The sequence below is a fragment of the Pongo pygmaeus genome, chromosome 13 (genome assembly GCF_028885625.2).
Source record: "Pongo pygmaeus isolate AG05252 chromosome 13, NHGRI_mPonPyg2-v2.0_pri, whole genome shotgun sequence".
In the NCBI taxonomy this organism is placed as follows: Eukaryota; Metazoa; Chordata; class Mammalia; order Primates; family Hominidae; genus Pongo; species Pongo pygmaeus.
In genome coordinates this window covers 84,478,171-84,546,941 of record NC_072386.2, presented here as the reverse complement: position 1 = coordinate 84,546,941, position 68,771 = coordinate 84,478,171, and the positions used below count along the sequence as shown (strand labels likewise).

The 68,771-nt window shown below is 42.2% G+C and overlaps 1 protein-coding gene and 1 pseudogene across 9 annotated transcripts; one reads left to right on the top strand and one right to left on the bottom strand.

Annotated features, from left to right (window-relative positions):
* Positions 1 to 11,018: 11,018 nt before the first annotated feature.
* ZNF169 (zinc finger protein 169) lies at positions 11,019 to 55,795 on the bottom strand. 9 transcript variants are annotated; one of them, XM_063649697.1, is made up of 6 exons: positions 55,717 to 55,747; positions 37,067 to 37,154; positions 29,029 to 29,110; positions 23,346 to 23,472; positions 22,755 to 22,850; positions 11,019 to 16,007 (listed from the first exon to the last, which is right to left on the bottom strand). In XM_063649697.1, exons 4-6 carry the CDS (start codon positions 23,464 to 23,466, stop codon positions 14,449 to 14,451), a joined length of 1,776 nt encoding a protein of 591 aa, XP_063505767.1. In that variant the 5' UTR covers positions 23,467 to 23,472; positions 29,029 to 29,110; positions 37,067 to 37,154; positions 55,717 to 55,747; the 3' UTR covers positions 11,019 to 14,448. The 9 variants fall into 9 exon arrangements, with proteins under 9 accessions (XP_063505767.1, XP_063505766.1, XP_063505765.1 ...); XM_063649696.1 differs by having other exon boundaries at positions 55,694 to 55,739; XM_063649691.1 differs by lacking the exon at positions 29,029 to 29,110 and having other exon boundaries at positions 11,020 to 16,007; positions 55,694 to 55,795.
* On the top strand, positions 24,367 to 28,139 carry LOC129044404 (voltage-dependent anion-selective channel protein 1-like; annotated as a pseudogene).
* Positions 55,796 to 68,771: the final 12,976 nt, after the last annotated feature.

The following is a 68,771-nucleotide window of genomic DNA, read 5'->3' as shown; positions in this document are numbered from 1 at the left end:
AACAAGCATGACCAGCCCGCCAGGCGCAAGGTGGGTGTGTCTGCTGGTCCCAGGGCCAGGGGGAGCTGGGGCCCAGGCCAAGAGGGGCCGAGGGTCAGTCGCTCTTCTGCCAGGCACAGACCCCAAGGGCAGAGCAGGGGCTGCCTGGGATGTGGCACTGGCTGTCTGGGAAGTGCCCTGAGAGTCGGGGGCCAGGTGTTCACTGAAGGGAGACTTCTGGAGTCTATGAGTGAGATGAGGACTGCATCAGGAGAGGGACTGAGGCTGGGGAGGACTGTCTGCTCTTTCCCAGGTTGTCCTGTCCTCCCCATCTCTGCTGAACTCCCCTCACCCCATGGGCCAACCTCTGCCCCCCTTACTCCTAACCCACCTCTTAGAATCTCAGATCCCAGCATGGACAGGACCTGGCACCTGCCCTGGTTCCCTCCTGGCCAACACCTTCTTCTCCACAGTCTGAGTTCTGATTCCTCCCCAGGGCCCTTGTTGGCTCAGGACCGCTGTGACTGCCAGGGCACTGGTCCCAGCACTGCCTGCAGGCAGAGCTGTGGTCATGGTGCTGGGAGTTGGCCCAGCAGCAGAAGCTGATGGGGCAAAGCTCTCTGGTATATGGCGGCCTGGCCCCTCTGCCAAGTGACAAAGGGAGCCATGTTTGGGTTCTCTCTGGCCCCATCTGCCCACAGAATACAGCAGTCAGCCAGACAGATGCCTCTCTGCCCCATCCCTTCTGCTCCATGTGGGCAGTGTCGGAGGCCTGCCGCCCTCTTTGGCCTTTGGGAAGGAGAGTTTATCTTGGCAGGGCTTCCCCAGCTCAGTGCACAACAGAACCTTGGGGAAAATGTGGGGAGTGAAGAGTCACGGATGGGTGATGTGGGCAGCTCCTGTGACTCCTCTACATTCAGGGCCATCCTCAGGAGACAAGGTAACACCTCCCCTTTGCAGGGTTTAGGAATGTTAAGTGAGCCGTGTTTGAAGGGAATGTGGTCCGTACTCTCTGGCGTATGTGGGTGCTCAGCCAACTTCCTCACCTAAGTGTGAAAGCGATACCTTGGTTTAGTGACACCTCGGGGCTTCTGCTGGTTTACCCCACTAGCTGTTTTCTGCCCCACTGTCCCTGTCCTTGTTTTGGCTGAGCCATTTCCAAGAGGCAGAACCTATGCTTCCTTCACCTCTGTGTCCCACCTGAGCCCTACAATCTGCCCCTAAACGGGCACAGTGGGGCTGACTGGGGGACTCTGGTAGACTTAACATGTGTCCCCCCCAGTTCCTGTGTTGAAGCCCTAACTCCTAACATGATGGTATTTGGAGATGGGGCCTTTGGGAGTTATTCAGGGTTAGAAGAGAACATGAGGGTGGGGCCCTTAATGGGATTAGGGGCATGGTAAGAAGCAGAGATCCCAGCGCTCTCTCCCTGACATGAGGACACAGTGAGAAGGCAGCCGTCTGCAAGCCAGGAAGAGAGCCCTCACCAGAACCTCACCTTGCTGTGACCCTAACGTCAGACTTCCAGCCTCCAGACTGACAAATACATTTCGTTTCTTAATACGCACCGCCCCCCCACCCACCAAGTCTATGACACTTTGTCCTAGTAGCCCTATGTGACTCGGACAAGGTCCATCATCTCAGGAACTTCCTTCCTGACTGGTATCTGGAAACTGTATCAGAGCCACGGGAAAGAATGAAGAAAGGCTCGGCTCTTTACGACTGTCAGCACACCTCCACCCCAAGTGCAGTGTATCACACGTGAACCAGGACTGCTGTGGGACACAGTGCAAGGGAATCTGTAAACACCCATGACATCGTCATATCCATACTTGGCGAAGCCAAGCAGCTTGCTCACAGCAGGTGAGCACATTTATGCACATTTTATGCACATTTTATTAGGAATGTTTCAACCACATAGAAAACATATAATAGAAACCAATATAGACACCACATAAACGTGGGCCATGTTAACATTCTACCGTTTGCTCATTTTTTAAATAAAAGCTTTATGAAGACATTCACATAGCATGCTTTCACTCATTGAAATTGTACAATTTGGGTTTTTCATAGAATTTGCAACCATCACCACATGAAATATATTTATAGAATTTGCAACCATCACTGCATTAAGTCTACTTATAGAATTTGAAAGCATCTTCACTATAAACTTTAGAACATTTTTATCACCTCAAAAAGAAAACCCCTAGGCTGGGTGCAGTGGCTCACGCCTGTAACCCCAACACTTTGGGAGGCTGAGGTGAGTGAATCACTTGAGGTGAGGAGTTCGAGACCAGCCTGGCCAACATGGTGAAACCCCGCCTCTACTAAAAATACAAAAATTAGCTGGGCATGGTGGCACACATGTGATCCCAGCTACATGAGAGGCTGAAGCAGGAGAATTGCTTGAACCGGAGAGGCGGAGGTTGCAGTGAGCCGAGATTGTGCCGCTGCACTCCAGCCTGGGTGACAGAGCGAGACTCCATCTCAAAAAATGAAGAAGAAGAAAAAAAAACCCTTGTCCTTTAGCTATCACCCCCTGCCCCCCACTGATCTACACCCTAGGCCTACATAACCACGAATTGACTTTCTATATAGCTTTACATGCTTTGGACTTTCATATGAATGGAATCATAAAATATATGTCTTTCACACCTGTCTTATTTTACCTTGAATATTTCCAAGGTTCATCCATATTTTTAGCATCTATTGTTACATCAAACCTTTTTATTGCTGAATAATATTCCATTGGTGGATATCCTGAAACTTATTCATTCATCAGGTGATGAACATTTGGGTTGTTTTCACTTTTTGGCTACTGTGAATAATATATATTATTATTATACATATTATATATAATTATAATTATATATTTATATATAATACATATAATATATAAATATATAATACATATTATATATAAAATATATATAAAATAAAGAAAAAGAAAAAATATATATAAAATAAAAAGAAAATATATATTTTATTTATATATATTTTTAAATCCTTTACAGGATATAATTTGCAGAAATAGTCTCCCATTCCATGGGTTGTCCTTTCTTTTTTTTTTTTTGAGACAGAGTCTTGCTCTGTTGCCCAGGCTGGAGTGCAGTGGCACGATCTCAGCTCACTGCAAGCTCCACCTCCTGGGTTCACGCCATTCTCCTGCCTCAGCCTCTCGAGTAGCTGGGACTACAGGCACGTGCCACCACACCTGGCTAATTTTTTTTTTTGTATTTTTAGTAGGGACAGGGTTTCACCATGTTAGCCAGGATGGTCTTGATCTCCTGACCTCGTGATCCACCCGTCTCAGCCTCCCAAAGTGCTGGGATTACAGGCGTGAGCCACTGTGCCCAGCCTCTTTTTTTTTGAGACAGAGTTTTGCTCCTTTGCCCAGGCTGGAGTGCAGTGGCATGATCTCGGCTTACTGCAACCTCTGCCTTTGGTTTCAAGGATTCTGCTGCCTCAGCCTCCCCAGTAGCTGGGATTACAGGCATGCTAATTTTTGTATTTTTAGGAGAGACAGGGTTTTGCCATGTTGGCCAGGCCGGTCTCGAACTCCTGAAATCGTGATCCGCCTGCCTCGGCCTCCCAAAGTTCTGGGATGGCAGGCCTGAGCCACCGCGCCTGGCCATCATTTACTTTCTTGACAGTATTCTTTGAAGCACAAAAGTTTTTTACTTTGGATGATGTCCAGTTTATCTATGTGTTCTTTTGTTACTTGTGCTTTTGGTGTCATATTTAAGAAATCATGAACTAGTGCTAGGTCATGAAGACTTATTCCTACGCTGCTGCTTTTTAAAAAAATCATTTAAAACATTTTAAAGTATACAGTACTTTAAAGTACTGTATACTTTAAAGTATAACATTTAACATTTAAAGTAATGTTAAGTATGTTTACATCATTGTGAATATACTTAACACGTTAAGTATATTCTTACTTCTTAATCTTTAGAAATTTTTCATCTTCCAAAACTAAAATTTTGGAAGATATTAAACACTAATCCCACCACCACCACTTCCACTCCCAGCCCTTGGCAACCACTACTGTGATTTTGACTACTTTAAATACTTCATATGAAAAAAAAATCTGTCTTTTTGTGATTGGCTTATTTCACTTAGCATAATATTCTTGAGGTTCGCCCATGTTCTAGCATGTGACATGGTTTCCTTCTTTCCGAAGGCTGCTTAGTCTTCATATATATATACACAAATACACATATATACACCATATTTTATCCTTTCATTCACCAAAGTCATTTGGATTGCTTTTATCTCTTGGCTATTGTGAATAATGCTGCAATAAACATGGGTGTGCAAATATCTTTTTGAGATCCTGCCTTTAATTCTTTAGGTTATATACTGAGAAGTAGGATTGTTGAATAGTATGGTAATTCTATTTTTCATTTTTACACAACCTTCATACTATTTTTCATCACTGGGCACAGAGTCTCAAGACTGGCCACCACCCTAGCACATCCCCTGTGAGGGACCTGATGAGCTGTTTTACTGAATTCTGAGTTATGATGTCATCAAGGATACTTTCTGCACACAACTGTGCCCTTTGAGCTTATGTTAGGCAAATGTATTGAGACTAAGGCTGTCCTAATGCTGGTTCATTTCTCATCTTCATCCCAGTCCTCTGAAGGACCAATTCCATCTCTCCTGCCATAGTCCTTCCTTCTAATGTTCTTTGAAATGCATTACTTCATTCCAAAGATCATGACTAGGGACTTCTATTGGATGGATCTGTAGAAGTGTATTTGGGATTAAAAGACATTCTGTGACAGCAAATACAACAGACAAATGCCCAAGATGAAAACAGGATCAGTAAGTTCCTAAAACCAATCCTAAAGGGATTGGTCATGGTAAATTTATCATCTCTTCCAATCTGTTCACGTGAACATGTTCAAATACAGATTCGCTCATTAATGCACAGAAGGAGTCTTGAAAGAGAAATGTTACAAGCCAGCTTATACCATGGGATCCTGCATGGGTCATTAGAACCAGCTAGGTGATACCAGGGCATTCTCCATCCTTCTAGCCCACTGCCCTTTAATGAACACTAACTCTGGCTTTGTTGGATCCCTGTGTGCTGGCCTAGAAAGTAATGAGCACTGAGGACTCAGGAAATTCCCACTATTTCTGTCTCTGTGAGCTTCTCCAGCGGCCTGAGGGCCATATTTTCAGGGTAGTTTTTATTTGCCACTCTACAAGTGCAAAAGACTGACAACCACTACATAAAGTTAATCTTTGAAAAGTTTGCGCCAATGATACTTGAACAACCTATACAATGTAACTAAACAAGTGTAATTGAATTTTAATCTAATGTGTCTATAGTATAAGCTTTCATTACATAAAAATGAGAAGGAAAGTTCTCAAACATTTGGAAATTGAAGTGCATTCTTCTAAATAGCTCATGAGTTAAAGGGTAATCTTGGGGGAAATTAAAAATAATACAGACCTAAATAAAAATAAAACATATAAAACGTGCTAAGATACAGATAAAGCATTGTGAAGAGGGAAATAATCAGCGTTAGAAGCATATATTAGAAAAGAAGAAAAGTCTCACATCAATAATTTAAGCTTTCACATAAAGAAACCAGAAAAAGAGCAAAATAAAATCAGAGCACGCAGAGGACAGGAAATAATAGATAAAAGATGAAATCAATAAAATTGAAAAGAGAAAATCAATACAATTTAATTTTTTTTTTTTTTTTTTTTTTTGAGATGGAGTCTCACCATGCCTAGGCTGGAGTGCAATGGTGTGATCTTGGCTCACTGCAACCTCCGTTTCCTGGGTTCAAGCCATTCTCCTGCCACAGGTAGCTGGGACTACAGGTGCACGCCACCACACTCAGCTAATTTTTGGATTTTTAGAAGAGATGAGGTTTCACCATGTTGGCCAGGCTGGTCTCAAATTTCTGACCTCAAGCGATCCGCCTGCTTTGGCCTCCCAGAGTGCTGGGATTACAGGCTTGAGCTACCGTACCTGGCTTAAAATTGTTTTTTAATACAGTCAGTAAAATTCATAATCTTCTGATGCTAAAATAATAGAGTAGATTCAAGTTAAGAATGCCAGCAATGTGCGGTGGCTCAAACCTGTAATCCCAGCATTTTGGGAGGCCGAGGCAGGCAGATCACGAGGTCAGGAGATCGAAACCATCCTGGCTGACATGGTGAAACCCCGTCTCTACTAAAAATACAAAAAGTTAGCCGGGCGTGGTGGTGGGTGCCTGTAGTCCCAGCTACTCGGGAGGCTGAGGCAGGAGAATGGCGTGAACCCAGGAGGCTGAGCTTGCAGTGAGCAGAGATCGCGCCACTGCACTCCAGCCTGGGCAACAGAGCGAGACTCCGTTTCAAAAAAAAAAACACAAAAAAAAAACAAACAAAAAAAAACGATGCCAGCAATGAAAGAGGAGATATAACCACAGATCCCATAGTCATTTAAGAGATAATAAAATAACATACTAACAACTATATGCACACTCATATTAAAAAATATTAAAAACTAACATGGGCCTGGCACGGTGGCTCACGCCTGTAATCCCAGCACTTTGGGAGGCCGAGGTGGGTGGATCACCTGAGGTCGGGAGTTTGAGACCAGCCTGACCAACATGGAGAAACCGTCTCTACTAAAAATACAACATTAGCTGATTAGCTGGGCGTGGTGGTGCATGCCTATAATCCCAGCTAATCGGGAGACTGAGGCAGGAGAATCGCTTGAACCTGGGAGGCAGAGGTTGCAGTGAGCTGAGATTGCGCCATTGCACTCCAGCCAGACTACGACTATAGTCCTAGCTACTTGGGAGGCTGAGGTGGGAAAATTGCTCCAGCCTGGGAGGTAGAGGCTGCAGTGAGCCATGATTGTTCCACTGCTCTCCAGCCTTGGTAACAGAGCAAGACCCTACCCTGTCAAAAAAAAAAAAAAAAAAAAAAAAAAAAAGATTATTTACATATCTTAAAATTATCTTCCTTATATATATATATATATATATATTTTTTTTTTTTTTGAAACAAACACTCTGTCACCCAGGCTGTAGTGCAGCGGTGTGATCTCAGCTCACCACAACCTCCACCTCCTGGGGTCAAGCAATTCTCCTGCCTCAGCCTCCTGAGTAGCTGGGATTACAGGCATGTGCCACTACGCCTGGCTAATTTTTGTATTTTTAGTAGTGACAGAGTTTCACCGTGTTAGGCAGGATGGTCTCGATCTCCTGACCTTGTGATCCGCCGTCTTGGCCTCCCAAAGTGCTGGTATTACAGGTGTGAGCCACCGCGCCCGGCCTTCATTCTTTTCATGGTTATATTTGACTCCATCATGTGTTATTCAATCCATTTCCTATGCTTGAATGTCCAAGCAACTTCCAATATTTTGAAACTATAAATAATGCTGACAAGTAATCATGTGCACCTGTAATTCATATCACTGGAGGTGACTCTTTTTTTTCCTTCTTGAGATGGAGTTTCGCTCTTGTTGCCCAGGCTGGAGTGCAATGGCGCGATCTCGGCTCACTGCAGCCTCCGCCTCCTGGGTTCAGGACCTCAGTATCCCGAGTAGCTGGGATTACAGGCATGCAACACCATGCCCGGCTAATTTTGTATTTTTAGTAGAGATGGGGTTTCTCCATGTTGGTCAGGCTGGTCTTGAACTGCCGACCTCGCGTTGACCTCCCAAAGTGCTGGGATTACAGGCGTGAACCACAGCTCCCAGTCTTTTTTTTCTTTTGAGACAGTTTCCCTTTGTTGCCCAGGCTGGAATGTAGTGGCATGATCTCAGCTCACTGCAACCTCCGCCTCCCAGGTTCAAGCAATTCTCGTACCTCAGCCTCCTGAGTAGCTGGGATTACAGGCAACCGCCACCACACCTGGCTCATTTTTTGTATTTTAGTAGAGACAGGGTTTCACCATGTTGCCCAGGCTGGTCTCGAACTCCTGATCTCAGGCAATCCGCCCATCTGGGCCTGCCAAGGTGCTAGGATTACAGATGTGGGCCACTGCATGCGGCCTGGAGGTGACTCTTAAGGGATAAATTCTTATTTATCCCTGCACTTGCTTGCTGTGTCAACAGGTATGTGTATATATAATTTAATTAAATACTGCCAACTTCCCTCTGTAGGACTTAAAACATTTTGCATTCCCACCAACAATGTATGAAAATGCCTGTTTCTCCACAGTCTTACCCATAGAGAGTACGGTTAAGCTTTTAAATTTTTGACAATCTGATGGGTGAGAAATGGTATCTCAGTGTAGTTGTAATTTACATTTCTCTTACCATGAGTGAAGTTGAACATATTTTCATATATTTATACATCTTTTGGTAAAGAGTCTGTGATGACTTTTGCCCACTTTTCTATAGCATTTCTAATCTTTTCCCCTCAATTTTTAAAACATCTACAAAGTAAGGATTAACCCTTTTTTTCTTCTTTTTTTTTGGAGACGGAGTTTCACTCATTGCCCAGGCTGGAGTGCAATGGCGCGACCTGAGCTCACTGCAACCTCCGCCTCCCTGGTTCAAGCAATTCTCCTGCCTGACCTCAGGTGATCCACCCTCCTCAGCCTCCCAAAGTGCTGGGATTACAGGCGTGAGCCACCATGCCCGGCCTCAGGATTAACCCTTTATCAGTGAAGTATGGTGATTTACACGTTGATAAAGATTTTTTTGTAGTCATTTGTCTTTTGATGTTATGGTACACTTTGTCCATGCAAATGTTTTTTGGTATTTGTAGATATTATTTATTAATCCTTTATTGGCTCTGGATTTAGAATTAGCCTCTCCCTATACCAGGTTAAAGATTATTTCATCCAAGTTTTCTTCTAGCATGTTTCTAGTATCTAGCATGTTTCTTCTAGCAATGTGAAAAAATTTTTTTTCACATTGAAATCTCTGACCCATTATAAATTCTCATGTATGACGGGAGGAATGGAATTTTATTATTTTTGAAATGGCTAGTCAATGTTCCATTTATTAAAAGAGTATTTGCCACAGTGATTTGATATTCCACCTTTTGATAGGCATTTTTTAATGCATTCTGCTCTTTTGTTACTTTGACCTATTCATGTGCCATTACTATGCTGTTTAAATTACAGAGGCTTTGTCAAGTTTTCAAATCTGGAAGGGCTAGTCCCTCTAAAGCACTTCCTGTGCAGCATTTTTGTTGCAATTCTTTAATTTTCCGTAAGGATTTTAGGATTAACTTATAGTCCACGTCAATGAAGAAACTCATTAGAATTTTTAATGATTGCAAAATTTTGTAAACTATAAGGTTAGTGAGACTGACATCTTCATTATATTGAGATGTTCTCACCAAGAAGAGAGGATGCCTTTCTATTTATTGAAGTCTATTTCTGGTTTCATTGGTGCTTTATAGTTTTCTACTTGTTGGTTTCAAACATTCTTTATTAAACTTATTCCTAAACATTTTATCTTAATCCAATGTTACCAAAATTGGAGTCACTAATTTTCTTTTTTTTTAAGACGGAGTTTCTCTCTTGTTGTCCAGGCTGGAGTGCAATGGTGCGATCTCGGCTCACAGCAACCTCCGCCTCCTGGGTTCAAGCGATTCTCCTGCCTCAGCCTCCCGAGTAGCTGGGATTACAGGCGCCCGCCACCGTGTATTTTTAGTAGAGACGGGGTTTCTCCATGTTGGTCAGGCTGGTCTTGAACTCCTGACCTCAGGTGATCCACTTGCCTCGGCCTCCCAAAGTGCTGGGATTACAGGCGTGAGCCACCGTGCCCGGCCTGGAGTCACTAATTTTATATTTCATTTTGTGCTGTTTTTAGGTATTAACAGCCAGGTCTATTATATTCCAGAGTTCAAATGGAGTAACCCTAAAGATGTTTTGGTGGTATTTTTTTTCTTTTCAAAAGGCCTATAGCTGAATGTTGTGTAGTAGTGTTAAGCATAGATTTCTTTTTTTTTTTTTTCTGAGACAGAGTCTCGCTCTGTTGCCCAGGCTGGAGTGCAGGGGCGTGATCTCTGCTCACTGCAAGCTCCACCTCCTGGGTTCACGCCATTCTCCCGCCTCAGCCTCTTGAGTAGCTGGGACTAGAGGCGCCCGCCACCACGCCCGGCTAATTTTTTGTATTAGAGACGGGGTTTCACCGTGTTAGCCAGGATGGTCTCAATCTCCTGACCTCGTGATCCGCCTGCCTTGGCCTCCCAAAGTGCTAGGATTACAGGCATGAGCCACTGCACCTGGCCAGGCACAGATTTCTTATTTCCATAAAACACTAATATTCGTTTCTGGTGTGGTTTTCTATTAACCCAATCAAATCATTCTTTTCCCCTTCTTCCATCACCATTTTTACCTAAAAGGGAGGTTTCAGATGTATCTAGCAGAGATATTATTAAAAAGTTCCATATATACATATATACGTATTACACATATACGTATATATGTATAATATATACATATACGTATATATGTATAATATATACATATACGTATATATGTATAATATATACATATACGTATATATGTATAATATATACATATACGTATATATGTATAATATATACATATATACGTATATATACGTATATATGTGTATATATACACGTATATATATATATACACACACACATACATACATACACACATTTTTTTTTTTTTTGAGATAGAGTCTTGCTTTTGTCGCCCAGGCTGGAATCAATGGCGCAATCTTGGCTCACTGCAACCTCCGCCTCCCGGATTCAAGTGATTCTCCTGCCTCAGCCTCCGAGTAGCTGGGATTACAGGCGCCTGCTACCATGCCCCAGCTAATTTTTGTATTTTTAGTAGAGACGGGGTTTTGCCATGTTTGCCAGGCTGGTCACGAACTTCCGACCTCAAGGGATCCACTCACCTTGGCCTCCCAAAGTGCTGGGATTACAGGTGTGAGCCACTGCGCCCAGCCTGTTTTTTATTTATATATCATTTATCAGGTCCATTTTGGGTGAATGGCCATAGAAACTTCCATTATGGAAAAACACTTTCAAGTACAAGGTCAATATATATGCTGGAATGGTTATTATTTCTATTTATATTCTCAGTAGAAATTTTTAAACTGCTGGCATGAAATGATCCCATACCACACATATGCGTGTGCACGTGCACGCACACACACACCATGCTTCCCTTGTGACTTCAGCTCTGGCCATTGGATAACTCACTGAGGCAAAATGGCTTCAGTGAACATGTGTTGATAAGGGCTGTCCCCAGTGGTCTCAGGGCATCCTCACCAAAGCTAACCCGAAGACCGTCTCCAGCTGAGATGCTGGGGTCAGTAACCTCCATCTGTCATTCTTCTTTCATCTATCCTCTCAAGGCAAATTCTTCCAAACTAAAATCTCTTTCTTTTCATTCTGGTGAGAAACCCCTCTGAGCCAGCAGTGGCTCCAAGCACTGGGGAGACTGACCAGGCAGTAAACACTCGGTGCTGAAGGAACAGGGCCAGGGCCATTCTTGGTGTAGGCATTTGTCAGGATCTGGGGCATTTGGGCTCTGGGGATCAGGGAACAGGAGCGACTATAGCTAAGGGGGCAGTGTCTTGGGTTGGATAGAAGGGTGGGTGGCTTCAGAGCCTTAGCTCCTGACTGGAGTTTTAAGGAAGGTTGTGGCTGAAGGGCTGGATCACTGGCACGCAGGCATAGCTAACATGACAGGGATGTGAATAAATGCCCTTCAATCTGGCATCAGGGAAGGTGAGCGTGTGGCCAGTGGCTCTCATCACAGACAATGGAAGACTTAGGAAGAGGTGAGGTTGAAGACCATAATATCCTTGTCCCATAGGACAGTAGTCTAGAATAAATACACAGAGTAATTCCTCCATGTCTCCGAAGAGGTTGAATGCCTTGGGGTTCTCCTCAAAGTATCAGTGAATGAGGTACATAGCCAGGTATGCAGCTTTGTAGAGAAGCAGTTTATTAAAACAAAAGACCATAAAATACAAAGGAGCACTGTGCAGAAAGTAAAGCATAAACCAACTATCTCATGATCAATGAAGGAAAGCAACTCTTTTTTCTCCATTCCATATCAGGAAAGTGGAACATCTGTTATTGATTTCTGCCATCTTCACACTTATGGAGAAAGGAAAGGAATTCAGGAGAGCACTCTTATGGCAGGTGCTCACGACTAGACAGGAATTTTGGAAGTCCAGAAGGCAGAGTGTTATGGACTAAATTGTGCCCCTCCCCACCCAAATTCATATGTTGAATCCCTAATCCCCAGTGTGACTGTTTTTGCATACAGGACATTTAAAGTTGTAATTAAGGTTAAAATGAGGTCTTTAGGGTGTTGCCCTAATCCAGTATCACTAGTGTCCTTTTAACGAGAGACACCAAGAAAGTGTGTGTACAAAGAATAAGCTATGTGACACCACAGAGGCAAGGCAGCCATCTGCAGGCCAAGGAGAGAGGCCTTAGTAGAAACCAAACCTGCCAACACCTCATTCTAGGACTTCCAGTTTCCTGAACTGTGAGAAGATAAATATTCCATTGCTGAAGGCACCCAGTCTGGTGTTTTCTTATGTCAGCCCTAGCAAATTAATACAGATTTTGGTACTGTGATTGGGATGCTTTGTAACCTAAAATGTGGAAGTGGCTTGGAACTGGGTACTTGGTAGAAAGAAGCTGCAAGAGTTTTGAGGCACATGTTAGGAAAAGCCTGGATGACCTTTAAAACACTGTTGGTAGGAATGTAGATGTTAAAGGTTCTGGGCTGGGTGTGGTGGCTCACACTTTGAGAGGGCAAAGCAGGAGGATCATTTGAGGCCAGGTGTATGAGACCAGCCTAAGCAACACAGCAAAAACCCGTATCTACAAAATGTGTGTTTTGTTTTTTTTTTTTTTTTTAATTTTAAGGTGATTGTGGTGAGGTCTCAGACAGAAATGAGGCATGGGTAATGGGAAACTGGAATCCTTGCAAAGGACTTGCCCAAATTGCGTTCTAGTGTTTTGTGGAGTATAGAAATTGTGAGTGAGGCAGTGCAGAATATTCAGGTGATATTTCTACACAAAGTGATGCAAGTGGAGTCTGTTTTCTCCTTGCTGCTTATAGTAAAATATGAGAGGAGAAAGATAAATCGAAGGAACTGTTAAGCAAAAAAGAACCAGTACTTAAAGATTTGGAAAATTCTCAGCCTGTCCGCATTGCAAAAAATGAGAAAGTATGTTCTTGAAAGAACACTAGGGTGTGGCTGGACAACCATGTGATAAAGAGATTAGTATAGGTCTGAATGGAACCAATTAACTGTCTCACCAGAAATGCTGCCAGCTTGAACTGAATAGAGAAAAGAGACAGGACAAAAATGAAGGCAGGCTGTTAGACTTCTGGGATTCTACAGGAAGGTACAATAGAGCTATCCAGTTGCAAACATACGTTAATCTTCAAGAAAAGGGAAGAATGTGATTCTCAAAGGTTCTAATGGGCCCAGAGAGTACAGGTCTAGAGGGCAAGTGTGTCTCCTCCTCAATTTCAGTGGGCCAGGAGCCGCTGCCAAGGGCCAAGGGAGCGACACTGCAGCTCCCGTGAGCCTAAAAAGCAGGGCTGCCAATCCAGTTGGCCCAGAGGGCAGAGCACTGAGCCAAAGGGGATTATTCTCGAGACTTAAAATCTAATGGAAGTTGCCTTGCCAGGTTTGAGACTTGCTTGGGATCCATCATTCTTCATTTCTTTCTCATGTCTCTCCTTTGGAATGGGGAAGTCCAGCCTCTGCTTGTCCCACCATTGTATAATATTTTGGAAGCAGATAATCTGTCTGGTTTCACAGGATCACACCTGGAGAATTTTGCCTAAGGATGAATTGTACCTAAAGTCTCATTCACATTTGATTTAGATGATATTTAAATGAGATTTTGGATCTAGAGTTGAAGTTGGAATGGGTAAAGAATTTTGGGACTGTTGGGATCATGTGAATGTATTTTGAATGTCTGAGGGACCTGAACTTTGGAAGTGGAGTGTTATAGACTAAATTGGGTTTCCCAAAAATTCATACGTTGAAGTTCCAACCGTGTAGTGTGACTGTATCTGGAGACAAGGCCTTTAAGAAGGTTATTAAGGTTAAATGAGGCCATGTGGCTGTGGCTCTACCCAAAATGACTGATGTCCCTAGAAGAGGAGGAAGCCACACCAGGAAAGCATACACACAGAAAAAAGCCCATGTGAGGACGTGGCCAGAAAGCAGCCATCCACAAGCTAAGCAGAGAGGCTTTAGCAGCAGCCAAACCTACCAGTACCTTCATCTGGGACTTCCAGCCTCCATAAATATGAAAATATATTTCTGTTGTCAAAGTCACCCAGCCTGGGGTACTTTGTTATGGAACCCCTAGCAAGCCAAGACAAATTGCGAATATAGAAAGTAAACCAAGAATCAACTATCTCATGATCGATGAAAGAAAGCAACATTTTTTTTTCCATTCCATTTCAGGAAACTGAAGCATTTACTAGTGATTTCTGCCAGCTTCACACTCACGGGGAAAGGAAAGGTCAGAAGACCTCTTGGGGTAGGAGCTGATGCCCAGACTTGGTCCTCCTGTGTCTATGCAAGTGAGACTTTTGGCTAAAGCCACGCCCACACTCCCTGCAGACATACGGCTTCTCCCCAGAATGGGTCCGCTGATGTCGGATGAGGGCAGACTTAAAGCCAAAGCCGCGCCCACATTCATCGCAAATGCAGGGCTTCTCTCCTGAGTGTGTCCTTTGGTCAGAGATAAAGTGTAACTTCTGGCCAAGTCCTTGTCCACACACCCTGTCTACATAAAGCTCCTCCTCTGAGTGTGTCCTCTGGTGTCGGTTGAGTAGCGACTTAAAGCCAAAGGCACGCCCGCACTCGGGGCACAGATAAGGCTTCTCCCCTGTGTGTGTCCTCTGGTGTCTGATGAGGGTGACCTTCTGACCAAAGCCACGCCCACAATCAGGGCACAGGTAGGGCTTCTCCCCTGTGTGTGTCCTCTGGTGTCCAATGAGGGTGACCTTCTGGCTAAAACCCCGCCCACACTGGGGGCACAGGTAAGGTTTCTCCCCTGTGTGTGTCCTCTGGTGCCTGATGAGAGTGACCTTCTGGCGAAAGCTGTGCCCACACTCAGCACAGACATAAGGCTTCTCTCCTGAGTGTGTGACCTGGTGACTAAGGAGCAGTGACTGCTGCCTGAAGCCACGCCCGCACTCAAGGCACAGGAAGGGCCTGTCCCCTGTGTGTGAGCTCTGGTGCTGGAGGAGTGATGCCTTCTGGCAAAAGCCTCTCCCACACTGAGGACACACGAAGGGCTTCTCCTCCAAGTGCGTCCTTTGGTGTAGAATGAGGGCTATCTTCTGGCGAAAGCCTCGCCCACACTCCTGACATACAAAGGGCCTCTCCCCGGAGTGAATCCTCTTGTGATTAGTGAGAGAGGATGTATACCTGAAGTGTCGCCCACATTCCCTGCACACATACGGCTTCTCCCCCGAGTGCTTCCTCTGGTGTATGGAGAGGGAGGCCTTCTGGCTAAACCGACGCCCACACTCAGGACACAGGTATGGCTTCTCCCCGGTGTGTGTCCTCTGGTGCTTGATAAGGTCTGATCTCTGGCAAAAGCCTCTCCCGCATTCAGGGCACACATGATGCTTCTGGCGGCTGAACAGGCTTGACTTTTTGCTAAGTCCCAGTCTATAGTTTCCACGTATGACTGCTCCAGATTCTGAAGTGTCTACTCCCTTCAACATTGTGTCTGACCCCCCAAGACTCATCCTTTGGGCCAGGCGAAGGTCTATTCCTCCTTCTCTGTTCCTTTCTACCCATTCTACTGGGTCACCTTGATGTGGGCTGAAGAATGTCCTAGAAATTCTGCTTGGCCTCTTTCTTAATGAGCTGTTGGGGCCTTCTGTCTCTCCACTTTCTCCTTTTTCACTAGAGCATCTTGGAGCTTCTAGTTGGAAGTCACCTCCTGCAGATGAGCTTGGGAAGATCTGTGTGGGATGGCCACTTAGCGCATATTGTCTGAGGAGCTGCGAGCTAGAAAAGGCCACCAGGTGGGGAAGACTTGGCTGGAATTCTGTTCTAGGCTCTGCTAGAGAGAAAGTCTTGGTCAGAATCACCACAGGTGACCGTGGATTGTAATACCTGCCCAGCAGTTTTCTTCAGATGTTCACAACAAAGACCTATCTTCCAACCCACAAGGGCATATTACATGCTCTATTGCAGCACAGAAAACCCACACTACAAACTAGTCCTATCAGCCAAACTAAAAGGTTCAAAAAAGCATCACAGGCAGCTTCAGCTCTATAAATTGCTGCAAGTAGAGTTACACACTTATCTTCCTTTCTTGGGCGCCGCTCCCTTGCTTTTGCTCCAGCTCAAGCCTATTAAAACTTTGCCTGAGAAACATTTGTTTGGCCTGCTGTTTATGCAAGAGCCAAGAACTTGGTGTCTGAGCTGCAGTAAGAAACAGACTGATTATGATCTTGAAGGTGCTATAAATAAGATGTAAGCATCTGAAGGGGAGCCATGCTTTGGGCTTCCTTGACTGTGGTGACTGAAGTAAGGGGCACCCACGAATCAGATAAGCTGTAGCAAGAGATACTGGTTCCTGTGTGGAATAGGCTTTAGGCCAGGGAGCTTCCATATCGGCCTGATGTGAGTTGTCTCCTGAACTGTATGGACACCCTTAAGTCCTCTTGAAGAAGAGGAATCCCTGATGCTGCCCTCCTGGCAAATGAGGGTGTTGTCCTCTAGCCTCTGGGCAGACTGCAGCCAAGTATATTCCCCGAATAGCATTGCACAACACTGCGTACACTGTTTTGCTCAACAATCCAGGATTTTTTAAAAATCTGGTGAATTAAGGAGAAGCTCAGCATTTGAAGGTTAATAATAGATGACTTCTTATTAGCATAAAGATGTTTCAGGGATTATACATATTTTGGCTTAAGCATATTCTTATCCATGCACAAAAACTGTTAAAACTATACAAATTGACTTTTTCAAAAAATTTTGTTTCTAGGTTTAAATAGGCTGCCAATTGGAGATAATACTAATTCCCATGATGGTATAAATTAAAGGCTCTGGAAATTGGCAGTGCTTTCAGCTTCCATAAGTTGATACCATAACTCCTAGGTAATTATGGACTAAGTTCTTTTTTTTTTTTTTGAGACGGAGTCTCGCTCTGTTGCCCAGGTTGGAGTGCAGTGGTGCGATCTTGGCTGCCTTAACCTCTAGTTCAAGCAATTCTCCTGTCTCAGCCTCCTGAGCAGCTGGGATTATAGGCGTGCACCACCATGCCTGGCTAATTTTTGTATTTTTAGTAGAGATCGGGTTTCACCATGTTGGCCAGGCTGGTCTTGAACTCCTGACCTTAGGTGAGAGACAGGGTTTCACCATGTTGGCCAGGCTGGTCTCGAACTCCTGACCTTACATGATCCGCCTGCCTCAGCCTCCCAAAGTGCTGGGGTTATAGGCATGAGCCACTGCGTTCGGCAGGACTAAGTTCTTATGAGTCATTATGGGACAACCCTCAATAGCAAAGTCTGCTTTCATCATCTCTGAAATTGTTTGCTGCAGTGAATAAGCAAAGTATTCGGTAAGAGAAAAATAAGGCATTTTCTTATCCATGGCTAGTTTATCTTTTTTACCTTACTTTTGTTTAATGACTACTGCTTTTTAACTCAGATTAGAAATTTAGTCTCCCGGAACAAATTTTTTTTTTTTTTTTTTTTAAAGGAGTCTTGCACTGTTGCCTAGGCTGGAGTGCAGTGGCACTATCTCAGCCCACTGCAGCCTCCACCTCCTGGGTTCAAGCAATTCTCCCACCTCAGCCTCCCGAGTAGCTGGGATTACAGGCGCACCTACTACACCTGGCTAATTTTTTGTATTTTTGGTAGTGACAGGGTCTCACCATGTTGGCCAGGCTGGTCTCAAACTCCTGACCTCAAGTGATTCGCCTGCTTTGGCCTCCCAAAGTGCTGGGATTACAGGCGTGAGCCACCGCGCCCAGCCCCTGGAACAAATTTTTAAGAGCATTGATCATAAATGTACCTGGCAAGTAACAACCCATAGCAAGAAACTGAATCAGGGTTTCAAGCGCCCTATCAGAACAGAAGTGAACAATTTAATGGAATTAAACTACTTAACAGAAGACCCTTGGGTCAAGGCAGACGATTATAAATACAATACTGATTTATATGTTATTCTATTTGTTAACTATTTTTAATCACAAAATATATATTTCTTATTTTTGACCATACTATTCCTAAGAAAAACTCTTTGTATCATTGATTAGAGTCAGTAAGATCATATCTGCAAGAGGGAACTTCAGCAGCTTTAGGGATTGCCATTCACATTCCATCTGGAATACAGAGAAGGTCCTTCATGTTAAAATATTCCAGTGGAAAAAGATGTGAGTTTTGCAAGATTACAGCATACAAAATCACTATACATAAATCCATTTTATTTCTATATACCATCAATAAACAACTGAAAATTGACACTTAAAAATAGCATCAAAATATGAAATACTTAGGGGCAAATCTGACAAGAGATATGTAAGGCCTGTATACCAGAAATGACAAAACAATGCCGACAAAAATGAAAGAAGTCTTACGTAAATGGAGAGCTATACTGTGTTCACATACTGTAAGACACAGTATTATTTATGTGTAAGTTCTCCACAAATTGATACAGATTCAACTCGATCCCAATCAAAATCTCAGCAGGCATTTTTGTTAAAAACTGACAAGCTGATTCTAAAATTCATATGAAAAAACGAAGAATAACGAAAAGAACTTTCAAAAAAAAGCAAAGATGGAGGATTTTTTATTTTATTTTATTTTATTTTGAGATGGAGTCTCGCACTGTTGCCTGGGCTGGAGTGCAATAGTGCGATCTCGGCTCACTGCAACCTCCACCTCCCGAGTTCACGGGATTCTCCTGCCTCAGCCTCCCGAGTAGCTGTGATTACAGGTGCACACCACCACACTCGGCTAGTTTTTTTGTATTTTTAGTAGAGATGGAGTTTCACTATGTTGGCCAGACTAGTCTCGAACTCCTGACCTTGTGATCCACCTGCCTCAGCTTCCCAAAGAAGATGGCGGATTTACAGTGAGTTCAAGACCTAATAAAGCTATAGTAATCAAAACTGTGGTACTGGCATAGAAACACTAACAGAGGAGCAGAAAAAACATAGAGTCCAGGTATAGACCTATCACATATGGTCAACTGATCTTCCACAAAGATACATAGGAAATTCAGTAAAAAAAGGGTAGTCTTTTCAATAAGTGGTGCTGGAAAAATTGGATATTTGTGTGCCCTTCCTCCCCTAAAAAAGTACATAAATTCAGATCTTTTATGAAGTACATTTACTCAAAATAGTCTTATAGACCTAAATGTAATTAAAAATTGTAAAATTACTAAAGGAAAAAAATGAGAATCTTTTTGACCTTAGTTTAGACTAAAATTTCTTAAATACACTACCAAAACTGCAATTCACAAGAGAAAATATTGAAAACCAGACTTCATCCAAATTAAAAATTTCTCTTTGAAAGGCACTATTAAGATTATAAAAAGTAAACCACAGAAGAAATGTTTGTAAATCATATATCTGATAATGGACTTCTACACAGAATATCTGAAGAACTCTCAAACCCAATAATACAAAAATAAGAAACCACATTTTTAAATGGGCAAAAGATGTGAAAACATACTTCACTAAAGAAGATACAAGGTGGCAAATAAGCGCATGAAGATACTCAACATCATCAGTCATTAAGAAAATGTTAAAACCACAGTAAGATGCCACTCACTACACAGCTATAACAATGTCTGAAATTAATAACCAAGCCAAGTTTTGACAGATATGGAACACCTGGGGCTCTCATACACTGCTGTGGGAATGTGAAATGGTGCAGCCACTTTGGAAAGCAGTTTGTGAGTTTCTTCAAAAGTTGAATATATATTGTATCCATCATCATACAACCCAGCCATTCCAGTCCCAGGTATTTATTCAACAGAAATGAAAGCATTATATTCACACAAAAACTTGCATGCTTAAAACAGCTTTATTTATATTTGTCAAAAATGAAAACCCAAATACCTTTTAATAGGTCAGTATTAAAATGTGACCTAGACATATAAAGGAATACTCAGCAATAAAAATTAATAAACTATTGATATACACATTATAGATAAAATTCAAAATACTTATGCTGAGTGAAGAATCCAGTTGTATCCTGTATAATCCAGTTATACAAATCCTAGAAAATGCAGACAAATCTATAATTATAGAAAGCTGATCAGTGGTTGCCCAGGTACAGGGGAGGACAGGAAGGAGTGGGAGGTAGGATTACAGTGAGGCAAAAGAAAATTTTCAAGGATGACAGACATGCCTGTTACTTTAGTTGTGGCAGTGGTTTCATGCATGTATACATATGCCAAAACTAACCAAATTTCACACCTAAATAAGTGTAGTTTATTATACCTTAAAAACATATCTTATAATATACCTTAATTGCTGTATCTTAATAACATCTTTATCATTATTTTACTTTATTTTTTTTTTGAGATAGAGTCTCACTCTGTAGCCCAGGCTGGAGTACAGTGGTGTGATCTCAGTTCATTGCAACCTTTGCCTCCCAGGTTCAAGCGATTCTCACTCCTCAGCCATCCGAGTAGCTGGTATTACAGGCATGCACCACCAGGCTCGGCTAATTTTTGTATTTTTAGTAGAGACGGGATTTCGCCATGTTGGCCAGGCTGGTCTCAAACTTCTGGCCTCAAGTGATCCGCCCACCTCAGCCTCCCAAAGTCTGGGATTACAGGCGTGAGCCACTGTGCCCAGCTCATTTTTATATAATGAAATGCTTTTAAAAAGACAAAAGCACTCAGTTGCTACATAGTGTAATACCAGCTATATAGTTATATTTAAAAGCAAAAAACAAAACAAAAATAAAATGCCAGGAAACCATGAAAATAAACAAGAAAGAAGATAAAGCAGGCAAAAATTTATTTCTGTCTCCCAGCATTCATATAAAATTAATTCCAGTTAGATTAAAGACCTAAATGTTTCCATAATTTATATGGGATTTCTACAAATCAATAACAAAAAGAAGAGACCCATTGAAAAGTAGGCAAACACCTTGAATGGTCAAATCACAGATGGGGAAACAGGAATGGCCAAGCAACATATGAAAAGATGCTCATGCTCACTAGTAAGCAACTTAAAAACCCCTCTGAGATTTCACTTCCAGCTGAATAGATGGATAAAACATGAGGTCTCACAATCCCAAATGTTGGTGAGGATGTGCAACAAGAATTCTCATAGACTCCTGCTGGGAGCATAAGCTGCCATGTCCACTTCAGAACACAAGTTGGCATAACTTATATAAGTTGAGGCTATGCATGCCTGTGAACCAGCTACTACACACCTAGGTATATATCTTTTTTTTTTTTCTTTGTGAGATGGAGTCTCGCTCTGTCACCTAGGCTGGAGTGCAGTGGCGCAATCTCAGTTCACTGCAACGTCCGCCTCCCGGATGCAAGCAATTCTCCTGCCTCAGCCTCCCAAGTAGCTGGGATTATAGGCATGCGCCACCACGCCCAGCTAATTTTTCTATTTTTAAGAGAGACGGGGTTTCACCATGTTGGCCAGGCTGGTCTCGAACTCCTGACCTCGTGATCCACCTGCCTCGGCCTCCCAGAGTGCTGGGATTACAGGTGTCAGCTGCTGCACCTGGCTGGTCTATATCTTAAGAGAAACTCTTGGATGTATTCCCAAGGAGGCATACAAGAATACAGAGCAAGATTATTTCATAGCCAAAAAGTTGGAAACAACTTAATAACATCATGTGCAGAGAAGTTTACAGACATGCAAAACAACACCCTGTATGAGTGAAGAACCCATCGGATGGAATAAAAGGATAAAGACAGTCATGGAATGCTAACTCAGAAAACAGAGGCGGAGGAACAGGCACAATTAGGAAAAGTATGGGGCTATTACCTGGTTTTATAACATGCTATCTCTTAGGCTATAGGGCTGCCCCAACCCTACTCATTGTACAGTTTTTCATACCTTGCTGTAATCTTAAATAATCTATGACAAAAGAAACAAAGTTATGAGAATTTACAAGATAGAAATGATGCACAAAAAAGCTACCAGGTTAAGAATAGAAACTGGCTGGGCGTGGTGGCTCACGCCTGTAATCCCAACACTTTGAGAGGCCAAGGCAGATGGATTGCCTGAGCTCAGGAATTCGAGACCAGCCTGACCAATAAGGTGAAACCCCATCTCTACTAAAAATATAAAAAAATTTAGCTGGGCATGATGGCAGGCACCTGTAGTCCCAGCTACTCAGGAGGCTGAGGCAGGAGAATCACTTGAACACAGGAGGCAGAGGTTGCAGTGAGCCAAGATCATGCCATTGCACTCCAGCCTGGGTGACAGAACGAGACTCTGTCTCAAAAAAAAAAAAAAAAAAAAAAAAAAAAAAACCCCAGGGGCAGGGACTTAGTCTCAAAGGACAGGTACTGTTTTGAAGATCATACCAACCACATGAGCCCAAGAATGGAGAAATCCTGAATGTGCTCGAGAAAGGAAGCCAAGTGAGGAGTGAGGCTCCCTGATGGAGGAAGGAGATGGAATGCCAGGGGTGCCCTGTCCTGGGGGGAGGCACACAGTGGGGAAGGCAGGCAGTGCCATGCAGCCTTTACCAGTGGCCTAGGAGGCCTGAAGAAGAACTTCCTCCTAGCACCTCAAAGACAGCCCCTCCTTCCTTACCTGCTGAGCTCCTCACTGCCCTGCACCCTCGCCTGCCCAGGGCTTCCCACTCACCTGGACAAAGGTCCAGAAGATGTTCGTTCTCCTCTCTCCAAGGTTCGTCGCCTTGCTCCAGCTGTTCGATGAGTTTTGGTTTGGAAAATGCAATTCCTACTCACAGGAAAAAAAACCAAGGTGATCTTGAGTTAGTGGCTTAAGAGGCTATCTCAGAACTCAGAGCCAACCCACAAATGCAATAAACCCAGAAAGTGGTAGGGAGGTGCAGGGGTGGAGTAAACTATGTCTGAATGCTAAGAAAGGATGCATACAGGGAGGGGATCCTAGACCTAAAGGCAATATGTTGATTCTACCCTGTGCTTGAGTCAATAAAAATATTCCTCCTTTTGAAGGAAGTTAACCTTAGAGGAGGAGCCCAGCCAGGGTAAACAGGCCTGAAAAATGCAGTGTCAGACACACCACACGCTCACAGCATGTGCACACACACACACACACACGCACACATAAAACTGCACTATGAAAGCCAGGCATTCTCTGGCGGAATAGGGGAAAAAACTGTTTTTCTGAGTCAGAAGCATGGCAGCTTGCTATGTAAGAGCTTAAAATACCCACAAGCAGAATCTGAAACCTTAAACAGGCCAGCCTTACCCAGGGAGACCAGATGGCTGTAGTTCTCCAGCATCACCTCCCTGTACAGGGTCCTCTGAGCAGAACTCAATAGCTTCCACTCCTTCTGGGTGAAGGCCACAGCCACATCCCGGAAGGCCATCAATGCCTGTAACACAAACACATCCCTGCTCACTCAACAGCCAGCCACGCCCACTAACCAACTTAAGCCACTAACCATAGTCAAGGCAGAAAGAAGCAGTCCTAGAGCACCCAAGTGAGATTTATAGCTCCTGCTTTTAACCTGAAACCTGGTTCCATATATTCAAGACTATTAATCCCCTCCATACATTGATGCTGGTTCTATTTCTGGGCTCTCTGTTGTACTGATCAAACACACAAGTTTGATTATCGCAGCTACACAGCAGGACTGGAAATCAGGTAAACTGATTCCTCTCACTTTATTCTTCACGTTAAAAGTTGATTTAGCTATTCTAAAACAGCCTGTGTCTATGCCTTTCTATGCAAATTTTAGAATAATCTTGTCTATATCTCTAAAAGCCTTTGCTGAAATTTTGATAGGATTCCCATTAAACCTGTATATCAATTTGGTGAGAACTTACATCTTTACTATATTGGATCTTCAAATCCATAAACACAGTATGTCTCTCCATTTGTTTAGACAGTCTATGATTTCTTTCATCAACATTTTGTGATTTTCTGCAAACAGACCCTACACGTTTTGTTAGATTTACACCTAAGAATTTCTTCAGCTTTCTTCTTTTTTTTAGTAATTTTAATGATACTGTATTTTAACTTCAGTGACCATATATGTTCATGCTATGACATATGATACAATTGTTTGTCTGTTTTATCTTCTATATGGCAACCTGACTAAACTTTACTTAGCTTTAAAAGCTTTTTTTCCCTTCGTTACTTGAGATTTTCTACATAGACAATCATGTCCTCTGCAAATAGGAACAGTTTCATTTCTTTGTTAATGATCTGTATGTCTTTTATTTCCTTTTCTTGCCTTATTGCTGTGGTTAGAACTTCCAGCGCTATGTTGAATGAGAGTGGTAAGAACAGCTATAACCTTGGTTTGTTCTCAAACGTGGAAGGAAAGCATTTAATCTTTCACCATTAAGAATACTGTTCTGGCCAGATGCAGTGGCTCACATCTGTAATCCCAGCACTTTGAGAGGACAAGGCGGGTGGATCATGAGGTCAGGAGTTCAAGACCAGCCTGGCCAAGATGGTAAAACACCATCTCTACTAAAAGTACAAAAATTAGCTGGGCGTGGTGGTGAGCATCTGTAGTCCCAGCTACTTGGGAGGCTGAGGCAGAGAATTGCTTGAACCTGGGAGGCGGAGGTTGCAGTGAGCCGAGATTACACCACTACACTCCAGCCTGGGCAACAGAGCAAAACTCCATCTCAAAAAAAAAAAAAAAAAAAAAAAAAAAAAAAAGAATACTGTTCCATAGATCAGAATCAGAGTAGGTGTTTAAAAAACATTTTTAATTAAAAATAAATTAAATAAAAAAAATACTGTTCCACAAACAGGATAACTACCAACAGAAAAAAGAAAAAACATATTTTTGTAGGGTGTGGAGAAACTGGAAACTTGCACATTGCCGATGGGAATGTAAAACAATGCAGTTTCTATGAAAAACAGTTTGGCAGTTCCTCAAAAAATTAAACATATAATTAGCATCTGATCCAACAATTCCACTCCTAGGAATATACCCCCAAAAATTGAAAGTAGGGACTCAAACAGATACTTGAACACCAATGTTCATAGCAGTACTGTTCACAACAGCTGGAAACAACTTGAATGTTTATCAACTGAATGAATACAGAAAATGTGAATGAATAAAAATGAATGAATAAAGAAAATGTAGCATATACATACAATGGAGTATTTTTCAGCCTTAAAAAGGAGGGACCTTCTGATGGATATTTTTAAGAGACAAGCCTTGAAAATATGCCAAGTGACATAAGCCAGTCACAAAAGGACAAATATTGTATGATTCCACTTATGTGAGGTACCTAGAATAGGCAAATTCATACAGACAAAGTAAAACAGAGGTTACCAGGGGCTGGGGGCAGTGGGGATGGGGAGTTATTGTTTAATGGATACACAATTTCTATTTGGGATAATGAAAAAATTCTGGAAAGTGGTGATAGTTGTATAACAATGTGAATGTACTTAAGGCCACTGAATTGTAAAAGTATATAGTCAATTTTGTGTTAGGTATTACCAAAATTTTAAAAAGAATGTTAGCTGTAGATCTTTAGAAGATTCTCCTCTGTTCCTATTGTACTGAGAGTTTGTTTTGTTTACAAATGGTTGTTGAATTCTGCTAAACTCTTACTGCATTAACTGATAAAATCATGATTTTTCTTCTTTAGCCTATCGATATGACCAACATTACATGACTTAAATTAGAAAAAACTTTTTTAACTAAAGAAATTTTTGCTTTATGTTGGTTTATGGCCCAGGATATGTCTATCTTCATCTATGTTTCCAAAGGCACATGAAAAGAATATGCATTCCGTTCTTATTGGTTGGAATGTCTGCCATTTAAGTTTTATTTGTTTGTTCTCTGGGCTTTTTGCCTCCTTGTTTTCTTTACAAATTTCTCATGGGTTACTCAAACTTTTTTATAATTCTGTCTTGATTTGCCTATAGTGTTTCTTAGTGTATTTCGCTGTATAGCTTTTTTTTTTTTTTTTTTTTGAGACAGAGTCTCATTCTGTCACCCAGGCTGGAGTGCAACAGCATGATCTCAGCTCACTGCATCCTCTGCCTCCCGAGTTCAAGTGATTCTCCTGCCTCAGCATCCTGAGTAGCCGGAATTGCAGGCTCCTGTCATCAAGCCTGCCTAATTTTTGTATTTTTAGTAGAGATGGGGTTTCATCATGTTGGCCAGGCTGGTCTTGAACTCCTGACCACAGGTGATCCACCTGCCTCGGCCTCCCAAAGTGCTGGGATTACAAGCATGAGCCACCATGCCTGGCCATTGTATAGCTTTTTAAGTGGTTGCTCTAGGTGCTACATTACATATATATAGCTTATCATAATTTACTGGTGTCATCATTTTACCAGCTTGCTTTTTTGTTGTTTTTTTGAGGCAGGATCTCACTCTGACACCTAGGCTGGAGTGCAGCAGCATGATCATGGCTCACTATAGCCTCAATCTTCCAGTCTACAGCAATCCTCCCACCTCAGCCTCCCAAGTTGCTGGGACCACAGGTGTGCATCACCACACCTGGCTAATTTTTTTATTTTTTTAACAGACGGGGTCTTACTATGTTGCCCAGGCTGGTTTCAAACTCCTGAGCTCCAGCAATCCTCCTGCCTCACCCTCACAAAGTGCTGGCATTACGGGATAAGCCACCACACCTGGCCCATTTTACCAGTTTGAGTAATTGTATAGAACTTACCTCCCATTACATCTCCTTACTCTTTCTGTTTAAAAACATAATTTTCCTAAGCATTTCCTCTATATACATTCAAATCCACATCAGACCATATGATAATCTTTGCTTCAGCCATCAACACATTTAGAAAATTCATGAAGAATAGCAATGCCTACTACCTTTACCCTGTATGTCTTCCTTACCACGTTCTTTTCTTCCTGATTGTTTCAGGGGACCCTGCTATAAAGAACTACCTGAGACTGGGTAATTCATGAAAAAAAGAGGTTCAATTGACTCACAGTTCCACAGGCTGTACAGGAAGCATGGATGGGAGGCCTCAGGAAACTTACAATTATGGTGGAAGGATGAAGGGGAAGTGAGCAAATCTTACATTGTGGCAGGAGAAAAAGCGAGCAAGAAAGGGAAGTGCTACATACTTTTAAACTATCAGATCTCGTGAGAACTCACGATCACAAAAACAGCATGAGGGAAACCTGCCTCTGCACCAGAGCCCCTGTCATAGCTGCCTCTGAGCCTGTTGTCGCCACCTCTGAGAAGATGGCTGTGCTACTCACATATGAGATCCTGGCAAATCTGCCAGGGATGTCTTCACCAATGGCTATGGATTTGGCTTAATAAAGCTTGATTTGAAAACAAAAGAGAAGAATGGATTGGAATTTACAAGCTCCGGCTCAGCCAACACAGAGACCACCAAAGTGACGGGCAGCCTGGAAACCAAGTACAGATGGACTGAATATGGCCTGACATTTACAGAGAAATAGAACACTGACAACACACCAGGCACTGAGGTTACTGTGGAAGATCAGCTTGCACGTGAACTGAAGCTGACCTTCAATTCATCCTTCTCACCTAACACTGGGGGAAAAAAAATGCTAAAATCAAGACAGCGTACAAGTAGCAGCACATTAACCTGGGCTCAGACATGGATTTTGACACTGCTGGGCCCTAAATCCAGGGTGCTCTGGTGCTGGGTTATGAGGGCTGGCTGGCCAGCTACCAGATGAATTTTGAGAATGCAAAGTCCCGAGTGACCTAGAGCAACAGTGTAGTTGGCTACAAGACTGATGAATTCCAGCTTCACACTAAAGTGAGTGATGGGACAGAGTTTGGCAGCTCCATTTACTAAAAGGTGAACAAGAAGTTGGAGACTGCTGTCAATCTCGCCTGGACAGCAGGAAACAGTAACACTAGCTTCGGAATAGCAGCCACGTATCAGATCGACCCTGACGCCTGCTTCTCGGCTAAAATGAACAACTCCAGCCTGAGAGGTTTAGGATACAACCAAACCCTAAAGCCAAGTATCAAACTGACACTGTCAGCTCTCCTGGATGGCAAGAACGTCAATGCTGGTGGCCACAAGCTTGGTTGAGGACTAGAATTTCAAGCATAAATGAACACTGTATTGTTTAATTTTAAACTATTTTTGGCCAGGCACGGTGGCTCATGCCTGTAATCCCAGCACTTTGGGAGGCTGAGGCAGGCGGATCACGAGGTCAGGAGATCGAGACCATCCTGGCTAACACAATGAAACCCTGTCTCTACTAAAAATACAAAAAATTAGCCAGGTGTGGTGGCAGGCGCCTGTAGTCCCAGCTAACCAGGGGCTGAGGCAGGAGAATCACTTGAACCCGGGAAGTGGAGGTTGCAGTGAGCAGAGATTGCGCCATTGCACTCCAGCCTGGGTGACAGAGCAAGACTCCGTTTCAAAACAAACAAACAAACATACAAAAAAAATTTTGCAGTATAGCAACCTTCAGAATTTAGTGTATCTTTTAATGTTGTATGTCTGGGATGCAAGTATTGCTAAATATCATGTTAGACCCCCAAGTTAAAGATGATTCAGCTTTAAGATGTTACCCTTTCAGGGGTTCAGAAGAAACCCAATTCCAAAAAAGGTTCTTTCAGTGGTAGACTTGGAGGGAACATGGTGGCCCCTCTGAGATGCCAAGTTTCTTTTTTATCTAGAAATGGCTGTAAGTGGAAGCTGATAATATGTAGATACTTTGTAAATTCATACTGAGTAAATGAATGAAATTGTGATTTCCTGAGAATGGAACCTTGGTTTCCTAACCCTAATTGATGAGAGGCTCATTGCTTGATTGTGTGTACAAACTCACCTGAAAGGGACTTTTTTAGACAGAGCTTCATGACCTGTTCCCACCGCAGTTCATCCTCACCTCTTTTACGCCAAAAGGTCTGCAGGGTGGGTTCACTGTGTCTTTTCTGCCATTTTGGGGTGGAGAGGGTAGATGTGATGAAGCCAATAATTCAGGACTTACTCCTTCTTGTGTTGTGTTTCTTTGCCCTTGCACCAGAGTATGAAATAGCTTCCAGGAGCTCCAGCTGTAAGCTTGGAAGAGTCTGTATGATTGTAATCACATGATGACAACACTCAGAATCTAAACTGGACTTCTGTCGTATTCTTACCACTCAATTTGTTTTTTAGCAGTTTAATGGGTACATTTTAGTGTCTTGCATTTTGTGTGGTATTACTGCCTCCCCTTCAAATGCTGTAGTTAATATCAGTTAAAAAAAACTTGAATAAAACATTGAAACTTCAAAAAAAAAAAAAAACAAACAAACCATCAGATCTCGTAAGAACTCACTATCACAAAAATAACATGGGGGAAATCCACTGCCCTGATCCAATCACTTCCCACCAGGACCCTCCCCCAATATTGAGAATTAAAATTCAACCTGAGATTTGAGTGAGGACACAGAGCCAAACTGTATCAGACTCCAGTACCACTCCCAAGTATGATGATTCACTAGAAGGACTCATAAACCTCATCAATAGTTATACGCATGGCTATGATTATTATAGTGAAAGGATGCAAAACAAAATCAGTAAAGGGAAATGGTTTGAGAGACAAGTCTGGAGGAAACCAGACACAAAATTCCAAGAATTCTTTCTCAACAGAGTCACACGTGACTCTGTAATTTTTCAGTAATAATTTGCGATACGTTAAATGTTGTCTATCAGAGAAACCTATTAGAAACTCAGTGCCCGAAGTCTTAATGGGGCTAGTCAACAGACATCCTCTGCTTAGCACATACTAAAAGCCCAGATCTCATAAAGAAATCAAGTGTCCAGCATAAACCACATTGTTTATGCACTTTAGGCACAGTAAGCTATATATTTTTTTTGGGATGGAGTTTCGCTCTTGTTGCCCAGGCTGGAGTGCAATGGTGTGATCTCGGCTCACTGCAACCTCCGCCTCCTGGGTTCAAGCGATTCTCCTACCTCAGCCTCCTGAGCAGCTGGGATTACAGGCATGCACCACCACATCCAGCTAATTTTTTTGTATTTTTAGTAGAGACGGGGTTCTCCATGTTGGTCAGGCTGGTCTCGAATGCCCAACCTCAGGTGACCCGCCCACTTCAGCCTCCCAAAGTGCTGGGATTACAGGCGTGAGCTACCATGCCCAGCCAATTCTTATCAGTTCTGATGAGAAATCCATTGGCATTCTAATTGTTTTCCCCTATAAGTAACATAATTTTTATCTGGCTGCTTTCGGGATGATTTTTTCATCTTTAGTCTTCAGAAGTGTACTTGTAATGTATTCTGACATAGACTTATTGGGTTCATCATGTTCCAAATTTACTCAGTGAGCTTTTAAAATCTGTAGGTTTGTTTCCTGCCAAATTTGGGACATTTTCAGCCATTATTTCTTGAAGTACTTTTTCAGCCCTTCCCTCCTTTGTTTCCCCTTCCGACCTCCAAAGACATAAATATTATATCTTTTGTTGTACTCCCACAATTCTTGAGGCTCTGTTCATTTTTCTTTCCACTCTATTTTCTCTCTGTTCTATCTTCTAGTTCACTCATTTCTTTGTTACTGCTAATATACTGGTAAGTCTATCCCCTAGCTTTTTATTTCAGTTCTAAAATTTCCATGTACTTATTCTTAAAACCTTTTATTTCCTTGCTGAGGCATTCTAATTCTTTCATTTATCTCAAGTGTGTTCTTTTGGCTGTGGATATCCAGTTGTCCAAGTATCATTTGTATACACTGCCCTTTTCTGATGGAATGATCTCAACATCCACCCTTGTAAAAAAATCAATTGACCATATATGTGAGATTTTTTTTCAGGACTGTCAATTCTATTCCACTGATCTACATGTATCCATCCTTATGCCAGTATGACACTATTTTGATTATGATAGCTTTGCAGTAAGCTTTAAACTCAGGCAGTGTGAGTCCTCCAACTTTGTTTTCTTTTTCAAGATTGTTTTGGCTATTCAGGGTACCATGAGATTCCATATAAATTTCAGTATGAGTCTATTTCTGAAAAAAAATACCATTGGAATTTTGATTGAACTAAATCTATAGATCATTTTGGGTAGTATTGCCATCTTAACAATATTAAATCTTCTAATTCATTCCAAGCATGGAAAGTCTTTCCATTTATTTAGGTCTTCTGTAATTTCTTTCAGCAATATTTTGCAGTTTTCTTTATCTTTTACTTTCTTGGTTAAATTTATCACTAAGTATTTTATTCTTTTTGATGCTGTTATAATTTTTTTAAATTTCCTGTTCAGATAGTTCATTGCAAATGTACAGAAATACAACAGATTTTTGTGTGTTTACTTTGTATCCTGCAACTTTGGTTAATTCATTAGCTCTAACAATTTTCTCTGTGGATGACTTAGTCCATTCCTGCTGTTATAAAAAAATTGCTGCCTGGTGCAAGCTAGTTTCTTCTAACTATTTTATTTTATTTTTATTTTTTGAGATGGAGTCTCACTCTGTTGCCCAGGTTGGAGTGCAGTGGCACGATCTCATCTCACTGCAACCTGAGCCTCCCAGATTCAAGAGATTCTCCTGCCTCAGCCTCCTGAGTAGCTGGGATTACAGGCACGTGCCACCATGCCCGGCTAATTTTTGTATTTTTAGTAGAGATGGGGTTCCTCCATGTTGGCCAGGCTGGTCTTGAACTCCTTACCTAAAGTGATCCACCTGCCTTGGCCTCCCAAAGTGCTGGGGTTACGGGTATGAGCCACTGTGCCCGACCCTTGGGAGGATTTTTTATTACTAATTCAATATACTTACTAGTTATAGTCCTTTTTTTTTTTCTTTTTTTTTTGAGACAGAGTCTTGCTCTGTTGCCCAGGCTGGAGTGCAGTGGTGCAATCTCGGCTCACTGCAACCTCCATCTACCGGGTTCAAGCGATTCTCCTGCCTCAGTCTCCCAGGTAGATGGGATTACAGGTGCCCACCACCACGCCCGGCTAATTTTTTTTGTATTTTTAGTAGAGATGGGGTTTCAGCCTATTGGTCAGGCTGGTCTCAAACTCCTGACCTCAGGTGATCCACCAGTCTCAGCCTCCCAAAGTGCTGGGATTACAGGTGTGAGCCACTGCACCCAGCCTCATATTATACTTTTTAAAATAAGTTTTCTATACTGATACTCTCTGTTGAAAACTGTTGACTTCATTTCCTTTAGTTCCATGTCCATGGTTTCCTTGGTTCTTTGTGCTTATTAAGAAAGTTGACTTAAAGTCTTTGTGCCTGAGCTTCCTCATGGACAGGTGGGAGGCAGGCAACTTAATGGTAGCCAGGCAGTCTGAAATGTTATAGTACTCTCTCACCACTAAGCAGCAGCTTATTTCTTCACCAAGTCTTCCAGTTTTGACAAGATTCCAGAATTTTACGAAAGGTGATTCTGACAGTTTTTGCCAGCTCATTAGTTGCTTTTGGGGAAGGACAGAGGCCTGGATTTCCCTACTATTTATTTATTTATTTATTTAGAGATGGAGTCTTGCTTTGTCGCCTAGGCTGGAGTACAGTGGCGTGATCTTGGCTCATTGCAACCTCTGCCTCCCAGATTCAAGCAATTCTCCTGCCTCAGCCTTCCGAGTAGCTGGGACTACAGGCACATGCCACACGCCCAGCTAATTTTTGTATTTTTAGTAGAGACGGAGTTTCACTGTGTTAGCCAGGATGGTCTCGATCTCCTGACCTCATGATCCGCCCGCCCCAGCCTTCCAAAGTGCTGGGATTACAGGCATGAGCCAACACACCCGGCCCCTACTCTGTAATTTTTTCTGATACATGTTTCGTTTTTGTTAAATTATATGATCTCATGTATATAAAATATCCAGAAGAGGTAAATCCATAGGACAAAAAGCAGATCAGTGGTTGCCAGGGGCTGGGAGAGGGGCGAATGGGGAATAACTCCTAATGGGTATGAGGTTTCTTTTAGCAGTGATGAAAACATGATGGTGAAGGTCACTCAATTTTGTTAATATAATAAAATCTTCTGAATAGTACATTTTAAATGGTTGGATTGTATGGTATGTGAACTATATCTCAACCAAAAAAAATTTTTTAAGTTTTAATTCCAATGAGGAGTGAACCCCTAAATAAACCAGGAATCTTACACAAATTGATGCTATGCTGTAGGTATCATTATTCCTAAACCAACAAAGTCTCCTGTACACAACAAACATTTTAAAAAATTTTAAGATTCAATGAAGAGGTTATGAAAGGAAAATAAATCTTGGGGCACCCAAATCACTAAGCTAAAGGGAAAAGTCAAGCTGGGAACTGCTTAGGGCCAACCTGCCTCCCATTCTATTCAAAGTCACCTCTCCGCTCACTGACATAGATGCATATCTGATTGCCTCCTTTGGAGAGGCTAATCAGAAACTCCAAAGAATGTAACTGTCCCTCTCACCTATCTGTAACCTGGAACCTCTCTTGTTTAAGTCCTCCCCCCCTTGCTTCAAGTTGTTCCGCCTTTCCAGACCGAACCAATATACTTCTTACATACATTGATTGATGTCGCATGTCTTCCTAAAATGTATAAAACTAAGATGTATCCCAACTGCCTCGGGCACATGTTGTCAGGACTTCCTGAGGCTGTCATGGGCACATCCTGAGGACTAAGCTCTGATTTTTTTTATCTTGCCCAAATTCCTATCTAAGGGGTCTGGGGAGTCATGCCCTACAAACCATAAATTCTCATCAGATGGGTTTTATTTAACCCTATATATCGTGGCTTACTTTCCAATCTGACTCTGGCATAACATTATGAGACAAGAAAGAAAATCAAAACATTTAACCTCAAAATATATTTCCTTGCCATACCTTAAAATTGCTCTGCAAAGTCTCTTGTGGGAAAAATCCACATTCTATAGAGAATCCCCTTCCCCTTTGTTTTCCTTCCTTCCTTCCCAGATCCAGGAGATCATCAACTAAGAGCCAGGCACCCTTTTAGGTCCCATAAGAAACATTTTACAACCTACTTTCTCTCGGAAGTCTGCTATCTGAGAGCTTCTTCTGCACAATAAAACTTGGTTTCCACAATCCTTTATCTTAACCTGAACTTTCCTTTCTATTGATCCCAGGTCTTCAGACAAACTCAACCAACTGTCAACCAGAAACTGTTTAAATTCACCTATAGCCTGGGAGCCCCTGCTTTGAGTTGTCCCACCCTTTCTGAACCAAACCAACGTATTTCTTAAGTGTATTTGATTGATGTCTCATGCCTCCCGAAAATATATACAACTAAGCTGTACACCGACCACCTTGGGCACATGTTCTCACAACCTCCACAGAGCTGTGTCATGGGCCATGGTCACTCATATTTGGCTCAGAATAAAACTCTAAAAATATTTTACAGAGTTAGACTCTTTTCGTTGACAATCCTCAACCTTGGCAAAATAAACTTTCTAAATTAACTGAGACCTGTCTCAGGTTTTCTGGGTTCACAGGGTGCTAACTAGTTTCTTATTAGCTAACATATTGTGCTTACCAGCTCCCTATCTATGTTACAACTATAATGCATGTTACAATTCTCCTCTCAGGCAAAAGCCCTTAGGAAAAATGCCTAAATGTCATGTTGCATATAGGTCAGGTTTTTCTACATAATTCAGATCTGATGCATAACAAAGTACCAGGAAATGCGATTTTAAAAATAATAAAATACACAATTTCAATGCTTCAAATAACATGCATCATAACAAACAAACCTCTTTCCCTTTATGCAATGAGTAGTTTTTGACTAAGAGACACTATTCTAGATATGGAAGCTTTGTCTTAAAATGCTAAGCCTCTTAGATGCTTATATCTTTTCACCAATTTTTCACAGATGTTAGATATAGTGAACTCTAAGTTTCTCTTCAAAGAATCAGTATGTCAGTATGTTCAGCTCTCTTATTCTTTGATTCTCCATTTTAAAGTTTAACTTCCTGGTTCTCTTCGTCCCCTTGCCTCTAGTTTCAGTAAACAACTTTCCCACCAGTTCTAATCAGTAGTTCACATCTGTTCCCCTTGTCACCTGCTTTGACCTGAGTCACCCCTGGTCACCTGCTCTGGCCTGAATCATCCTGAGTAACCGCCCTTCCGCCAAACTACCCACCCCACCACTCTGGCTGGTACCCCTGCTCTCTTTAAAATAGCCAACCGGAATTAGCTTAGACTGTGCGGTCCAACCCTAGCCAACAGGGGAATGACACAGCAGTGGGGCTACCTGCGTCAGGAATAAGAACCCCTTCCCCTCCCTTGCCCAGGTGTGCTCTCACCATTACTCCATTCGCAAGTTGCACCATTCTATAGAAGTAAAAATTGCCTTGCTGAGAAAATTAAATTTATGTTCGAGTGCTATTTCTTTGCAGCACTGAGGAACAAGCATTTTGTTTCTAACACAAAGAAATGGCTAAAACAAACCAAAAAAATGTATATTGAGAGAAGTTGGTCACAGATAGAATAAGGTTTAGGGCCTCCTAAGATTCCACAGGAAGTGGAAGAGTAAGGACAGAAAACATAAGCCAATATTCCATATTTTGCAAGAATGCTTCTCTGTTAACATACATAGTAAAGTGTACGGAAGAAAAAAGTCTCCTGCTACCTTGGAAAAAAATCCTGATCTGCCTGTGCTACATACACATTTTCTCTCAAAGATGTTACAGATTTCTCTCAAAGGTGTAACAAATAAGGGACTCACAGCTCTCAGTGACGTTCTCATAAGATCAAAATCATTTTTAATTTATCCAGAAATATCCAAATATCCACCATGAGCCCCAGAATATGATTACATACAGATCTCTCATTCTACACTTGACATATTTATGGCACAAAGCAAAACTGAATTAGCAAAAATGACAATAAATATTTTGTGTAATTGATAAAATCAATACAAAAATGCTCTGCCTGGCAGCTATTTATGTTGTCAGTAAGTGTTAATTCCATTCAGTTACATGAAGTTCACATGCGGCCTAGCTGGTGGAGAATAATCTATTTTCAGAGAAGTAGGCAATCTGGACCTTTAAGCATAATCTTCCAATTTTTAAGTATAGAAAACTCACTTTATAAAGTACGGGCCTGCAAAACTAAATCTATCCATGCACCACACAGAAATAGCAGGTTAGAGCCCTCACCTATACACAGAAAACGAATGTGGCTAAAGACTACTGGCTGTTGAAAGCTTCCCACATGATGAGGGATAGCCTGCCAGTCACCTCATCTCTGAGAAGGAATAGGATTCCTGCCCCATTTTCTTTCCTTTTTTTTGAGACGGAGTCTTGCTCAGTCACCCAGGCTGGAGTGCAATGGCGCAATCTCGGCTCACTGCAACCTCCGCCTCCCGGGCTCAAGCAATTCTCTTGCCTCAGCCTCCCCAGTATCTGGGATTACAGGCACGCGCCACTGTCCTGCACCATTTTCACAGCAGTCTCTTCCCCTAACTCTTCAGCTTGCCAAACCCTTCAGGGGCAAATCAGACAATTTCTCTTTTGAGAGCCTTCTTATACTTTTTTTTTTTTGAGATGGAGTCTCCTCACTCTATCGCCCAGGCTGGAGTGCAGTGGCACGATCTCGGCTCACTGCAACCTCAGCCTCCTGGGTTCAAGTGATTCTCCTGCCTCAGCCTCCCTAGTAGCTGGGATTACAGGCGCCCACCACCACGCCCAGCTAATTTTGTACTTTTAGTAGAGATGGGGTTTTACCATGTTGGCCAGGCTGCCCTCGAACTCCTGACCTCAGGTGATCCTCCCGCCTCGGCCTCCCAAAGTACTGGGATTACAGGTGTGAGCCACTATACTTTTGTAGGCCTTCGGAGTCACTGGGCACATAAGCATGGATGTCCTGTATTTTTATTTTAACTGCCCAGGATGTGATGGTCACAGTTAACTACTTGGTAAATACCTGAGTCATAAATGTAGCAAATAAGACTGAGAGAAAGCTCCAGATAAGATGAGTCACACCTACAAGATCAAGATAGGCTTTGCCTAACACCAAGAAGGCAGCCTTCAGGACAAGAAAAGATTATGAAACCTTCCTGCAATAGGTAGGAAGAAATTTCAGGACTTACCTCCTTCCTGGTTGTCAGAAGTCCTGGTGCCATATCCCTGCTCTCTGGAGTACTCTTCCTAGAGGAGAGTCAAGTTGCAGAGGCAAATCTGGGGAAAAAGATGAGAAGTGAGAGAGGTACTTGGGAAGAACACCCTTCACACTCTGTCCAGCCTCCCAATTCAGTAGGGAGTAGAGGAACAGGGAAGCAACAAAGACAGGTTGCAGAGGGCATCGGTGAAGCCCATTCTTAGCCAGTGTCTTATAAAAAAAGCCCACAGAGCTGGGCCAGCAACAGGCTTACATCCAAACTCTAGTTAGGGAATGAAGCCCCCATCTTCCAGCAGCTGGGTGAGACTTTGTGTGGACTCCATTAAAAGAAAAAGGCCTCAGAGTGCCCTCAAGTGAGCATTCATGTTGAAAAATAAAATGCCTCATCATACTGAAAACAAAAGCATCCCATCCATATTTACCCCGAGGCCAAAGGACAGGTTCCAGGAAGTCCAAAGCAGAAGTTCCTGGTTTTGAGGGAGACACGAAGCAGGGTGGAGGCCATAACCTGAGTTTCCTTCTATGTGACCCTGGCTGCACCCTTTCCTCCACTCACATATCAAAGATTAGGTCCCAAAATTTGAAATGTGACTTGGAATTTAGGAACAGGCAGTCAGTAACTGACCTAGTTTTATGACAAGTCAATTTCATGAAGAGATTTTTTAAGAAGGGAGAAGTAGGGGTAGATTTTTTCTTAATGAAAATATTTCTTAAGAGATAAATCATACTTCAGATGACAAGTACAGGTCTTGACTGGATCCTGTCTTGCACAAATGAATGAGAAAAGCAGACTACAAGAGACAGTTCAATATGTGATGAGAATTATTGTTAATGGTGTTAGGTTTTGAGAACAAAGCTCTGATTTTTTAAAATCTTGCCCAAATTCCTATCTAAGGGGCCTGGGGAGTCGTGCCCTACAAACCATAAATTCTCGTCAGATGAGTTTTATTTAACCCTGTATATCATGACTTACTTTCCAATCTGACTCTGGCATGACAAGCAAGAAAATCAAAATGTATTACCCCAAAATATATTTCTTTGCCATACCTTGAAATTGCCCTACAAAGTCTCTTGTGGGAAAAATCCATATTCTATAGAGAATCCCCTTTCCCCTTTGTTTTCCTTCCTTCCCAGATACAAGAGATAATCAACTAAGAGCCAGTCACCCTTTTAAGTCTGATAAGAAATATTTTACAACCTGCTCTCTCTGAAGTCTGCTATCTGAGAGCTTCCTCTGCACAATAAAACTTGGTCTCCACAGTCTTTTATCTTAACCTGAACGTTTCCTTTCTGTTGATCCCAGGTCTTCAGATAAACTCAACCAATTGTCAACTGTCAACCAGAAAATGTTTAAATTTACCTATAGCCTGGAATCCGCCCCCCTACTTTGAGTTGTCCCGTCTTTCTGAACCAAACCAATGTATTTCTTAAATGTATTTGATTGATGTTTCATGCCTCCCTAAAATATATAAAACCAAGCTGTACACTGACCACCTTGGGTACATATTCTCAGGACCTCCTGAGGGCTGTGTCACGGGCCATGGTCACTCATATTTGGCTCAGAATAAATCTCTAAAAATATTTTACAGAGCTTGACTCTTTTTGTCAACAGTGTGATCATGATATTCTGGATATGGAGGAAACAGTCATTAAGAAATGATACAAACGTTCTGTGGTGTGAACTAACATGTTTGCAACTTTTTAAAAATGCAACACTTTCAACAAATGGATAGCATTAAAAATACAGTAGAAAAAATACAATAGAAAGAGCTTTTTATAGATCTTATAGAATAAAAAGAGAATTAAAAAGACACCAATCGGCCTGGTGCGATGGCTCACGCCTATAATCCCAGCACTTTGGGAGGCCAAGGATGGATCACGAGGTCAGGAGTTTAAGACAACCTTGGCCAAGATGGTGAAACCCTGTTTCTACTAAAAATACAAAAATTGGCCAGGCACAGTGGCTCACGCCTGTAATCCCAGCACTTTGGGAGGCCGAGGTGGGTGAATCATGAGGTCAGGTGTTCAAGACTAGCCTGGTCAACATGGTGAAACCCCATCTCTATTAAAAATACAAAAAATTTGCTGGGTGTGGTGGCGGGTGCCCATAATCCCAGCTACTCCGGAGGCTGAGGCAGGAGAATCACTTGAACCTGGGAGGTGGAGGTTGCAGTAAGCCGAAATCACGCCATTGCACTCTAGCCTGGGCAACAGAGCGAGACTCTGTCTCAAAGAAAAAAAAAAAAGAGACCCCAATCAACTGTAATGTGTGAACCTTGTTTAGACATTTTTGAGGTAATTGAGGAAACCTGCGCATGATTAGATATTAGACAACATTTAAAAACTCAGTATAAATTGTATTAAGTGTAGGTTAAAAATGGTCTAACCGATGTTCTCTGCAAATAATTGTGGCTACACTTAAATAAAAAGAGAGTGCAGGCCAGGTGTGGTGGCTCACGCCTGTAATCCCAGCACTTTGACAGGCGGCTGAGGCGGGTGTATCACTTGAGGTCAGGAGTTCGAGGCCAGCCTGGCCAACATGGTGAAACCCTGTCTCTACTAAAAATATAAAAATTAGCCGGGCATGGTAGCAGGCGCCCAGCTACTTGGGAGGCTGAGGCAGGAGAATCACTTGAACCCGGGAAGTAGAGGTTGTAGTGAGCTGAGATCGCACCACTGCACCCCAGCCTGGGCGACAGAGTGAGACTGTCTCAAAAAAAAGACAAAAAGAGAGTGCAGAGCCTACAGCTGACATCATATTTAATGGTGAGAAACTAGATGCTTTCCCCCTAAGATCAGGAACAAGGCAAGGATGCCCCCACGACTCCTATTTTACATCACTGATAAGATAATGAAAAGACAACCCACAGACTGAGAGAAAATACAGGAAGAAAAATGACAGAATAGGAGAAAGAAATAGACCAATGCATAATCATAGTTAAGAAAATTTATTACACCTCACTCAGTTAACGGAAAAGTGAATTGACAGTAAGTCAGGAAATGGATGATCTGGAAAACACTATTGGGCAGTACTGATCTAATGGACATTTGCAGAACACCAAACCCAACAAGTACAGAATACATATCCTTTATAGGTGTACACAAAATATTCACCAAAGTAGATGAAATACTGAGGCATAGAAAACAAATCTCCAATTTCAAAGGACTACAGTCCCCAACTTACAATGGTTCAACTTACAATTTTTCAACGTTATAATGGTATGAAAGCAATACACATTCAGTAAAAACCACACTTCTTTTTTATTTACTTTTTGAGAGACAGAGTCTCACTTTGTCACCAAGGCTGGATGCACTGGCACAATCATAGCTCACTGCAGCCCCAACTTCCTGGGCTCAAGCAATCCTCTTGCCTCAGCCGCCAGAGTAGCTGTGGCTGCAGATGTGTGCCACCATGCCTGGCTATTTTTTTATTTTTCATAGAGATGGAGTCTCACAGTTTGTCCAGGCTGGTCTAGAACTTCTGGCCTCAAGTGGTCCTCCTGCCTCAGCCTCCCAAAGCACTGGGATTACAAGGCATAAAGCACCATGCCCAGTCAAAACCCTACCTCAAATTTGGAATTTTAATCTTTTCCAGGGCTTGCAATGCTGGGCAGCAGCAGCAAGCCACAGCTCCAAGCCAGCCACACAATCATGAAGGTAAACAACCCATACTCTATAGTGGACCATGTTGCCAGATGATTTTGCCCTTTCTGAACCAAACCAGTGTATTTCTTAAGTGTATTTGATTGATGTCTCATGCCTCCCTGAAATATATAAAACCAAGCTGTGCCCCAACCACCTTGGGCACATGACTGCCCAACTGTAGGCTAATGTAAGTATTCTGAGCAAATTTAAGGTAGACTAGGTTACGCTCTGATGTGTGGCAGGTTAGGTATATTGAATGCATTGTCAACTTAAACAATATTTTCAACTTACAATGGGTTTATTGGGACATGATCCCATTGTAAGTCAAGGAACATCTGTATATTATTTGCCCAAGATGAAACTAAAGCAGAAATCAATAACAATAAGATATTTTTTAAAACCTTGATAATTAGGAATTAAGCAGCCCTTATCTAAAGCAGATATGAATCAAAGAAGAAATTCCAAGGGATACGAGAAAATATTTTGAACTCGGTGATTCTAATAAACCTATTAATACATATCACCACTTAACCAAATTTGTGACTTGGAGCTGTTCCAGGCTGAATTATTCCTTGTCTCCCATATTCGTATGTTGACGTCCTAACCCCTAGTACCTTAGAATGTCACTGTCTTTGGAGGTAAGGTCTTTAAAGAGATAACTAAGTAAAAATGAGGTCATTAGAGTGGGCCCTACTCCAATATAACTGGTGTCATTATAAGAAGAGAAAATTTGGATATAAAAAGTTCCAGAGGGAAGACCATGTGAAGACACAGGGAGGAGATGACCAGCTATAAGCCAAGGAGAAAGGCCTCAGAAGAAACCAACCCTGCCGAAACCTTGATCTTGGACTTCTATCTTCCAGAATCGTGAAGAAAAAATTTCTGTTGTTTACAGCCACCCATTGTGTGGTACTTTGTTATGGCAGCCCTAGCAAATGAATACAGCCTGTAATGAGGCAGTTCTTAGAAAGAAAGTTATAGCTTTTGGCCAGGCGCGGTGGCTCACGCCTGTAATCCCAGCACTTTGGGAGGCCGAGGTGGGCGGATCACAAGGTCAGGAGATCAAGACCATCCTGGCTAACACGGTGAAACTCCATCTCTACTAAAAATACAAAAAATTAGCTGGGTCTGGCGGCGGGTGCCTGTAGTCCCAGCTACTCGGGAGGCCGAGGCAGGAGAATGGCGTGAACCCAGGAGGCAGAGCTGGCAGTGAGCCGAGATGGTGCCACTGCACTCCAGCCTGGGTGACCGTCTCAAAAAAAAAAAAAAGAAAGAAAGTTATAGCTTTAAATGAATATACTTTAAAAAAAGAAGTTTTAATTAAAAATAACTCAGCTCCTATCTTAAGAAGCTAAAAAAAGAAAAGTAAAAAGAACCCAAAATAAGAAGAAAGGAAGTAATAAAGAGGAAAATATAATGAAATAGCAATGAAATTATAGAGAATTAAAAAGTCCAAGGGTGTTTGCAAAAAAATTGAAATTGCTAAACCCTAGACCTGAAACTATAAAACTCCTAAAAAAAAAAAAAAAATAGGAAAAAGCTTCATGACATTGGTCTTGACAATGATTTCTGGAATATGACACTAAAAGAACAAGCAACAAATATAAAATAGACAAACGGGACTACATCAAACTTACCAACTTCTTTGCAGCAAAGAAAACAGCCAACAAAGTGATAAGGCAACTTACAGAATGAGAGAAAATATTTGCAAACCATGTATCAAATAAGGAGCTAAAATGTAGAATATATAAAGAACTTCTACAACTCAGTAACAAAAAACTCAATTAAAAATGAATAAAGGACTTGAATAGACATTTCTCTGAAGAAGATATAGAAATAGCCAAGAAGCATATGAAAAGATGTTCAACATCACAAATTACCAGGGAAATGCAAATGAAAACCAAAATGAGATATCACCTAACCCCAATTTGTATGGCCACTACAAAAAAACAAAACAAAACAAAAAAAAACCAGAACAAAACAGAAAATAAGTGTTAACAAGGATGTAAAAAAGTAGAACCTTAATGAACTGTTAGTGGGACTGTAAAATGGTGTAGCCACTATGGAAAACAGTATGAAGGTTCCTCAAAAAATTAAAAATAGAACTACCATATCATCCTGTAATCCAACTTCTGGATACATATCCAAAGGAACTGGAAGCAGATGTATCCATTCAATGTATGAACGGATAAAGAAAATGTAGTCTATCCACACAAATGGAATATTATTCAGACTTTAAAAGGAAGGAAATTCTGGCTCATGCTACAACATAGATGAACCTTGAGGACATTATACTAAATAAAATAAGCCAGTCACAAAAAGAAAAATATTGCATGATCCCACTAATATGAATACTAAAGTAATTAAACTGATAGAAACAGAAAGTAGAATGGTAGTTGCTAATAGATGGGGAAGAGGAAAAGAATGAGTTGCCATTCAATGGGTAAAAGATTTCAGTCATGCAAGATGAAAAAGTTCTAGAGCTCTGTTGTACATAGTTAACAATATTATACAGTATACTTAAAAAGTATTAAGAGGATAAATATATGTTTCGTGGTTGTTTTGCCACAATAATTTAAAAAAAGAATAAGAAGATCAAAGCTCCTACAACCCCCTCCAAAAAAATTACTAAACCCCTAGGAAAAATTATTAAATTAAAATTTAAAAAGACAAATTTCCAAGATCAGGAATGAAAGAGGAAACATTGTTACAGATCCTACATACATTTAAAGGACAATAAGAGATTCTTATTAAAAATAAAAACGACAGGCCCCAAATTTGTGAAATGAACAAATTCCTTTAATCATAAGGTTTACCAAAACTAAAATGGTAATTTTGAATGGCCCTACATCTGTAAAGACATTAAAATCATGATTTTAAACTTTAACCAGAAGTAAAAGTTCAGGCTCACAGATAAATTCTGTCAAATACTTAAGTAGGAGAGAAGGCAATACTTCCCAATTCATTTTATGAGGCCAACATAATCCAGACACCAAAACCTGACAAAGCCATACACTTCCTGCAAAAGTCCTTTAAAAATAATAGAAGTCAAACCCAGCAATAGGTTATAAGGATGATACGGGAACACATGAGACCTATCCAAGAAATGCAACGTTAGTTTAACTTTTTTTTTTTTTTTTTGAGACAGAGTCTTGCTCTGTCGACAGGCTGGAGTGCAGTGGCGCAATCTCAGCTCACTGCAACTGCCACCTCCTGGGTTCAAGCAATTCTCCCACCTCACCTCCCAAGTAGCTGGGACTACAGGCGTGCACCACCACGCCCAGCTAATTTTTGTATTTTTAGTAGAGACGGGGTTTCACCACGTTGGCCAGGGTGGTCTGGATCTTTTGACCTAGAGATCTGCCTGCCTCGGCCTCCCAAAGTGCTGGAATTACAGGCGTGAGCCACTGAGCCTGGCCAGTTTAACATTTGAAAAGCAATTTAATTACTTACATTAACAAAATGAAAGGTGCCCTGGACCACTCCTGTAGTCCCAGCACTTTGTGGGACAGTGGCAGGTGGATTGCTTGAACTCAGGAGTTCAAGACCAGCCTGGGCAACATGGTGAAACCCCATCTCTACAAAAAATACAAAAATTAGCTGTGCATGGTGGCACGTGCCTGTGGTCCCAGCTATGCAGGAGGCTGAGGTGAGAGGATTGCTTGAGCCCAGGAGGTTAAGGCTTCAGTGAGCCATGATCGTGCTACTGCATTCTGGCCTAGGCAAGAGTGAGATCCTGTCTCAAAAATAATAAAATAAAGGAGAAAAATCACCTTAGTAGTTGCAAATATATATATATATATATATGTAAAAATTCAATGGCTATTCATGATAAAAACTCCTAACAAATTAGCAATAGAAGGAAACTTCCTCAATTTAATAAGCATCTACAAAAACATAGCACTAATACCATACTTAATAGCAAAATATTGAATGATTTCCCTGAGATCAAGAACATGCAAAGGACGTCTCATCTTACCATTTAATTCAACACTTAGGAAATATAAAGAATACAAAAAGTGAAGAAAGAGTAGAAAAGAAATAAAAAAAGAAAACCAGATAAAAGTAATAATTTAACTTTACATCAATCAGGGTAGGTAAAAGACAGAAAATACCAGTGTTGGCAAGAACGAGGCAACAGAATTCTCATACAACCCTGGTAGGATTGTGACAGGCTAAGTATCACTAACAACTGTTTCAGTACTGACTGTGTGGTTAAGTTAAATATAAAAAGCCAATGCCCTTATACAAAGGCTGGGATGTAACAAAAGCCCATCAAGAGTTTTGCCTAGGCCTTTCCTGGGCCTTAAAGCATGACAAAATAATGAAAGAATTCTTAACAGGATCCATTTAGGATTAAACAAATTTTATTGTGGGTCTGAAGAAACTCCCCAGGCCTCCACAAACAAGTTTATTGGGGGCCTGAAGGAACTCCTCAAACCTCCTGATTTAGCAGGAGACAAGATAAGAGTAATCACCCCAGCACCTGGACCCATTTAGAACAAGTAAATTTACTGAGGCTCCAGAGGAAGGTCTTCAGGACTCAGACCTTAGTTATAGATTAAAAGAAGTTAATCACTTACGTCTTTAGACAAATGCACACTTACATGTAGACATATAGCTTAGAAGGTATACAAGCTCTGGAAAACTTTGCAATTTTGAGTTGGTCTGGCGATAATTTCCAGGCCTTCTCCCTGTAACCGGTTACAGAAATAAAAACTTTCTTCCTCCCCAGTTTATCTGCACCTCATTATTGGGCCACAATAAATAGCAGCCCGACCCTCAGTTTGGTCCAGGAACAAATTTGGTGAGCTAGCCAGGAGATAAGGACAGTGCTGCTTTCAGTGGCTGGCAGCTTGCAATGACACAGTCTTCAGGAGGATTCCAGTAGCTGCCGGGTGAGGTTTCCCCGGGGACCCTCCAGAGGGCTGTTTCATGCATGCGCAAACCTGCATGTCCCTTTCACTACTAGGGAAGCATGGAGATCAGGAGTGGATGGGCTCCAAGGGTGAATTGCCCAGATGGTATGTCAGGAGCCTACTGTTTTCCTGTCTGGGCTTGCTAAGCCGTTTGTCCGGTACCGCCAAGGGAAGCAAGAGGGCTCGCTGATACACCCCCTTTGCATTTTGGTTGAGATCTGGTTTTGAGTTGGTTTTGAGTCTGTTTTGCCTGAGTGCACTCCCCCTTGTGTTGTCCAAAATTTGTCTCCACTTGTTTGTGTATCTCTCTTATTCCTTTTGATACCATGTAAACTTGATAATGGGAGGTATTGGGTTCATTCCTGCTGAGAGGCCTCTGGGAAGGAAATTTTTTTTTTTTTAGGAGCTCAATGGTTGACAGTTGGCTTAAATAAAAGCTAACATCCAAGATGTGTATATGTATGTGTGCATGTGTGCATGTTTGTATTTAAAAGGCCTTCATGTTTTTGTTTATTTCTTTCCTAAGACCTTGTCTTTTTGAGCAAAAGTTTTTTCTTCTCTGTTGACTGAATTCTGTTTTCTTCATTAATAGCTATTACAACAAAAGCTACTCTGGAGTTTTTAAGAAAATGTATAATTTAGACACTTAGAAATGTCTTTGGAAATTTTTTTTTTTTTTTGAGACGGAGTCTCACTTTGTCACCCAGGCTGGAGTGCGGTGGCATGATCTCGGCTCATTGTAACCCCTGCCTCCCGGTTCAAGCAATTCTCCTGCCTCAGCCGCCTGAGTAGCTGGGATTACAGGCCCCACCACCACGCCCAGCTAATTTTTGTATTTTTAGTAGAGATGGGGTTTCACCATGTTGGTCAGGGTGGTCTCGAACTCCTGACCTCATGATTCACCTGCCTCAGCCTCCCAAAGTGCTGGGATTACAGGCGTGAGACACTGCGCCAGGCCAACATTAATAGCACACTAATGTAAAGATGAAATTGGGCTTATTTGGTATAAAAATTATACAGAAAGCATTGTTAAATATGAAATCATGTTTGGCTTTCTTTGGGCTATATTTGTATAAATACGTTATTGGTATGTGTTCCAAAGTTATGGGAAACTCCTATAATTCTATCTTAGTGTACTTTATCAGTAATAATTATAATTGTTATGTTAAATTATTTTGTACCACAGAGTTAACAGATTTCCTTGTCAATTGTGTCTTTAACTATGGCTACCCTAAAACTTTTTGTCATCCATAAACAATTGTCTTGTTTCAGTCCTCTTTAGAAGGCAGATTTATAGGCTGGGCATGGTGGCTCACGCCTGTAATCCCAGCACTTTGGGAGGCTGAGGTGGGCGGATCACCTGAGGTCGGGAGTTCAAGACCAGCCTGACCAACATGGAGAAACACCATATCTACTAAAAATACAAAAAAAATTAGCTGGGTATGGTGGCACATGCCTGTAACCCCAGCTACTCAGGATGCCGAGGCAGGAGAATCGCTTGAACCCAGGAAGGGGAGGTTGTGGTGAGCCGAGATCACACCATTGCACTCCATCCTGGGCAACAAGAGCAAAACTCTGTCTCAAAAAAAAAAAAAAAAAGGCAGTTTTATAATCAGCTGTAAAGCTCTAACAGGTGCTCTTGAATGCAGGTTTCTGATAACTTTAGAGACTGTGACATCAGAATAGAGGAAAAACGTTCAGGACTCGTGAAGAGCTAAAATGTTCATTAATATCAAGCACAACAGGAATTAACTGCATGAACTGAACTAATAGGAGACTGGAGTGACCTTTTTGACATTTTGCTTAAAATATTGCTAATCCTTTGTTTTGCTTTTCAGTGTCAAGGAAACTTTTCTTTTGAGCTAGTAACAGCTTTTAACAATTAAGTGTATGCCCATGAACAAAATTTGGAGCATATTTGTTCCTCTCTACCTGGTTCCTCTAGAATTTGGAAACTATCTGTGAGTATTCTTAATTTATGGCAATACAGTTATTTGCATAAGTGCAATAAGAATCTGTTTTCTTTTGTAACAGGACACAATCGGAAAAACTGGTTGTTTTACCAAGGCTTTAACTGGAAAGGTGTGGTCTCCTTTAAGGAATCAAAGTTCACTTATGAAGCCAAGAAAGCCTTTAGAAACTGGCCTCATATTTTGTGTACACAGTCCCTGTACAGGGTTTCTGATCTGTGGTAAGAAAAGAATGTCACTTTCTGACAGTCCATGAACCCCAGGTTACCTTAGAACCTCAAGAGGAGAGGAATTCACCCAACTGATAGGTACTTGATGACACAAATCCATGGCTGGGCTTGGCGTTAAAAAAATCTTATCTCAGATTCCTTCTATGAAACAAAGTTCCATCAAAGCCAATTTAAAAAGCCTACATGTTAGCCGGGCGTGGTGGCGCTCGCCTGTAGTCCCAGCTACTCGGAAGGCTGAGGCAGGAGAATGGTGTGAACCTGGGAGGCGGAGGTTGCAGTGAGCCGAGATTGTGCCACTGCACTCCAGCCTGGCGATAGAGCCAGACTCCATCTCAAAAAAAAAAAAAAGGCCTACACGAAAAATAATTATTCTTTCTGCACTGTATACAAATAATTAGGCCAAGTACAATGAAGCAAACCAGTTCTACCATGATTTATCTTTTAATAAAAATGGGAAACTGGAAAGAGAAAAATTATGTTTCAAAAACTACAGTACACCTGTTGTTAAATTCTAGTTTCACCTGATGTTTCTCAGTTTTTATTATTTTCTACAATTTGGATTAAATTCTAATTTTTCTGTCTACAAGTCTCCAAAATAATGTTTTCAATTTTTTCCTCCTTCTTTTCCTTTTTCCCTATTTTTCCTAATTTGAAACCACTGAAACCTAAGCTGTGCCTTCTTGAAGCCCTGTGAACTGAAGACTAGACATCTTAAACTTCAGAAGAAAACAGTGGCAACCTATTTATATGTGTTGCTGTTGCACACTACTATGTTTCAGCAGGCGCTGCCTTTACGCCCCCAAAACAGAGAGTGCTACTGGGAACAAATTGAACTCTTTCACTCCAGTGCTGCGTTTGGTGCTCCGCAACAACGACCCCATCTCAGCAGGAAGTAACCAGAAAGATTGTAACACCCCATCTCCCTACAATTCTTGTCATAAATAAATATACAAGCATGATAGAAATCATGTGCAAATTGACAGTGGGGATTGTGGCAGGTCAGGTCTCACTAAGAACTGTTTCAGTACTGACTGAGTGGTTAAGTTAAATATTAAAAGTCAGTGCCCTTATACAAAGGCTAGGATGTAACGAAAGCCCATCAACAATTTTGCCTAGGCCTTTCCTGGGCCTTAAAGCATGACGAAATAACTAAGAATTTTTTTTTTTTTTTTTTTTTTTTTTTTGAGACAGAGTCTTTCTCTGTCGCCCAGGCTGGAGTGCAGTGGTGTGATCTTGTCTCACTGCAACCTCTGCCTCCCAGGTTCAGGCAATTCTACTGCCTCAGCCTCCTGAGTAGCTGAGATTACAGGCACGTGCCACCATGCCCAGCCAATTTTTTGTAAATAACTAAGGAATTCTTAACAGGACCCATTTAGGATTAAACAAGTTTTATTGTGGGTCTGAAGAAACTCCCTAGGCCTCCACAAACAAGTTTATTGAGGATCTGAGGGAACTCCCCAAGCCTCCATGATTTAGCAGGAGATAAGATAACGGTAATCACCCCAGCACCTGGACCCACTTAGATTAAGTAAATTTACTGAGGCTCCAGAGGAAGGTCTTCAGGACTCAGACCTTAGTTATAGATTAAAAGAAGTTAATCACTTATGTCTTTAGATGAAGGCACACTTACACATAGAGATATAGCTTCGTATATAAGCTCTGGAAAACTGTGTAATTTTTTTTTTTTTTTTGAGACAGTCTCGCTCTGTCCCTCAGGATGGAGTGCAATGGGGCGATCTTGGCTCACTGCAATCTCTACCTCCCGGGCTCAAGTGAGTCTCCTACCTCAGCCTCCCAAGTAGGTAGGATTAGAGATGCCTGCCACAAAGCCTGGTTAATTTTTGTATTTTTAGTAGAGATAGGGTTTCACCATTTTGGCCAGGCTGGTCTCGAACTCCTGACCTCAAGTGATCCGCCTGCCTCAGCCTCCCAAAGTGCTGGGATTACAGACATGAGCCATTGCACCGGCAAAACTTTGTAATTTTGAGTTTTGTGATGATTCCCAGGCCTTCTCCCTGTAACCGGTTACAGATATAAAAACTCTCTTCCTCCCCAGTTCAACTGCATCTCGTTATTGGGCCACGAAAAATAGCAGCCTGACCCTCAGTTTGGTCCGGGAACAGGATTGTAAAATGGTACAACTATTTTTGAAGACTGTATGGCAGGTTTTTTTAAATGTTAAACATACCTATGATCTAGCAATTCCCAAAGTACCCAAGAGATATTAAAAAAAAAAAAAAACAAAAAAAACAGGGTACAGAAAGAGTTATACATCAGCCTAGCAAATGAACCTTGGAAAAAAAAGAATTGTACAAGAATGATCGCAGTAGCTTAATTACTATACCTAACAATCAAAAACAACAGAAAAAGGAGAATGGATAAACAAAAGGTAGTAGATTCATACAACAGAATACAATAAAAAGGAATAAGAATAAACTACTGATCAAGTAACAAGAAGGCAGAAACAGAATATGTACTATATGATTTCATTTACATGGAATTCTAGGAAAGGCAAAACTTTAGTGATAGGGAGCAAATCAGTTATACAACAATATACATTACTTAAAACTCATCAAATTGTACACTTAAGAGTTGCGATTTTGTAATAAATCTGATTTTTAAAAAGCCTTCAAAGACATTTTCAAGTAAAAGAAAACCAGTAAAATTTATCATCAGCAGACCTGCCCTGTAAGAGTTTTTGCAAACTGAAGAAAAATGATGCCAAATGGAAACTTGGATTTTCTGTGGTGACTGAAGATCACCAGAAACGATAAATAACGTTCACACCCAAAAAAGACTACTTCTTTTTTCTCCTAATTTCTTTAAAATATATGACTGAAGCCAGGCGCAGTGGCTCACATCTGTAATCTCAGCACTTTGGGGGGCCAAGGTGGACGGATCACTTGAGGTCAGGAGTTCAAGACCAACCTGGTCAACATGGTGACACCCCATCTCTGCTAAAAATACAAAAATTAGCTGGGCATGGTAGCGTATGCCTGTAATCCCAGCGACTCGGAAGCTGAGGCAGGAGAATCGCTTGAACCTGGGAGGCAGAAGTTGCAGTGAGCCAAAATTGTGCCACTGCACTCCAGACTGGGCAACAGAGCAAGACTCCACCTCAACAAGATAAAATAAAAGACTGTTTATAGCAAATACATTATATTTGCATTGTGATTGACAGCATATGAAGATTCAATACATATGACAATTACAGCCTGAAGAATGAAAGAGTAGGTAGGTACAAGTACCTATACAATTACAAGATCCCTCATTTTACATGAAGTTGTACAAGATTACATAGACTGTGAAGAGTTACAAATATATACTGTCATCTCTAAAGCAGGCACTAAAAATATAAAGTAAAAATGCAAAGCAGTATAGCTAAGTGGCAATTAAGTTATATTGAATTAAGTTAAATTAGAATGCTAAAAAAGAAAATTCAATTGGCTCAAAGAAGGCAGAAATAGGAACAGAGGAAGAAAAAAAACAGGAGGCAAATAAGAAAACAAACAGTAAAAGAGACCTAAATCTAACTGTATCAGTAATTACATGAAATAAACATTCCAATTAAAAGGCACAGACTGGCTGGGCATGGTGGCTTATGCCTGTAATCCCAGCACTTTGGGAGGCTGAGACAGGAGGATTGCTTAAGCCCACGAGTTGGAGAATAGCCTGGGCAACATAGCAAAACGTTGTCTCTAAAAATAAATAAACAAGGCACAGATCACCAGAATGGATTAAAAAAAAAAAAGCGAGACCTAACCACATGTTGTCTACAATATAAACACTTTAAATATAAAGACATAGGTCAGTTGAAAGAAAATGAATGAGAAAAGAGATAACATGCAAAGAGTAAACATAACAAGACTGGAATGGCTATATTACTATCAGATAAACTATATTTCAAGAGAAAGTGTTACCAGAGATACAAAGGGATGTTTCATGATAATAAAACAGTCAATTCATCAGGAAGTTATAACAAAGATAAATATGTATGCACCTTATAATAACAATGCTTCAAAATACGTGAAGCAAAAATTGACAGAATTCGATGGAGAAATTGGCAATTCCATAATCCTAGTTCGAATTAACACCTTGCCACAACAGTTGATAAAATAACTAGAAAAAAAATCCATAAGGAAATACAAGATTTGAACATAATAACTAACTTGACCAAACTGATATTAGTTCATCACCGCACAACAGAATGCACATGCTTTTAAAGGGCCCATGGTACATTCCCCAACTCACACTACATGCTGGGTTGTGAAATAACTCCCAATAAATTTGCAAAGACTGACATTCTACATCATTTGTTCTTTGACCTGAATGGAATTAAATAAGAAGTCAGTAAGAATATCTAGAAACCCCCCAAATATTTGAAAATTAAATAGATGATGCACAGAAAGGCACTGCATTCATCAAGTGCATACAATTTTTTTGATGACTTTCACTGTACAAGGGAGCAGAGAGATAGGGTAATGAGTGTAGTTAGAAATCATGACCCTTCTTAGCCAAGCGAGGTGGCTCACACCTGTATTCCCAGCACTTTGGGAGGCCGAGGCAGGCGGATCACGAGGTCAGGAGATCGAGACCATCCTGGCCAACATGGTAAAACCCCGTCTCTACTAAAAATACAAAAAAATTTAGTGGGGCATGGTGGCGCGCGCCTGTAGCCCAGCTACTCAGGAGGTTGAGGCAGGAGAATCGCTTGAACCCGGGAGGCAGAGGTTGCAGTGAGCCGAGATCGCGCCACTGCACTCCAGCCTGGGCGACAGAGTGAAACTCTGTCTCAAAAAAAAAAAAAAAAAAAAGAAATCATGACCCTTCTCTTGTCAGAACCCGGCAGTAGATCCCGCTGACCTCATATAAGATCCACACACAATCTTGGCACCCTAGGCCTTCCCCAGTAATAGCCTAACCCCCTTTTCCCATCTGAGTTTCTATCCTCCATGAACTTCCTTTTCTAGGCAAAAAGGACAACTCCTCATACCCTCAAAGTCAGTCAGTTGCACAGTCCAGGTGGGAGCCAAGCACTGTGTCAGTGACCCATGAGGAGCCAGACAAGGTGCCTGTCCCCTCAAAGAACTATCTCAAAACCAGTGGGACAGTCAGACAGTTGAGATGTACCATGCCAGCCGTGGAGTCCTCATGTAATAAAGTGCTCTGCAACTAAAAAGGACAATGGAAGTAATTCTGCCAGAGAAAACTCAGGAAAGCTTTGTAGTGGACAAATATCTGTAGTGAGGCATCTTTTGAGACAAATAGGGAAACAACACAGCCTGAATAAGTGATACTAAATAAATTCTGTTAATTTTGTTGGGTATGATCATTAATGCTGAAGTTGTTTTTCTTTAAATTCCTTATTTATGAGAGATGCATACTGAAGTATTAGGTTGGTGCAAAAGTAATTGTGGTTTTTGCCATTTACAGATGAAATGATATGACATTTGAATTTTGTTTTAAAGAACTACATCAGAGAAGTGTCATACACAAGTTTTACTTCATTCTACATTCACAGCAGCTCCACGAGGTTAAGTACCTTGCTCAAAGTGACAGTGACAAAGGGGAGACCTGGATTTGAACTCACTCTATGAAGGGTCACTCAAGACACCAAATCCTGGTATAGGCCCCTAGTGAAAGAGACAATTCCCAAAGAGATCCACACGTGGGGTTGCAGATTTGGGGGAAAGAAGACAGGTGAGTCATTTATAAGTGGTGAATCTGAGTGATGAATCCATGGAACTTCATAACTACTTCTGGATATCTTTGCAATGTTTTCATACTGAAAAGTTAGAAATAAGAGTAGGTCTTGGCCGGGCGCGGTGGCTCACGCTTGTAATCCCAGCACTTTGGGAGGCCGAAGCGGGTGGATCAGGAGGTCAGGAGTTCAAGACCAGCCTGACAAACATGGTGAAACCCCGTCTCGAGCGGGGTGCGGTGGCTCACGCCTGTAATCCCAGCACTTTGGGAGGCCGAGGCGGGCGGATCACGAGGTCGGGAGATCGAGACTATCCTAGCCAACATGGTAAAAACACAAAAATTAGCCAGGTGTGGTAGCGCGTGCCTGTAGTCCCAGCTACTCGGGAGGCTGAGGCAGGAGAATCCCTTGAACCCGGGAGGCGGAGTTTGCAGTGAGCCGAGATTGCGCCACGCCACTGCACTCCAGCCTGGCGACAGAGCAAGACTCCCTCTCAAAACAAACAAACAAACAAAAAAGAAACCCCGTCTCTACTAAAAATACAAAAAAAAATTAGCCGGGCGTGGTGGCGGGCGCCTGTAGTACCAGCTACTCAGGAGCCTGAGGCAGAGAACTGCTTGAACCCGGGAGGCGGTGGTTGCAGTGAGCTGAGATCGCTCCACTGCACTCCAGCCTGGGCGACAGAGTGAGACTTCATCTCAAAAAAAAAAAAAAATGTAGGTTTCGATGCCTTCCACCCGACTTCTTCCCCCACCTCCAGGAATTCAAGGAGTCACCCAACAGCCCCCTGGGGATTGAGAAAAATGTTCCTTGGCCCTATGGGCACCATTCTGCTTGTTGCAACCCATGCTCCCGGAAGGGTCCCCAAGTCCGAGGGAGCCAGACAATCTGGATAAAAGCACGCCCCCATGCAACCCACAATCCAGGGATGTCTAACTCCAGGCAAGCCTTTCTCAACTCACTAACTTGGGTCCCCAGACCCCAAGGCCCAAGTCGCACGGCCCTAGCCGTTCCCCCCACTATCAAGACCAAGTCTGGATATCTACCCACAAACAATCCTCCCCCACAAACCCGGGTCCTAGTGGCCAAGCTGCACCATCACCACCACAGTGCACCAGCCAGCCACAAGAGCCCTAATAAACAACCGGACTGAGGATGGGCATGGTGGCTCACGCCTGTAATCCCAGCACTTTGGGAGGCCGAGGCGGGGGGATCACTTGAGGTCAGGAGTTTGAGACCAGCCTTGCCAACATGGTGAAACCCCGTCTCTACTAAAATACAAAAAATTAGCCGGGCGTGGTGGCGTGCGCCTGTAGTCCCAGCTACTCGGGAGCCTGAGGCAGGGGAATCGCGCCACTGCACTCCAGCCTGTGGGACGAGAGCGAAACTCTGTCTCAAACAAAACAAAACAAAACAAAAAACCAAAAATTAGCCGGGCGTGATGGCGGGTGCCTGTAATCCCACCTGCTGGGGAGGCTGACGCAGGAGGATGGCTTGAACCTGGCGGGTGCGGTGGGGCGCGGAGATTGCAGTGAACCGAGATTGCGCCACTGCACTCCAGCCTGGTCGACAGAGGCAGACTCTGTTTCAAAAATAAATAAATAAATAAAATTTAATAAATAAATAAATAAACAACCCGACTGATGCCCAAGCCGCGTGCCTCCCACTAATGGGGAAGTTTGCTCCAACCGAGGATATCATGTCCTCCAAAGGCACATTTGCTGGCCCAGAGACCTCCGAGGCGCGATGGTGGGGAGGGAATGGCAGGATATTAGTGGCAAGATGCTGTCTGGGTACCCCAGGCAGAGCCCACTCAACGGCCCCCGAAGTACCGGGGACGCACCTGCGGAGTAGCTCAGGAAGTCGGTCCCAGGCCTGCAATGGCCTCTCCAGGTCAACATACTGGGCCCAAAGTCCCGCCAGAAGCACGCGACAACGCCAACGCCCCCTCCCCACCAGAGGACCTCCGCCAAGACCTCTTTCCGGGATGGACCACGCACGCCCAGACCCCACAGCCGAAACTCAAACACCAAGGAACATGTGGCCACGACATGGACTGCCCATGCCAGCTTTCCCGACCTTCCTTCCAGTGGAAAGGCCGCGGAAGCGGGGACCACCTCCGGGATAGCTCACCAGAACTGTGAAAGGACACTCACGAAGCACCAGGCGACGATGGCGGGACGCGGAAGTACGCGAGCCGGTCTGCCCCTGGGCACGGAACTACACTACCCAGACTGCCCCGGGGCGCGCAACTACCCTACCGTGGATGCCCTGGAGCGAGGGACTACAACATCCAGAATGCTGCGAGGGGCGGGACCGCAGCATCCAGGAGAAATTGTGAAAAATCAGAAAGTAAAATCTAACTTTCGGGTCCATGAGAAGGGTGGTCAGGTGAGCAGTAAGTCTTTCTTTTTTAACTTTTTATACGGTCCTTCTAATTTTAATTTTTTTTAAAAAAAGATGTTACATGTCCTCCATCCTGCAAATTCACACCTGTGATTGTACACCCCTGTACTTTATCTACTTACTTATTTTTTGAGAAGGGGTCTTGCTCTGTCGGCGAGGCTGCAGTACAATGGTGTGATCATAGCTCACTGCAGCCTCAAACTCCTGGCCAAGCAATCCTCTCACCTCAACTTTCTGAGTAGCTGGGAATACAGGTGCATAGCACCACACCGGGCTAATTTTTTGTTTTGTTTTTTAGAATCTGGGTCTCGCGGCCAGGCTCGGTGGCTCACGCCTGTAATCCCAGCACTTTGGGAGGCCGAGGCGGGTGGATCACCAGAGGTCAGGAGTTCGAGAGCAGCCTGGCCAATGTGGTAAAATCTCGTCTCTACTAAAAATACAAAAATTAGTTGGGCATCCTGATGGGCGCCTGTAGTCCCGGCTACTCAGGAGGGTGAGGCAGGAGAATCGCTTTGAACTCGGGAGGTGGAGGTTGCAGTGAGCCAAGATCGCACCACTGTACTCCAGCCTGGGCAACAGAGTGAGATTTCTTCTCAAGGGGGAAAAAAAAAAAGAATCTGGGTCTCGCTATGTTGACCAGGCTGGTCTGGAACTCCTGGCCTCAAGCAATTTTCCCACTTCAGGCTCCCAAAGTGCTGGGATTACAGGCGTGAGCCATCCTTGTGGCCCAGACTGCCTTTCGAGTTTATTTAGGGCCCTCTAGCCAGAGGTGGTGAGATTTGCAGGAACTCAAATTCCAACTGCTGGGATAGGTGATTCTCCCCTGGCTAAGGCTGGTGTAAATACTCCCTCCATGGGTGAGCATCAGCTGGGTTTGATCCACTTTTGCTTTCTGGTGTAACAGGGCGGCACTGAGTTCAATGCAATGTCTCATCATTGCTGTGCTTGCCCTCTCCCAAGAACATAGATTTTCTCTCCACACCACAGAGCCACTGCTGGGGGATGGGTCGGGGCATTGGTGATTCAAGACTGTCTTTCCTACCTCTTCAGTGCCTCTTTCAGTGATATGAAGTTAAAACCAGGTACTGTGAGTGCTTACCTGATTTTTGGTTCTTGTGAAGGTGCTTTTGTGTGTAAATAGTTGTTAACTTGTTTTTCTTACAAGGGGGAATGATCAGTGGAGCCTCCCATTCCACCATCTTGCTCCACCTCCCACCCCCATGTTTTAAATGACAGTGTGTATGAATGTACTTCTAAAAATGCCAAAAATACTGGGGTTTTTTTTCCTGTTATAAAGAAGAAGATTCTGAAGTTTTTTTTTTTTAATTCCAATTGATTACAAGAAGAAAGATAAGGAAAAACTAAACTTGAGGACATTTAACACTGTAGCAATTAAAGTTATCTTACTAATACAAAGATTGTTTATTAGATGTAACAGAATAATACGCTCAGAAACATACCAAAGTCTTTGCAAAATGAGATATACTCTTTTTCTAAGAATTTGATAAAAAGTGGTATTTTTAAGTTACTTCCTATTTGCTTCTTCTCAAAATGAAGTAACAGGAACCAGATTTAGCCCTTCACCTTAATCAACATTTAAAAGGACAAAATATATGAAACATTTGAAGACATTTGACATCAGACAATGAAGAGCAGTGATCTCCGAGATGTGGGAAATCATGGAGGTGAGTCCTTGAACTTCCCGCAGATGGAGAGAATTTCCAAGTCATAGCACAGAGAAGGGAAACTCAAGTGAAGTATGGAGTACAAGTTGAGGATATGGAACTGGGAATCTGAGGAGGCCTATGCATCTAGAGTTCACAGGGCAGAGTACAGAAAGGGAGAGAGAACACCAGAGATGTGCAGAGAGTCCTCTTCCTCAGGTATTAGTTAAGTGCTGACCAGCATGTACATGTGAGGAAACTCCTCAAAATTAGGGGTAAAAAACACTAGAAAGGGTTAGAGGGCAATACTGTGAGCTCAAAAAGAACAGGAATAATGTCTGTTCCCATAAGACAGAGTGGAAATGCTAATTCACATGGCATCAAGTCATGTACTCAAAAGGGTTTTGCCTCAATAGTGGGGCAAAAATTAACCTAAATGCTTCTCTCGTCTCACCTAACAGAGCTTAAATCCAAGCCTAGAAAGGACTGAATTGTTCCCAAGTAACTTAACTGCATCCCAGATAAAAAGCTCAAGAATATTTAAAAGAATACAAAACTATCCAGCATCCAATAAGGCAAAATTGGGGACTTTTTTTTTCTATTCTTAGACCTGCTTCCATCCTAAGACCCTGGATTTTAGAATTCCATTAAAAAAATGCTAGCATGCAAAGAATATATTCCCCAAAATGAAGAGAAAAGTCAACCAATAGGAATTACACAGACGATATAATTAAAAGGTAAGGACACAAGCTGGGCACAGTGGCACGTGTCTGTAGTTGCAGCTACTTAGGAGGCTGCTTAAAACGAATGGGGCGATTGCTTAAACCTAGGGGTTCCAGACCATCCTGGGCAAGACCGTAGCAAGACCCTGTCTAAAAAAAAAACCAAGATAAGAGCACTAAAACATTTATTATAACTACAACTTCAAGAAGCTACAGGAAACACTTCGAGAAGGGTTTTTCTATACATCATGCCATACTGGATGGTATGATGATTAATTTTACATGTCAACTTGGCTACGCTATAATGACCAATTATTTGGTAGTAGTCTAGATACTACCATGTAGATATCTTACAGGTGTAATTAACATTTTCAGTCAGTTGACTTTAATGGAGATTACATTCCACAATGTGGGAGGGTTTCATCTAATCAGTTGAAGGCCTTAACGGCAAAATCTGAGGTTTCCAGAGAAGGAATTCTGCCTTAAGGATCTAACAGAAATTCTCCCTGATGTTTTAGCCTGCTATCCTGCCCTGTGAATTTTAGACTCAAGATTGCAATATCAACTCTTACCTGAATTTTCAGCCTGCCTGCCCTACAGATTTCAGACTTGCCAGCCCCTGCAATTGCATGAGCCAATCCCTTAAATAAATCAGTTTCTCTCTCCTATTTGATAAACACTTGATAAACAGATCAATAGATGGAATATATATATATACACACACACATATATATATAGATATAGATATCCTATTAGTTTTTTCCTATCCTATTACCTTTTTCTTTATATATCCTATATATACATATATCCTACTCACTCTCTCTTTTTCATATATATATATATCCTATTAGTTCTATTTCTCTGGAGGACTTTGACTGACACAGTTGGTATTGCAGCAGACTGGACATTTCAGGGGAAAAAGAAGTTAGCCTGAAGACATGGAAGGGGAAACTATTCAAAGTAAAACAGGGATAAAAATACTCAAATGAAAATTATGTGATGAAAATTATAAGCCAACAGATTAAAGCATCTCAGTGAAGCCCATGCAAAGGAAACATGAAAATAACAACAGCAAGGTACAACTGCTTAAAAGCAGCTATAAAGAAACTTGTTTTAAAAAGCCAGAAAGAGGAGATATATTATGTACAAATGAACAAAGATAACAGCAGATTTCATTCAATAAAAAATGCGGCCGGGCACGGTGGCTCACGCCTGTAATCCCAGCACTTTGGGAGGCCGAGGCGGGTGGATCATAAGGTCAGGAGTACAAGACCAGCCTGACCAACATGCTGAAACACTGCCTCTACTAAAAATACAAAAATTAGCCAGGAGTGGTGGTGCGCACCTGTAATCCCAGATACTCAGGAGGCTGAGGCAGGAGAATCATTTGAACCCAGGAGGCAGAGGTTGCTGTGAGCCAAAATCGCACCATTGCACTCCAGCCTGGGTGACAGAGCGAGACTCCATCTCAAAAAAAAAAAAAAAAGCAAGGTAAAAGGAGCAACATCTTTAAAGCACTGAAAAAAAAAGCCAATGTATCACCTTAGAATTTTTTACCCAGTGAAAAAACAGGATGTCCTTCAATCAAAAGGAAAAGGATACTAGATGGAAATAGGGATCTACACAGAGAAATGAAAAACACTAGAAAGAATATGTAAAAGCTGTGTTTCTATTTAAATAGCTTTAATACATAATAAACTGTTTAAAGTAATAAGAAGGTATTGTGATGTTTATGATATACATAGAAGTGAAATGCGTAACTATGATAACACAAAGGCCAGGGCTGAAATGGAAGCACATTGTTGTAAGGTTCTACTTTGTGTAAATAGTATAATACTACTGAAGGTAAATTGTGGTAAATTAAAGATGTGTAATATAAATTCAAAGATATAACTGAAATAACACAACCAACATATACCCAATGAACCAACAAAAGACAAATGAAATCATTAAAAATACTCAATTCAAAAGAGGGCAGGGAAAAGAAGAATAATGAACAGATGATGGGTGGGCGCGGTGGCTCATGCCTGTAATCCCAGCACTTTGGAAGGCCGAGGTGGGGAAATCACCTGAGATCAAGAGTTCGAGACCAGCCTGGCCAACATGGTGAAACTCAGTCTCTACTAAAAATACAAAAATTAGCCAGGCATGGTGGCACACGCCTGTAATCCCAGCTGCTTGGGTGGCTGAGGCAGGAGAATCACTTGAACCTAGGAGGCGGAGTTTGCAGTGAGCCGAAATCGCACCACTGCACTCTAGTCTGGGTGACAGAGCAAGACTCTGTCTCAAAAACAAGCAAACAAAACAAATAAACAAAGGGAAGTTGTACATTTCCAGTTCACTCACAGCGGTCAATCTTTGGATCCACGTTTCAGCCAACCAACCAAACTGTTAGAGCCCTTTCTAAGTCCCTGAGCTGAAACATTAAGTGTAGAATCTCTGCTTAGTGGGCTCATATTAATGAATTCAACCTGATCCAACTTTATGTTCCTTCCCCCGTTATCCCACACCCTTAATATTGATTCCTAAACATGTTCCCTGGTTTCTGCTTGTTTAAACTAGAAAATCAAGCAGTTCTTTTGGAATATAGTATACCTTTTCATGGGTCACACTTTGTACCTCTTCTTTAGGGACCTGCTGGACTTCAGTCTAGGTATAGGTTTAGAAATGAAAAGGGGTGGTGCGTATGTGTCTTGAGAAAAACCAGCAGTGTCTTGCAAGACAACTACCTCAGGGTAGGCCATTACCATTTCCTCAGGCAATACAAAGTTAATCCCCTCAAGCAGAGGTGGAAAGATGAATATCACTGCAGGTTTGGAGGCCAGCTCCTCTGGGGTTGGGGAGACCTCTTCCACTGGCAAAAAGATTCATCAGAGTTTGGAGGCTCAATGTCTCTAGCCTTATTAAAGTCATCCAAGTTTACAGAACCCCATTCTTTTCCAATGTCCTCACTTTAACAGTAGACACCTATGCGGCTTGGAGTTCAACTTGTGTTGTAATTCAGCCAATCATAGAATGAGGTTCTGCATTTGATTTTTCAGCAATTTCAGCCCTGTGCCTATAGGAGATAAGGTTCTCCTTCAGGGTATGCCTAGAAACTCTTGGATCATTTATGCAGCACTTGACCTGGGAATTCAAATCCCTGAGTTTGTCTTTTTCTTTCACCACTTTGTCCAGTGACATTAGCATTAGCCAACTACATCATTATATTCTTTACATTTCCAAAAATGTTTGAAAGTATCATATACAAAGTCACTTATCTCCTTGCTTCTTATAAGTGGTTGATTGGGAGCATCCAAAGCAGATATTTTGTGTATCTATATGAACATGCCATGGATTATCTAGTTTATACCATGGATTATCAGTGCTCTCTTTTTACTACTGGAAATAGAATTATTAACATCTTTAAATCAATTCATACTAGACAGCCAATTCCAGAACCAATTCAGAAAACTCATCTTAAAAATTCTGTTCCACTAGAACCACTCTCAGCACTAAAATCTGTATTAGGGCTCTCCAGAGAAACAGAGCCAATTTTATATATACACATATAAAACAGATAAAAGAAAATTTATTTTAGGAATTGGTTTACATGGTTGTGAAAGCTCAAAGGTCCCATGACCTACTATGGGACCTACAGCTTGTAGCTGGAGAAACAGGAAAGCCAGTGGTATAATTCAATCTGAGTCTGAAGGCTGATAATGTAAGTACTGGCCTGAACCTGATGGCCCAAGAATCAGGGGCATCAATATCTGAGGGCAGGAGAAGACAGACCATGGTGAAACCCCATCTCTACTAAAATACAAAAATTACCTGGGCATGGTGGCAGGCGCCTGTACTCCCAGCTACTCGGGAGGCTGAGGCAGGAGAATCGCTTGAACCCAGGAGGCAGAGGGTGCAGTGAGCCAAGATTGCGCCACTGCACTCCAGCCTAGGTGACAGAGCAAGACTCTGTCTCAAAAAAAAAAAAAAAAAGAATTTACCCTTCCTCTACTTTTATGTTTTATTTGGGCCCTGAGTGGACTGGATGAGGCCCACATTGGTAAGGGTGATCTTTTTCACTCAGTCTACTGATTCAAATGCTAATCTCTTTCAGAAACACCCTCACAGACACAGCCATTAATAATGCCTCACCCGCTATCTGGGTATCCCTTAGCCTACTTAAGTTGACAAATAAAATTAACCATCACAATAAAGTTACCTTCTCCTCCTAGTTTGTTGTTGAATGTTTTCATCTTGAAGATATAAATCTTCAAGTGGAACAGAACCACTTAAATGTTGTCAAATGCTCTTTCTGAATATTAAGATAATCCTGTGGGGTTTGTTCTTTGTTCCACCAATATGATGCATTATATTGATTTTTTGATGTTAAATTAATCTTGAATTTCTGGGATAAATTCCACTTGAATGTGGTATTTAGCCCCTTTTTATGTTGTTGGATTTAGTTTGCTAGTTTTTAATTGAGGGATTTGCACCTATTTCATAAGAGATATTGACTTGTAGTTTTCTCGTGATGTCTTTTTCAGATTTTAATATCGAAGCAATATTTGCTTCAAAGAATGAGTTGGAAAGAGTTTTCTCCTCTTTTGTTTCTTAGAAGAATTTGTGAAGAATTGCTATGCTATGGATTCTTTTTTTTTTTTTTTTTTTAAGACAGATTCTCACTGTCACCCAGGCTGGAGTAGAGTGGCACAATCTCGGCTCACTGCAACCTCCGCCTTCTGGGTTCAAGTGATTCTCCTGCCTCAGCCTCCCAAGTAGCTGGGATTACAGGCTCCTGCCACCATGCCCGGCTGATTTTTGTATTTTTAGTAGAGATGAGGTTTTACCATCTTGGTCAGGCTGGTCTCGAACTCTTTACCTCGTGATCCACCTGCCTCGGCCTCCCAAAGTGCTGGGATTACAGGCGTGAGCCACCATGCCCGGCCTGAATTCATCTTTAAGTGTTTGGTAGAACTTACCAGTGAAGGCATCAGGGACTGAACTTATCTTTGTAGGTAGTGTTTTCATTATGAATTCTATCTATTTTCTTGTTATACGTTGATATGGTTTGGATGTTTGTCCCCTCAGATCTCATGTTGAAATTTGATTCCAAATGTTGGAGGTGGGGGCTAGTGGGAGGTGAGTAGATCACGGGGGCGGATCGCTCAAGAATGGTTTAGGCCAGGGGTGGTGGCTCATGCCTATAACACCAGCGCTTTGGGAGGCCGAGGTAGGAGAATTGCTCTAGGCCAGGAGTTCAAGACCAGCCTGGACAACATAGTGGGACCCCATCTCTTCAAAAAAGTTTAAATTTAGCCAGATGTAGTGGTGTGTGCCTATGGTCCCAGCTACTTGGGAGGCTGAGGTAGGAGGATTGCTTGAGCTCAGGAGGTCAAGGCTGCAGTTAGCAGTGATCACACCACTGTACTCCAGCTTGGGTGACACAGCAAGACCTTGTCTCAAAATAACCATAGAGCACCCGATTCTGTCGCTGTTCGGGGCGCCACTTGTAGCCTGCATGGACCTAGGAGGACTGAACAAAGCGGGGGTGAACATGAGAATAAAAGACAAGAGACAAAAGAGTCTATTTGGAAGAAGGGGTCAGGGGCACCTTGCCTCTAGTGGACAAGGGCCCTGAGCTTTACACAGCCCTCCGTATTTATTAGGCAAAAGAAATAGCAGGAAAGGTGGGGGTGATTGTTGGATAATTGTCAGCCAGCTTTGGTTCACAGCAGCTTGTGAGACTGCATCCTTTGAACAATAGGCACTAATTTTCTCAGTAGATAACTGCAAGGAACCCCGCGCCAGGTAGTGATGTCTCTCAGCAAACCTTTTGGTGGCAGGCAGTGTGAGTTTGCCCACATCCTGCATTCATGATAAACAATTTGCTGTTTGATCATATAGCCTCCATCAAAATGCTAAGTTGGTCATGTCCCACGGGCCTTCAGCTCCCTGCAATGATGATGATGATGATGATGATGATGATGATGATAATAAAAGAATGGTTTAGCTCCATCCCCTTGGTGATAAGTGAGTTGCTGCTCTGAGTTCATGCAAGATTTGGTTGTGTGGCATCATTCTCCCTCTCTCTTTCTCCTGCTCTTGCTATGTGACATACTTGCTCTCCCTTTGCCTTCACAATGATTGTAAGCTTTCTGAGGCCTCATCAGAAGCCAAGCATATGCTGGTGCCATGCCTGTATACCCTGAAGAAACATGAGCCAATTAAATTTCTTTTCTTTATAAATTACACAGCCTCAGATATTCCTCTGTAACAACACAAGAATGGCCTGATACTTTGGTATGTTCAGATTTTCTATTTCTTCCTTAGTCAGATTCAGTAATTTGTATCATTCTAAGAATGTGTTCATTTCATCTAAGTTGTCTAATTTGTTGGCAAACAGTTTTATAGTATTTCCTTTTAATCATTTTTATTTCCCTAAGGTCAGTAGTAATGTCCCCTTTGTCATTTCTGATTTTAGTTTCGTCTTTTTTGTTTGTTCAGTCTAGCTACGTTTGTCAATTTCATTGATCTTTTCAAATAAACTACTTAGACTGCATTTCTTTTCTTTATTATTACTATCACGATTTTAATGATTTTAACTCTACACTTTATTATTTCCTTCCTTCTCCTTGCTTTTCGTTTGCTCTTCTTTTTCCAGTGTCTTACTGTGAAAGGTTAGGTTATTCATTTGGTATTTTCTTCTTCTTCTTTTTTTTTTTTTTTTTTTTTTTGAGATGGAGTCTCGCTCTGTGGTCCAGGCTGGAGTGCAGGGGTGCAATCTCGGCTCACTGCAAGCTCTGCCTCCCGGGTTCACGCCATTCTCCTGCCTCAGCCTCCTGAGTAGTTGGGACTACAGGAGCCCGCCACCGCGCCCAGCTAATTTTTTGTATTTTTAGTAGAGACGGGGTTTCACCGTGTTAACCAGGATGGTCTCGATCTCCTGACCTCGTGATCTGCCTGCCTCGGCCTCCCAAAGTGCTGGGATTACAGGCATTAGCCACCGTGTGGCCAGTATCTTTCTTCATTTTTAAAGTAGGCATTTACAGCTATCAATTTCTATCTAAGGCTGGGTGCGGTGGCTCACCCACGTAATTCCTGGTCTTTGGGAGTCTGAGGCAGGAAGATCACCTGAGGTCAGGAGTTTGAGACCAGCCTGGCCAACATGGTGAAACCCCATCCCTACTAAAAATACAAAAAATTAGCTGGGCGTGGTGGCAGGCGCCTGTAGTTCCAGCTACTTGGGTGGCTGAGGCAGGAGAATCACCTGAACCTGGGAGGCGGAGGTTGCAGTGAGCCAAGATGGCACTACTGCACTCCAGCCTGGGCAATAAGAGCAAAACTCCGTCTCAAAAAAAAAAAAAAATTCTATCTAAGCAGTGCTTTAGCTGCATCCCTTAAGTTTTGATATGTTGTGGCTTCATTTTCATGTCTTTCACCCATTGGTTAAAAATGTATTTTTAAATTTCTATATATTTGTGAATTTCCAAATTTTCATTGTTGTTAATTTATAATTTTACTTAATTGTGGTCAAAGACATACTTTGTCTTGTTTTAATCTTTTTGATTTATTGAGGCTTGTTTACTTTACATGTGGTCTATCCCAAAAAATGTTCCATGTGCTTTTGAGAAGAATGTGTATTTTTCCATTGTTAAAGATGGAGTGTTCTGTTAGAACTACTTGGGAGTTATGTCATCTATTGTTGATATTCTGCCTAGTTGTTCTGGTGTGTTCAGCTGGGTTAGAGCTTCCGCCCTAGGAGTGGGTGTTGAGTGGGGGAAGGTCTCAGTCTCACCAGGAATTTAGTCTCTTCAACTTGGACTGAAAGAGGATGAGGAATGCTGGAAACCTATCCCTCCTGTGATATGCCATATCCCCTGATTAGGAGCTGAAGGAGAGGAGGCCCTGTCTTCATGGCCACAACTACCCAGAATGGAGCTTCCAAAAAATCTGAGCTGGGGGTAGGAGATGGAGAGAGTGTGCCACGGTTTAAGTGCCACAGACTCTAGCTGCTCTTACCATGACTTTCTTGAATAAATATTTCTTGATTTGCTGTATGCCCTTAGGAGCAACTTCCAGTTAAACCATTAAAAAACCATAAAAAAAAAAAGTTATATTAGCCAGGCGCAGTGGCTCACGCCTGTAATCCCAGCACTTTGGGAAGGCTGAGGCAGGTGCATCATCTGAGGTCAGGAGTTCAAGGCTAGCCTGGCCAACATGGCAAAACCCCATCTCTAGTAAAATAAAAAAATTAGCTGGGCGTGGTGGCGTGTGCCTGTAATCCATCTCAAAAAATAAATAAAATAGTTATATCTTGCCAGTTTCCTGAATATTGTTTTACCAGTCCCAGTGATGTGTAGAAACTTCATTTACCTTTACATCCTTTTACCCTCCCTTATTTATTTATTTATTTATTTATTTTTTGAGAGGAGTTTCGCTCTGTCCCCCAGGCTGGAGTGCAATGGCGTGATCTCAGTTCACTGCAACCTCCACCTCCCAGGTTCAAGTGATTCTTCTGCCTCAGCCTCCCAAGTAGCTGGGATTACAGGCGCCTGCCACCACGGTAGGCTAATATTTGTAGTTTTTAGTAGAGACAGGGTTTCATCATGTTGGCCAGGCTGGTCTCCAACTCCTGACCTCAGGTGATGCGCCTGCCTTGGCCTCCCAAAATGCTGTGACTACAGGTGTAAGCCACCGTGCCTGCCCTACCCGCCCTCATTTATAATTGTCTTAAATATTGCCTTTGTATACATTGAGAACCACATTGGACAGTGATATAATTTTTGCTTCAATAAAGTTATTCAGAAAACTTAAGAGTTCACTGCATTTACCTATATTTTTCTCTTCTTATTGTTCATTCCTTCTTCCTGATGTTCCAAGACTCTTTGTTTTATTTTTCTGTTTAGAGAACTTCTTTTAGCCATTCTTTCAGGGTATATTCGCTGGTGACAAATTTACTTTTAATTCCTTTAAGAATGTCTTGGGGCCAGGGGCGGTGGCTCACGCCTGTAATCCCAGCACTTTGGGAGGCAGAGGTGGGCGGATCACTTGAGGTCAGGAGTTTGAGACCAGCCTGGCCAACATGGTGAAACCCCATCTCTACTAAAAATACAAAAGTTAGCTGGGTGTGGTGGTTCACGCCTGTAATCCCAGCTACTCAGGAGGCTGAGGCAGGAGAACAGCTTGAACCCAGGATGTGGAGGTTGCGATCAGCTGAGAGAGTGTCACTGCACCCCAGCCTGGGCATTAGAGTGAGACTCTGTCTTAAAAAAAAAGAATGTCTTGAACACTCCAAAGGAGGATATTCTTCTCTGGATATAGGCTTCCGGGTTAACATATCTTTTCTTTTCTTTCTTTCTTTTTTTTTTTTTTTTTGAGACAGAGTTTCACTCTTGTTGCCTAGGCTGGAGTGCGATGGCACAATCTCGGCTCACTGCAACCTCTGCCTCCTGGGTTCAAGTGATTCTTCTGCTTCAGGATTGAAAATCCAGGTTCCCCACTCAGCCTTTGTTGACACCAGAGGAAAGGGGCTCTTCATTACTGTTAGGTGGGACAGGAGTTCAGGTTCCCCTCTAGGCCTCTGCTAATATCACCCTGGCTGGTAGGCACCAGGGTGTCTTAATACTGCTCCCCATGTGGTTTCCACTAACACCATAGTGGTGTGGCTTCATTATTGCTAGGTAATGGTGAAAGTCCTGAATCTTCACTAGGTCTCCTCTGACACCCATGTGTGGGAATGTGAATGCCTTGTTAAGCCCAAATAGAGCTGGAAGTCTAGATTCCATAGATAGTCTCCACTGACACTGTGGAAGGAGGAGGGATAAGGATCATAAGGATAAAAGTTTCAGCGCCCCACTCAGCTTACTCTGACTTGATCAATGTGCCTCATTAAAACCTGGCAAGGGTGGTGGAATTCTAGGCTTCCCACACAGCCGTCTGTGGGGTGGGCCTGGGACTGAACTTTTTCTGCAGTGTTTGGGGTGAATAAATTAATATCTAAATTTTATCTCTTGCTAGGTTGCTTCTTTCCTGATCTTTTGACTAGATAGTCAGTCTTTCCTAGGCCTTTATTTTTGCCTGTGCTCACGGGCATTATTGTGTTGCAGGCTTCTCTAGCACCCAGTTGGGGATATACAAGGCAAAAAGAAAACCAAGGGAGCTTCCATGTTCTTCCTCAGGTCTCCATGTACCTAATCAGTCAGGCTTCATCCCTCCACCTTTCACGGACTTATGTTTGGTTTTATCTGTACTGAATGGGATAAATAGGGAAAACTATGTCTATTCCATCTTTTCAGAAGTAGAAGTCCCTCTCTAGTTTTAAAGTATAATTCTTTTAAGTATTTCCTCTACATACATTAAATACCATATCATGTGTCAAAATTTTTATATCAAATGTGATGTAAGAAATTCATGAAGAGAATGAGAGTCCTTCATATT

What these genes read in the sequence shown, in the direction of transcription:
- ZNF169 (XM_063649691.1), bottom strand. Translation starts at nt 37,099, where the DNA reads ATGGCACCAGGACTTCTGACAACCAGGAAGGAG. An exon ending in CAGCCATCTGGTCTCCCTGG is followed by an intron (nt 22,851 to 23,345) that starts GTAAGGCTGGCC and finishes TCCTGTGAGTAG; the next exon opens with GAATTGCATTTTCCAAACCA. An exon ending in TCTTCTGGACCTTTGTCCAG is followed by an intron (nt 16,008 to 22,754) that starts GTGAGTGGGAAG and finishes CTTTCTCTCTAG; the next exon opens with CAGAGCCTAGAACAGAATTC.